The sequence below is a fragment of the Oreochromis aureus genome, linkage group 7 (genome assembly GCF_013358895.1).
Source record: "Oreochromis aureus strain Israel breed Guangdong linkage group 7, ZZ_aureus, whole genome shotgun sequence".
Lineage (NCBI taxonomy): Eukaryota > Metazoa > Chordata > Actinopteri > Cichliformes > Cichlidae > Oreochromis > Oreochromis aureus.
Genome location: NC_052948.1, coordinates 49,024,826 through 49,093,679, shown reverse-complemented (window position 1 = coordinate 49,093,679; position 68,854 = coordinate 49,024,826). Strand labels below are relative to the sequence as shown.

General features: G+C 41.6%; 4 protein-coding genes across 8 annotated transcripts; 2 read left to right on the top strand and 2 right to left on the bottom strand.

The window, feature by feature from the left end:
* Nucleotides 1–18,919: 18,919 nt before the first annotated feature.
* sec16a (SEC16 homolog A, endoplasmic reticulum export factor) lies at nucleotides 18,920–37,203 on the top strand. 5 transcript variants are annotated; one of them, XM_039614888.1, is made up of 31 exons: nucleotides 18,920–19,010; nucleotides 20,653–24,078; nucleotides 24,171–24,322; nucleotides 24,544–24,626; nucleotides 24,726–24,840; nucleotides 24,997–25,195; nucleotides 25,415–25,595; nucleotides 25,710–25,852; nucleotides 26,574–26,635; nucleotides 27,860–27,998; nucleotides 28,109–28,351; nucleotides 28,428–28,525; nucleotides 28,614–28,695; nucleotides 29,045–29,162; nucleotides 29,254–29,365; nucleotides 29,468–29,573; nucleotides 29,745–29,885; nucleotides 30,002–30,115; nucleotides 30,306–30,495; nucleotides 30,610–31,070; nucleotides 31,264–31,308; nucleotides 32,194–32,358; nucleotides 32,447–32,524; nucleotides 32,647–32,703; nucleotides 32,811–32,931; nucleotides 33,066–33,203; nucleotides 33,326–33,408; nucleotides 33,625–33,696; nucleotides 34,031–34,069; nucleotides 35,536–35,604; nucleotides 35,724–37,203. In XM_039614888.1, the coding sequence occupies exons 2-31, from the start codon at nucleotides 20,725–20,727 to the stop codon at nucleotides 35,790–35,792; spliced, it is 7,029 nt and encodes a 2,342-aa protein (XP_039470822.1). In that variant the 5' UTR covers nucleotides 18,920–19,010; nucleotides 20,653–20,724; the 3' UTR covers nucleotides 35,793–37,203. The 5 variants fall into 5 exon arrangements, 4 of the variants coding, with proteins under 4 accessions (XP_039470822.1, XP_031610286.1, XP_039470821.1 ...); XM_031754426.2 differs by having other exon boundaries at nucleotides 34,031–34,090; XM_039614887.1 differs by having other exon boundaries at nucleotides 18,920–19,050; nucleotides 34,031–34,090.
* Nucleotides 37,204–39,609: 2,406 nt separating this feature from the next.
* On the bottom strand, nucleotides 39,610–44,065 carry LOC116331770. The gene is made up of 6 exons (XM_031754557.2): nucleotides 43,652–44,065; nucleotides 43,410–43,524; nucleotides 42,333–42,442; nucleotides 41,023–41,122; nucleotides 40,724–40,845; nucleotides 39,610–40,611 (listed from the first exon to the last, which is right to left on the bottom strand). Exons 1-6 carry the CDS (start codon nucleotides 43,740–43,742, stop codon nucleotides 40,502–40,504), a joined length of 648 nt encoding a protein of 215 aa, XP_031610417.1. The 5' UTR covers nucleotides 43,743–44,065; the 3' UTR covers nucleotides 39,610–40,501.
* A 261-nt stretch (nucleotides 44,066–44,326) lies between these two features.
* rpl28 (ribosomal protein L28) lies at nucleotides 44,327–46,260 on the top strand. The gene is made up of 5 exons (XM_031754518.2): nucleotides 44,327–44,386; nucleotides 44,820–44,907; nucleotides 45,428–45,551; nucleotides 45,903–46,021; nucleotides 46,122–46,260. The coding sequence occupies exons 2-5, from the start codon at nucleotides 44,827–44,829 to the stop codon at nucleotides 46,209–46,211; spliced, it is 414 nt and encodes a 137-aa protein (XP_031610378.1). The 5' UTR covers nucleotides 44,327–44,386; nucleotides 44,820–44,826; the 3' UTR covers nucleotides 46,212–46,260.
* Nucleotides 46,261–49,687: 3,427 nt separating this feature from the next.
* On the bottom strand, nucleotides 49,688–65,683 carry LOC116331813 (prostaglandin G/H synthase 1-like). The gene is given in 13 exon segments (XM_031754620.2): nucleotides 49,688–50,829; nucleotides 51,282–51,381; nucleotides 54,640–55,020; nucleotides 55,672–55,819; nucleotides 56,197–56,483; nucleotides 57,143–57,389; nucleotides 58,334–58,417; nucleotides 58,668–58,849; nucleotides 59,335–59,478; nucleotides 59,577–59,717; nucleotides 61,298–61,414; nucleotides 65,276–65,359; nucleotides 65,464–65,683. Coding segments are annotated over 13 exon segments (2,556 nt in total). The 5' UTR covers nucleotides 65,471–65,683; the 3' UTR covers nucleotides 49,688–50,195.
* Nucleotides 65,684–68,854: the final 3,171 nt, after the last annotated feature.

The window sequence follows — 68,854 nt, the reverse complement described above, 5'->3', positions numbered from 1 at the left end:
TCATTAAAGCTTGCATCTACTTCTCAGCCCGCCAAAGAAACATACTTTAATTTTCACTCATAATAAATTGAGACAATTAAAATCAAGATACAGGATATCCATTTACTTACTAACATTAACCTTTAAATACAGCCAAAATGGCATTCAACCACAACAGTAACAGAAATCAAATTACAAATTATTACAAATTATAATGTAATACCATTATAGCATAGTATAACATACCATATACTATATACTTGGTAACAACACAAAATTAATTCAAATGTACATAAGAGTGTACTGAGCTTGTAATGGCATATTTTTACAGTGTGGTGCTATTGCTTTTACTAATATATCAAGAAAAAAGATCTGTCTCCCCCATCAATTAAGCAAACAAAGAACACTCATTACCTAAAAAAGTCCTTACACTTATGGCTTTCTATATCCACAACCTTTATTTGACAGCTTAAGTCGCCAGAAATATACAAAAAATTGATTTAAAAAAAGGTAAATGTTTACAGCCTAATCTTATAAGCAATTTTTAAAAAGTGATATGTTTGCTTTATAGGGGGTGTTACACACAGAGCACCGTGCAAAAGTCTCAAGCCACTCCAAATTTCTTTGCCAGGTAAAGGGGACATTGTTTGTTTGTTTGGAGTTTGTGTGCAATACTGCAAAGATTGGTATCGATCCAATACCAAGTAACTACAGCACCAGTATTGCATCTGATACTTAACCTATAAACGCATTTTATGTAGGAGAGAGCTGTGTGTCATGATTTACGAGCTGAATCATCATCAAGTTGATTTTTACTTTCCACAATAATTAGCTAACACAATAAAACACACCTTTCAGCTTTTCATGTTTTTTGAAACTGGGTGTTTTGGAGACCTGGGATGCAAATGTGCCTGTCTTTAAAGTGCTTTGGGTCAGTTTCGGTTTTAAATGTGTTCAAATAAATAAAATAGACGTGACAGTCAACAAAAAAATGTTCAGACATCTTTCAAATTGCATGTTTGAAGCATGTTTTTTACAATAATATCGATATTTGATTGGCTCCACTCATCTCTAACTTGTGCAGTCCTAATGAACTTTAAATTCAACACTTGGTATGACTGCCTTCATTCTTCAACACAGCCTGAACTCTCTTATGAAAGCTTTCTGGCAACCTTGTATAAGAGTCCCCACAAAGTGTTAAAAGTCACGTCTTTGTCACTTCTTTTCAGTTTGTAAATCATTCCATTCCATTTATCAGGAAAGAAATGATAAAAAATGCTTGATTGCAGGGCTAAAAAGTCAAAAGCCCATGTCACAAATGTTAGTGTCATGTTGACTGAGATCTGCGTTTTTAAGGCTATGACTAAATGAGCAATTTATCACCTTAAATAAATATTGATGTACCCATAAGTCTTGTGTTCAAACATGATTCAGAGCTTCAGCAGGAGGGTGGAATCGCGTCAAACAGACACTTTTTGTCTTCCTAAAGACACAGTCAGATGACTTCAGCTCATTCAGATTACTGCTGCCAGAGATTAAATGAGAACCAGGAGAAAAGAATGCTTTAGTTGTTTACACTGGAACCCTTATACACGCAAGATTTATAGAACAGGCTTCTTAATCACTCTGTAATAACAGGGCCATTAGATCCTGCACGAAGGAGTCAAGTAGCAGAAGTTTGGACGCAAACAGGATGAACCTGCTTTTTCATATTGTAAACCACAGATGAAACCAACTGTGGCACTGATAATCTCAAATGCATCCCATCTTTAAACACCTTTGGGGCATTTTAAAACTTAGTGCTGCACTGAAAGTGGATGACAACTCAATTTCTGTTTGTGTGTTTATTCTGTGTGTATGTGTGTATTTCTTTTTCAATGCACGTGTTTCTTTTAATTACTTTAATCCCAGTTATTTCTCTTAAGATGGATCAAAAGCTAATAATTCAAATGGTTTTCGTTTTCTAAATAAGTATGCTGTATAAAGAAACCTAAATAAAACCATCTCATGTCATGATTACCTACTAATAGAATACAGAGACCATTTTTATGCATGAAACCTTTATGCAATTTAAAATAGTAAGAATAAAGGAAGTAAAACTGCCCTGCATATAGTCCCAGGATGTGGCTTTTACTTCATGTAAAGTCAAGTGCTAAAGCAACAACTCAAGCTTGACATGTCCATATGAATTTTGATATTCTGGAGCCAAAACTACAAAAACATCATAAAATATGGATACATTTCACTTTTTACTGCAGCACCTAGATTCCAGTTTCGCATGCTCTTCAACGCACGTCTACGTCTTTCTTGTGTAAAAGTATGCTGCATATACCGTTGCTCTGTATTTCACCTCGAACGTACAGCATTGCACGACAAGCGAGAGTGCGTGTCTCTACGAGATTTCAGCGATTCCTTTTTTCTCTCTCTCAGGGCAAGTGAAACTGTCTGGGAGTAGCTGCAGAGTTTCAGCACCCCAGGGCAAAGATTATTTTATTATGAAGCCTACGCACATGTTGGTCCTTCTGTTGTTATGACAGCCAAATGGATGAGCGCCAAAGGGCGCTAGATCTCTTGAGGTGTGCGAAGTGTGGGAAAGACTGGGAGAAATGAGGAAAAAAAGAGGGAGTGCGTGCAGTCACCTTTAAATGTGTTGCACAAGAGAAAAGCAAATTTGGAGTGTTGAGGGAAACTGCTGGAAATAAAAGGGAGATATGCATGGGCATGCAGCGTTGTAGTAAGAAAGCACCTGACCCACCGTGAGAAACGTCAAAACTATCAGGCACACGCTCAGCTCAAGTCATAGTATACTGTTAATACTTGCCCTTCTGCATCCTTACTACATGTGGTGAGGTGTGGTTTGGTCAGAGCATGCCGCTTTTTCAAAAACATTGGCAAAGCATGTTTGTCTGTCATGATACTGGGGCGTTTTTTCTTTCTGAGCTCTCTCTCACTCTCTCTGATTTGAAATGCTTGTTTGTTTCAGGGTATATAAGAGGCCATGAGAACATACTCCACAACAGATTCACAAGGTTGGAGTAGGGGAAGACCCAATGCTAGAAAAACAAGCTCTATCAAAGCTTAATATAGAAACAAAACCTAGAGAGGTTGGTGCAAAGTTCAAGAAAACACAGTGATTTCTTTTAGATTATATAAATGTGGCTGCCATTTGTAGTATGAACTCTGGCTGCTCAGAGTCTGACCTAGAGCACATTGCATTTTCCTTCAATCAGACTCCCTTCCTTCCTTCTGTGCTAGTAGGAATGGAGCGAGGACTGAGGTCCTGATAAAAACTAGCTCTCTACATGATGTCATCCTACTATCAGACCTTAAAGACTGAGCAGAGCTGGAGATATTACTTGTGGTTCACACCAAAAAGCAGAAGTCAGGAAGTCTCAAGAAAGCACTAAAGACACAAGCCCAGCAAAATCGTACTATTTCCTTCCTTCAAATTCAACCTGGTTATTTTTGCTGTGGATTAATTGACCAAAAAAGTACAGTAAGCAGCTTACCAGGTACCATTTTCACTACTTTAGCAGCAAGGTAGTGATTTTTTTAAAGATTTTAATTGGGAGTGAACAGGATAGACAAGATTAGAAATTAGGGCTATTTGGTGACATAATCTGAGAGGCAAGGCTGAAATGTTTTGGTCAGGTGCAGAGGAGGGATAGTGGGTATACTGGGCAAAGAGTGTTGTCGATTAAGCTGCCAGGCAGGATGAAAAGAGGAAGACCACAGAGAAGATTCATGGATGTAGTGAAGGAGGACATGCAGAGAGTTGGTGTAAGAGCCAAAAGAAGAATGGTAAATGGTAAACAAACTGGCATTTATGTAACACTTTTCTACTCACTTTGAACTCTCAGAGAGCGATCTTACTACAAGCCTTTCACACACATCCTTTTTTGTCAAACCTAAGCATGTTTAACCTAAAGTTCACACACTCACACTCTGATGGATGCACTGGCTCAGTATCTTGCCCAAATATTCTTCAACATGCAGGTTGGAGGAGCCAGGGAGCCAACCACCAAATTTCTGATTAGTAGATAAAGCACCCTATCTCCTAATCCTTTCATATGATCTGATCAAACCAGTGATAAAGCTCTGAGAAAACAGATGATTTTTGGCCAAATCGACCCAAGCTGAAAGTAGTTCACACCTATGTGTCTGCGAATCTGATGAAGTATTGACTAAAGGGTTTGGACTGCATTGGCTGCTGTTTGTAGGAAAACAGTCCTTTTTGTTGGCTACATGGAGATAAAGGGTTGAAAAAGCAAAGCACTTCATTGAGAAGAACACCTCCCCCGACCCCCGACACCTCTGGGGTGTTAGCAAACAACAGAGGTCCTCAGATGTCCCAATTATCACCTCCCTTTGATGGCCCTCACCTTTGGTTTTTAGACATGTATGTAAGTCATGCTAATTTCAAACATGCCCAGGCACTTAGCCATGAGAAGACTTAAGTTAGACAAATTTAGTATGATATTTTGGTGAAAAACTTCACACCACAACCGGATGAGCTCACAATAGTAATGTGAAAATTCAACTATTTTTATTTAGAAAAAATAAACACAGCTGAATGGGGGAACCTTGCATATAGCTGGCAACTTATGTGTGTGTGCATGTTGATATGTTCAAAAGACAGTAAAGTTCTATCTAATCTAATCTAAAAGACAGTGGAAGGCAGGAAAGTGTGCAGCTCAAAGTGAAAACAGCACAGGAAATGGGCTCTGATTCACAACCTTGTGACAAAAAACAGTACCTCACTGCCATTAGGTATTGCCTAGCTCACCCTAAATGGTGTGCCACAACCCGCACCACCCTAAAAGTAAAGCGTAACTTTGTATGAGTTAAACAAGATAAATGCATAAATAATCTACAATAGCAACCCCCCTCCAACCACCACCACCACCAAAAAACCCAAAGAAAAAACTCCAAGATCTGACAAATTAGATTTGCTGCTCCACTAAGCAGACATTTGAAGCCTGTAAAAAAAATGGCCTTGGCTAAAGACTGTAGTAGTGCAGCAGGCCAGGCGGTTGGTCTTTACAGACCCACTGATCCAAACCTTAATAGTTGCATGAAGTAGTTGGGATTGCACAGCTGGAAGTCTATGCTCTGCTCTGTGTCTCCAAAGGAAGGCACAGTAGTCCCTGTATATATACCCTTTCATATCCACCTCCTCACCATGCCCTGAGGTCTCTCTCTCTGTGACCACTATGTCAGTGAGACTTTCCTGCCAGCCAAATGCTGGAGCGCTGAATAAAGACACTCGTTATCCCTGCTGAACAGCCACAGCTGTTTTTGAGTTAAAAGAATTTCGGAGAAAGAGCTAATGATTGTCAAACAGCTGAAACAAAAGAAAAAAACAATGATAGAAGTGAGGATGTGATCTCTGCATGCACTTCCTGTGGACGTGCTCCAAGTCCACACCAGAAATAACAAGTTGACAAAAGTCTCCTGTTCTAATATGGAGCTACCGGGCAGGAGGACAAGAGGAAGGTCTTTGACTCTCTTGCTAGAGAGAGTCAAAGACAAGACACAGCCAGGGAACCAAACTGGAACTGTGTGTCTTGAAGTTATGTGTTTGTGCATAAATGTGTGAACACGAAGACTGATTATGTGAGGGAGATATTTAGATATTTGTTCAAGTGGGAAATTTACTGATGAGATTAGGTGCTGGTGCTGTGGTTAGGCTCTTTGGGGGTGTGGAATGTAAACAAGAGATGAAGATTCAACCACCACATTTCCACCACCACCACCACCCATTGTTCTTGCTCCTTCTATGGTCTCCCAAAAATTACACACACACACACACACACACTTTAACTTTAACTTTATATAGTTTATATATATATAGTTTCAACTTTACTAAGCAACCTTCTGTTCTGCTGTGTGTGCATTCAAGAATTCATGTTTGGCAAAATGTGCACAATGAAGCAAGAGAGGAAAAAGTCAGCAGTAATAGTTTGCAAAGGATAGATGATTAAATGAACGCACACCTGGTTTGTGTGTTACTTTCTGAAGAGTTAGCTGCATTCTAGTTTTTCTTCTCTGTCATAAGTAATCAAATGCTGTTTTTTGTCCTACACCTCAGAGACCAAGGACAAAAAAAAAATGTGTGTTTTTGTGGGTGTGTACACAGGCGTGCTTGTTTGTGAATTTACGCAACTTTAGATATTAAAGGTTGGAACGCTGATAAAGGACAAGTAAAGACTTTACCGCACTTCCTTGTGGTTTTTTTCTTATCTGAAGCACAGTGTGGCAAACATGGGAGTTTACTTTGTTGATATACTGTATGACTGCAAAATGTTTCTCGTAACACCTGACCGGTTGCTACTAACTTGACTTGTTCTGTGATGAGTACTGTTGTACCATACAGATAGGAAGTTGGCAAAAGGTAGATTAAAGCTAAGGCTGGGATTATTCTTTCCATGTGAATATGAACACAGACAGCTGCCGACACTGCAGATGAATAGTTGTTTTTATTATACTTTTGTTCAAGTTCACTTGATGTTTGCCGCACACGGTTGGTGCATTCTTGTGCAGTGTCTTGTGGACAAATGTACACAGTCACAAAACATTGGCAGGCACTCTGACTAAGTCATTAAGACTAGGGTTCATCCTCTGATGACAATATCAATCAGTAAAATCTTCCATAAGAGTGTATTGAGGTTTTGCAGACATGTAACCAGTAACCATGTGATGTTAACTTGTCTGCAGTTTTGCACGTGTGACAACTATTATGACAAGGCAGGGTCAAGTGAATAAGGCCCCGTTGACACAAGCCTGGAGACTTGTCTGCAGCTGGCTGTGAGGGAAAAATGAGTAGTCCCTGACCAATTGCTGGAGGTTGATTGCTAAAGCCACAGCTACATAGGCCTAAAGAGCAATTAGTGGTAACCTGGTAAAAATATGTATTCCTCAACCAGTTGGCAGAAATACCGTTGTAATTTTTTTGGTTACTATCAGATTTCTGTCAGTTTTCTGTCACCTGTAGCCGACATCAAACACGCCAGCTTGTCTACAAACACTCTTGCTTTTCTCTGTGAAACTGAAAAGTGTGGCACAAACCAGAAACAGGTACCATTTCCCTTAAAAGTAAAAACCTTTTGAAACCTGCAGCACTGAGGGACAAGTTTAACTTCAAAGGTGAATGTCTGTTTTCACACAAACTACAGGTGAACACAAGGAAATTTTTTGGTTCAGCGCTCTCTTTGCCACCAATTTCCCTTAGAGACAGCCAGCAACCTCCAGGAACAACTTCCAGTCAGGAAATACAGATTTTTTTCCTTTGCAGAGGATAGTTCCATCATATTCAACAAGGTGGACAACTCTCAAGCAATGTGGGCATAGAGACAGAAAGATAGATACAGAAACTCTGTTTGCCAACATGATTAAAAATGCAAGGCAGGTATCATGCTACTGTTTGCTAATTAGCATTAAACATAAACTATAGCTGATGTTGGAGAGAACATCATTAGTTTTGTAAATAAACATGATTGACACCTGTGATGGCGACAGGTCACTGGTGTCCTTTGTGACAGAAGAATGCCAGATCGACTCAAGGGAAAAATCTACAAAACGGTGGTCCGCCCAGTAGCTCCGTATGGCTCCGCATGTTGGCCCGCATTGACCACACATGAGCAGGCCCTAAACACCATGGAGATGTGTATGCTCCGATGGAGTCTGGGAATTACGAGATGGGACCGTGTTACAAACAAGGACATACAGAAGCGACTAGGTGTAGCCCCAATTAAGGAAAAGATGCGTGATTTGAAGCGATGAGAACTCCGTAGCAAAAACGGCTACGAGGATCGACCCAGAAGGACGCCGGCCTCGAGGCAGACCGAAGAAACGGTGGATGGACAAAATCAAAAAATACATTAAGACTGTCAACGCATCACCTGAGGACGCCTTGGACAGAACCAAATGGAGAAACCTCCCGAAGAGCAGACCCTGCACCAGCGGGAACAACGCCAGGATGAAGATAGAAGTGAAAACTGTGACCACATAGTATTACTTCAAGAAAGCATAGCCTGTAAAATATGACCAATGAGCAATGAGAAGTTATTAAAGTACAAACTGTCATCTTTAGAGACAGCGGGTTAGCATTGTTAAAGTTGTATTAAGCTTGAATATTCTTTACACCACTATTTATTTAGTCTGTCAAAATGTCTAAAATTAGGCACATATCCTCACTAATCACCAAGAGAATATCATCTATAAGAAAACTGTCGATTTTCTGTGTACCACATTTTATCTTTGTCACTAATTAGCAAACTGCTGATCATTTCCTCCCATTTATACCTTTTGTATCCACATGGTGGTGTTGAAAGTGAGTGTGGAACCATTTGAAGATAACTTGGGACCAGAGAACCTCATTCCAGCTCCCCTCTTTTTATTTTGGGGCCAACCTGATATGCAGCTAGATTGTGTTGAAGGAGGAAAACATCCACCAGGCATTCTACGCATAATCCAAGCTACCGGAGTTGGATTTTGATGCATGCAGGAGAGTGACAGGCAATACCCCAGTGATTATGACTGAAAGAGTTATGACCGCATGACTCTGTGGTTACAAGACAACCTCAGGAATTTGTTCTGTGGCCTTGAGAGGGTGACTGTAGCCTAATTCATAGTGCATCTGTGTGCGTGTGTGAGGGAAAGAGAAGGGAGAGTTAAGAGGACACGGATGCTGAGATTTCCATTTACCCCACAGTTCCACGTTCATTACAAATGCACCCGAAGTAAAGTGAATGTTAAGACGCTTCAAATTAACCCTGAGAGTGACCGAAGTAGTCTCAGCTGTCTCTGGTATCACTTTCCATCCAAATGGTATGGATGAGGGTCTGACAACTGTCACCCTGACCTTCCTTCTCTAAACCACTCTCCCAAGACTCACTCAAGATTGCAGACATTCACAATCTCCCTAAAAGAAACACAGACATCTAGTAACCACATAGATATGGTAGCAGAAATCAAGATGTCACTAACATGTTAGGATCTCCAACTGTAGAATTATATTTAATATATTTGGTTATGTAAATATGTTCATGTATGTCTTTGCCTCTCTTGCACATCACCTTGAAGGTGACAACTAATCACCCAGAAATTGCTGACTGGTTTATTGCCTGATTAGGGAGCAACATGTGATTGGCAGTACTAAATGTCACAGAGATAAGTCACATACTTTTCTTTTTCCACTCTACCGCAGTGTGAAAAACTGTTTGCCCCCTTCCTGATTTCCTATTTTTAGTATGTTTGTCACACTTAAATGTTTCAGATCATCAAACATTTTAAATATTAGACAAAGATAACACAAGTAAACACAAAAAACAGTTTCTAAACCTAATAACGGGCTGGCCTAACCTTTGCAGCAACAACTGCATTCAAGCATTTGCGATAACTTCAATGAGTCTTTTAGAGCACCGTGGAGGAGTTATGGCCCACTCATCTTTGCAGAATTGTTGTAATTCAGTCACATTGGAGGGTTTTCGGGCACGAACTGGCTTTTTAAGGTCGTGCCACAGCATCTCAGTCGGATTCAGGTCAGGACTTTGACTAAGCTAATCCAATGTCTTCATTTTGTTTTTCTTAAGCCATTCAGAGGTGGACTTCTTGGTGTGCTTCGGATCATTGTCCTGCTGCAGAAAACTTCAGCTTGAGGTCACAAACAGACATTCTCCTTTTGGTAGGTCTCACTGTTGTTCACTAGAATCCCAAAGCCGTAGAAATGGCTTTGCAACCCTTTTGCAGACTGATAGATGGCAGTGACTTTGTTTTCTCAGGGTGTTCTTTAGATTGTGGCATGATTTGTTGCGATTTTAGATCTTTTAAGCTGCTTCACTTTGTCAGAAAGGTTCAATTTAAGTGATTTCTCGATTCAACAGGTCTGCCAGTCATCAGGTCTGAGTGTGTTTAGTGAAACAAAACTCAGCTTTTCAAAAATGTGGTTAATCACAGCTAATTCATGATTCAATAAGAGGGGCAATTGCTTTTTCACTCAGGACCAGGTAGGTTTGGATAACTTTTCTCCCTTAATCAATGAAATCATTATTTTAATACAGTCTTAAAGTTTTAATTTCAGTCTACTTTTGCACAGATAATACTTTCACACATCCAAATTCCTAATTTAATTTTTCAGACTACCAGTATTTATTGATCTGCAGCAGGGATTTGATAGATTACCAGACATGCCCCCAACTGGTATGGTTCAGCTTGGATACAATAGCATAAAAACATACGCATGCACACAAAAAGAATGAAAATTAGATGACAAAAACATGGAAACCAAACTCCTTTAGCTTGGAAGCAGCAATAAAAAACAGCCAATAAAAAGCACACTTCCCCATGGATTTATATCAGTGCTCAGGGCATGTGTAGTGTGAACACTGCCAAAAAGTAATTGTTTACATTTTGCAACTTTTCTCTCGTTTTAATAAAAGTTATTTTCCACTCCTCTGAAGCAGAGAGAAATTCCAGTCAGACTAGGCTTGTTTAGCTATTAAACCAAATTTATTCAGAATACTAAGCTCCATGTAAATGTAGTCAATGCAGGGGAAGAGGGAGTTGCCTAAATATAAGGCAGATAAGAGTTTCTTGTGTTCCTTGATCAGTTCCAGCTCTAACTAACCAGCAAACCTGCAAACTTCACACCCATCAAAGTCAACTGCATTTAAGAGCTACAGCAGACACTGAGATCATCACACATGCACTACAGGGGTTTTGATTTTTCTACTAATACTTCCGTGTGAAACAGTAACTGGACAGGTACTGCACGTTAATCTGATAATGGGTCGAGACGAAACCTTACAGGATACCAAAGTTATTATAGTTTATCATTACAGAGACATGAATGCCTGCTAATTTGGTTGAATTTAGTTTAATTAAAAGTCAGTGGCAATCCAACAAATAGCTGCCAGGTCATCTCACAAAAAGACATGAATGTCAACTGAGGCATATCAGTCCAATAAATACTTGGACTGACATCACTCACAATATTCGCATAAAGTCTAGAAGTGCTAACCAACCCAATATCTGTGGCTCCCATGCAAGCACAGGGAGAGCATGCAAACGAAAGGCTCGAAGACAGACTGCTATGAGGCAATAGCGATAACCACTGTAAACCACCATCCCTTAAAGTTTTACTACTCTTAGTGCCAGTTCTAAGCCCAGATAAATAAGGAGGGTTGTGTCAGGAAGGGCGTCCTGCACATCTTTGCCAAATCAAACATCCAAATCATGAAGAAGAGATTACGTTGCCTTTTCTAAAGCCTGGAGGGAAAAATAACTAGAGGCTTCCATTTACGGTCTCACGGTGAAGCTATTTAAAGGATTTTTCCTTGAGTCCCTACTATTACTTACAGTTGTCAAGCAAATCAGTGGGAGAGGTGACATGGAAAATGTAGTAACAGGAGCCCTTAATCCTACCAATGACAGACATGGCAATAGTTGTTGCACTGAAATAAATAAAGTCTAGTCATGTCTGATACTGTATGTGGATCCTGTGTGCGGTCGCTGAATTTACTTTTCTGCACTGTGGACAGACTGTGAGCACCAATTGGAAGCCATCAATTAAAGCCAGAACTTTGTCTTCACATTAAACTGGTATCTGATACCCGATCAAGGCTACTGGTTTCAACCAAGGCCAAACGAAGGGCTGAGTGGAGGGAGTGAGGGTCCTCAGGGGGATGCTGAAGGGTGTGTGAAGCAGTGGCCTGCGTGCCGTCAGCCAGCCGCCTGAAGGGGAGGCACATGGTGCCAACAGCTGCCATGGTGAAACGCTAACCCCTCTAAATGCTCAGTCCAGTAAACAACATTGGGCCGCACACATGCCAATGGGGGAGCGTGGGTGAGGAAGGGGTGAAGAGGGTGAATGGGGCAACCCAGCTGACGCCGTGAAGAAAAGAAAATTGACCCCTGTGAAATGGCTTATTAAAGTGTGGTGGTCACCATTCTGGGGGGCCAAACCAAGACATGACAGTAAGGGTAACTCAAAACCCGTCGCAGTACATTGAACATGATGCAGGCCACAAGCCGCAGACAGGAAGCCCAAGATTCTGGAGATACTTTTATTAGATGTATTTACATTGACAGAGCACACCACGAGCTTGAGATACTGATGACAGATGCCTTTATTTATACTAGCGTACCCAAAGACTGAGGATGAAAAATTTATTGTATTGTATGCAACTTGAGTGGATGCTCTGTAAAACTAGACTTCTAGTGTTTTTAGTGTGGACTTTTCCTCCCACTGCTCAATGCAGTCGAGCAGTCCTTTTGCTTCTTTAAACTTTTAAATTGATAAATGCACTTTGCAAAGCTTGTTGCAACTATTGGAGCTGGTGAAGGTTCCCATGCTCCCAGAGCCCCCAAGGGAGTGGCAGGAACAGATGTGACGTCTACACTCCCCCTCTCTGTCTGTCCCTCCCACACTTAGTTTCTCCCTCTGCCTCTTGTAAAACAATCCATCTTCCACTTGTAAAAACATTACTTTCCACCTCTGTGGTATCTTCCCACAACTCTCACTTTAATCAACACCAAAACAAAATTAGCCCTAATTTTATCATGCACTCATTTTCCTAAATAATGGTAAATGTGATACAGGACCGTTAGAGTATAATCAAATAAGTGCACTTCAAGCTGTCATTTTATTTCACTCAACACACATACTCAGCAATGTACCCTACTGCACACACACACACACACACACACACACACACACACACACACACACACACACACACACACACACACACACACACACACTGGAAATGAAGTTTAAATCGAAAATAAATCTAATTCAGCAACATCAACATGTGGCTTTTTGTTGAGGAAATATTCTTTACTTGTTCTCGTTATCGTGGTCATGTGCCCTTTATTTTCAACCACAGTTCTCACCATTGCTTGTGTGTTAGGTTTCTTTTTTGTCTGGGTGAATGTATGTATCATATATTGGGATGCGTACAACTAGAAGCACTTTGTGCATTTAAAAAAATGCTTTACCAGAAAAAACTATTTTTTTTCAGTGCATCTCTTGGAAAGTCAGGCAAAAGTCAGCCTTGTGTTCAATCACCGGAGCAACAATGTCCCCATCTGGTGGTGTTTTCAAGAGCCAGAAGGTGGTTAGCCTGTCATTTTTTATGCTGTCTATGTAGTTGTTAGCATGTTTAAGTGATTCCTGCTTTTACAAGTGAAATATGTAACGATAAAAAGGCCAGAATCATTATTTTTAATCCAATCTTGGATTGTAAGCAGTGAATTTCAGAGGTTACTAGTTCTGGTTTTATTAGTTCTGTGACAGGAGAATAACACAAACGCTATCTCACGTTTGCTTCTGGGGCAGGATGCCATTTTGAAAACACCACCAAACTAAATTGAAGGTCAAAGGACCACAGACAAATGTTTGAGCACATATTTCAGGGTTTCTACCAGGTCACATCCAAATTTACTCCAAAGCATTTCAGAGGTCATACAGTGAGCATTTACCGTGGCATATTTAAGCCTGAACTGTGCAGCTAAAGTGCATTTACTTTTCACACCTATAATGCTTTCAGTATGTAAATGGGATTGTGAAACAATTAATTCTACTTGCAGTGGAGTATTTTTCAGATTTCTGTGTTCCTTCAAGAAATTGAGTAAACTGCTGAGACTTCCTTAACCAACAAATTATACTTGTAAGATATTGTAGACTAACTGTGACTTTCTTTTCTATTTTATTTGCTTCTAAATGACAGCATCTCTACAATTGGTAAGAGCTGTAAGGCACTATGATGGGTTTTTATGCTGGGAAAGACAAAGGGATGTGAGAGATTCTCTGATAGAAGATGGTCTAACACCCTGATCTTTGTCAAACCAGGCCCACACCTGCCTATACAATCTTTTCTATCACTCCATTAACAGCAAGTGTCCGCGTGTGTATGTGTGTGTGTACATGTGTGTGTTTGTGCTTTTATTGCTAGCATGGTGATGAACAATTTGAGTTTTAGGGCGGTTCACACCTTCTGACACCAACTGAAGCTAAATTTTAGCACAAGCGTTAAGATAGCAGTTGCGGTTAAAACTATGCGTATGCATGTGTGTGTGTGTGTGTGTGTGTGTGTGTGTGTGTGTGTGTGTGTGTGTGTGTGAGAGAGAGAGAGAGAGAGAGAGATTACCAAAAACAATGAAAAAAAGATGTTTTTATTTGTTATTCCCTGCTCCTATCTCAGTCATCACACACCTGCCACAGATGAGAGATGAACACAAACATACGTGCCTCAGCAAGGTTAAACTCATTCCTTCGCTATTATCTGGAGACCCTGTGCCATTAACAAACCGCGGGGTCTCAGGATGATATTGAGGGGCTTATCTGGAGTTGAGACAGTGGTTAACCAAACATTATCCGCTCTCCCAGCTTTACTGCAAACATGACCTTAATGACAGGGTAGGCAGGGTCTCTGAGGACAAACGCTGCCAGTGTCACAACTGGTGTGTACCCACAGGAAGCGAGCCCGGCAGATAGTGCTGATTAGCTGAGTACAATGAAGTGTTGAGATTTGCAGAGTGAGTAATGGACTTCAGGTGCAGCCACCGCTTGTCATTTAAATGTCAAACTCTCAACTTCAATATCAAGCTCTCAGATAATTTAAGTTTGGGCCATGTTTACAAGATAGGTTCTATAAATATGTAAATTTTAAGATTTCGTTTTATTGAACAATTTCCACAATGCTTAGAGTACTTCATTCTTTGAGGTGGAGTGTTGCAAACGAAGTCTAGAGAAGATGAACCATAAAATGGGAAGTGATGTGTTTGTGGTTTCATGTGTGGAGGGGGTGCAGATATAATTTACTGTGTGTGTGTGTGTGTGTGTGTGTGTGTGTGTGTGTGTGTGTGTGTGTGTGTGTGTGTGTGTGTGTGTGTGTGTGTGTGTGTGTGTGTGTGTGCGTGTGCGCGCACGCGCGTGTGTGGGAAGATACTGTATTGTCAAACCTAAAAGGTTAAAAGACAATGCATAAGGGAAGTTATAAAGACAGTTTTGGTTGTTGATAAATACATTCATAAAATTGTTAAATTGTGAATTTTAAACTATGTTATTATGCCTAATAAAATATTTACTAAACACACATACTGGTCAATTTATTAGATACACCTTGTTATACACAGTTTGGGCCTCCTTTTGCCTTCAGAACTGCTTTAATACTTCATGGTTCTCTAACCCATTTTCATAGATTTTGTTCTGTATTAACACGATAGCATAGCACAGATTTGGTGGCTGCACATCCATGATGCAAATATTTCGTTACACCACATCCCAAAGGTGCTTTATTGGTTTGAGATCAAGTTACAGTGAGTACAGTGAGCTCACTGTCATGTTAGAGGAACTATTTTAAGATGGTTTGAGCTTTTCATAAAGGTGAGACCATGCAAATAGTAGCTTGCATGGTCCAGTTTGCTGCTGTTAGCTGACAGGAGTGTCACCTGGAGTGGTTTTCTGCTTCAAGGTTCAACATGTTGCATATTCAGAGATGGTATTCTGCTTACTTCGATTTTAACAAGTGGTTATTTAAGTTATTTTTGTCTTCAGATCAGATTTCAAAGCAGTCTGGCCATTCTCCTTTGACCTCTGGCATCAACAAGATATCTTTGCCCATAGAACTGCTGCTCATTTAATTTTTTTTCTTTTTTAGTCCTTTCTCTGTAAACCTAAAAATAGCTGTGCAGGAAAATCCCGGAACATCAGGCATCTTCTAAAATGCTCAAACCAGCCATCTGGCATCAACAACCATGTCATGTTTGGAGTCACGTAATGCTCATGCTTAATGCTCAGAATGAACTACAGCACTTTTGCACTTAAATACATGCTTACATAAATGCACTGAGTTTCTTTAGTGTAAATGGCTCATTAAATATTTGCATTAATGAGCAGTTCCACAGGTGTACCCAAGAAAGTGGGTTGTGAGCTTATTTCTGTACTGAATATTTTTAGTGAAATTTCTCACATATATATATGGAGTCAGTCTTTAAAATTGTTATAAAAGAACATAAATAAAGATACTTCTGGCGTCTTAATTACAAAGGGGTCACCAGTGCTGGTAGCTTCATATGTTTGATTTTGTAGGTTTGGTAAGGGGGGGGTTGACCTAGGATGGAATATAAATAAATATTAAATTTGCTTAATGCTGGCTCTAATCTGAACATTCCACTGGAGATATAACATGATAACGCTGTGTTAAAATATAAAAAAGCATTAGAAACAAATTTCCCACGTGTGGGACTAATAAAGGTTATCTTATCTTATCTTAGAAAAAGCTTGAAACTGGCTTCAGCTTCTAATTTGCAGGCAGCAGTTGCTTGGAAATGTAATCATGAGAAATACTCCTTTAGATTTCATTACAATATTTACTATAATAATAATAATAATAAATGTAAAAAAAATTTTGTTTTTAAAATTACTTTCTTTCACATGTCAAGTAGTTGTTACATTATTAGAAGCCAGGGCTTAAGAGGAGCTCCACATTACTCAAGACACTTTTCCTGCATGGAAAGGACAAGCCAGGGGGATTTTAGGTGTAAAGGAGAGGGTCTGTTCAAACCTGCCCCATGGCCTCGAAGTCTCCTGACACAGTCTAGTGGGAGGGCAGGTTTCGGTTGACAAGTCTGAGCGAAAGTTGAGGAAAAGGGGGTGTGTGAACAAGACACAGACGTATACTCACATGCTGGGTGTTTAAACTCTGCCAAGGAGAGTGTTTGGTTTCTGTTGTTTGTCTTTTCCAACCACAATTTTACAAGGTGGACTCCATTTGCTTTAAAAAAAAAGGGAGGGGGCGGGGGGGGGGGGGGGGGTTATGACATAAAGCTTGCTGGTGAAGGAGTAATTGTACTGTCATGGAAGGTTATAATGCATTCCTATTACAGCGACAGGACTCTATCCATCCACCCACCATTTCATTTTCTTAACAGCGTATCCAGTTTAGGTCATATGAGGCCTCAAGCCTAATCCTTGTCATAAGGTCAGAGGTGAGTTACACCCCGGACAGGTCGCCACTTTATCACAAGACTGTTTTTCTTCTGTCGTATTTTATTATTTTCTTTCTGTTCTGTGCTTTCAGATTATCTTCAGAAACGCAACAACAGTGTGCCTAAATCTGGAAAAATAAGATATTTTTTTTTCATCATTTTGCTTTTAACTTTTTTTCAGATCCTCTCGTCTTCGGTGGCCTCTTGTTTTTACCTATTTATTAAACGCACAATACAGACAAAAGTATCTGGGCCATCTGCACATTTTAACAGCAGGACCTTTTTTATGGCATCAGGCCCCACTTTGCAGCTATAGCAACTTCTGTTTCTCTGGAAAGAGTTTCTATATGTTCTGCACTTTCGAATTGTCTGTGGAAAGTTTTGGTCTTTCATCAAGACAAGCGCTTGTGAAATCAGACACTAATGTTGCACGCTTGCAGTCTCTGCTCTAGTTCATCCCAAAGGTGTTCAGTAGGGTTGAGGTCGGGGCTCTTTTGAGAGCCAATCAAGTTCTTCCACACCAAACTCACCCAACCATGTATTTTTGGACTTTGCTTTGTGCACCAGTTAACAACCATGCTGGAACAGGAAACAGCCTTATTCAAACTGTTTCCAAAAAGTTAGAAGCACAGAATTGTCCAAAATGTTGTGGTAAGCTGAAGCATTAATAAGATTTCCCCTTCACTGGAACTAAGAGGCTCAAGACAAAGCCCAGAAAAAACAACGATCAAGAGGTGTGGCCAATTATTTTTATCTGTATAGTGTGTGCAGTGGCAAGAGATGTTTTTTTTTCTTGCAATCCCCTGCATTTGCTTCTGATGTGGAAACTGAACTTTACATACTATGTCTGTGGAAGTTCACATTCAAGATCAACAACATTCCCAATAAGACAACAGTAAGACAGCACACAAGTGTCTTGAATCCAGTCTTTATATTTACTACTGCTGTTGGTTGCAGAAGAGAATATTGCTGCTATCTAAACATTCAGTCCCATACTGATGTTGTCTCAACTGCAATAATCTACACAGACTTTTTAGTAATTCAATTATACTTCATATTTTCATACAAAAATCTGCAATAATCTATATAACTTTAAGAATGCTTGTACAATTCATATACTTTAAGACATATATGGCACTACTTGTATATATCTCATGCAATTCAGAGCTGTAGTTTGATACAATATGTATGTATATTTATACCTGTACGTCATATTCTTATATTACGCTATTTTCTCTTATTTTTGATTCACTATAGTTTCGCACTGTGGCTGGGGGACTTTTTTTTAATTCTTCTATGTTCTGTATATGTTGCAGAACTGACAATAAGGTTGACTTTGACTTGCTCTGACTTGCTTGACTTGATTTAACGAGACCAAATCCCACTATACTTCAGCTTTAGTTAACGTCTGTAAAAAGTGGAACCAGGTATTTAAACAAACTGTCACTCTATGCCACAATATTCAAGAACAAGTGAAGATCATTTTATTTTGGTGGCTCATTCCTACCTACTTTGCCAATAAGGAGCAAGTGGATTTCAGGTTGATGATACGATAGTGCTCCCCAGTGGACAAATACCCGTTTTGCATGCTTTAATTGCACACTGAGTGGTACAAATAGTCTATTATGATAGTCTATTATAATGCCTCACGCAACACGAGCAGCCTGTTATACTCTTTTATTGCACACATAGCTTAGCATGAACTTGATATATCATAGGATATGTCATTATTAGAATCTGGAGTCCCTATTTATTCCCCTTTAAACACATTAAACACATTAAAATTGTGTTGCAGTTTCCATGTTCAAGTCAAACACGACTGTGTGGTGTTTTCAGTATGGCATTGTCGTCAAAATACCATATTTCAATTAATTTTGCACTTAAATAGAATCGGATGATACGGAAAGGGTATTTAATAAACCCCGCCCTCTTGCGACGCAGTGGTTGTTTGGCCCGTGACGCTGCTTGTACACGTAGCCTAGTAGGATGTGTTCATTGAAGATGGTGGCGGTGTGTCACACTCACTGTCCAGCATACTTGTAAGAATTTATTCATTTCTGTACACATTTCCGACAGCGGGTAAGAGTGTATCTGCAACACAACTAACAATGTTTTACTCTAGGTGTTTTAATCGGGTATATGTGGCAGGCACGGAACTGTTACCTTGTGATTAGCGCAGGCTAGTTAGCCAGGAATGCTAAGTAAGCAGCAGTGCTAATGCTAGCTGACCAGGCTGTGAACCTGTTAAATTATGCTCGACGAGTGGCCAGTGACCTGTAACTTATCGCTGTGTAACCATGTCAATGTTGAGTTTGTGCCGAAATTTTACGCCTTTCGTGACTCACAGAACTGCTGGTGTAAGGACAAATTCGGGCAGACTTTAGGTGTTAGTGATTTGCTGGCTCCGGCGTTTGGGACATACGGAGCACCGAACGGTTCCCGTTAGCTGTTGTACCAATCACCGGACCTTTTCCCGACTGTCGCTTAATGTGTAACACTATCTTAATGTCGTGCCAGACCAAAGAGATTTAGCAGCCATCTATATTGGAACAACTGGCAAATAGTGATAAGAAGTAGGGAGCGTGTGTCTAACAACGCTAACTTTGTGACTTTTCTAAGTTGGCAGATCTGCGGTGCTAACGATACGAAGCTTAAGAGGGTGCAACGGCTCTTGGTTAAATTTATATCCCAGAGCGCCGGGAAGATCCGGGATCTCCCCGGTAGTGCCCGTCTGGCCAAATGTACTTCCCTACGTTACATTAGTTCCGTGTCTTCTTTCTCTCCAAATCTAGCATTTGAAATACTTATTGACAGGCCGTGTTAGCCTGACTCAACTTCCTACTGAGACACGCTCAGTATCTCTGTTTGACAAATAATATACATGGCCTTGATCTTAATGCTACGTATTACATTTGTAGTGACGTGATTTAAATGACTGTCGACTATTAACTTTTGCATTTCAACTGAGAAAGCTGTACACATGTTGTACAAGGGTAGTGGCACGACTCATGTGACCAGTTAATGCTAAGTGTAAATAATTTTAATCATAGCTTCCACCCCTGTTTGGCTGATTTCATCCTTACCTGAACTCAAGAAACAACTGTAGATGAAATGGCACTGTGGTCTCTTGTCAGTAGAGCAGTTCAGTTTGACTTTCTGCTAAAAGCTGCATTTGACGCAAAAGCAGGTGCTTTTTTTTTTTTTTTTTTAAAGAAACAATTTAGCTACTCAACTTTGCAGCATCCATGAGATCTGTGATGTTAACTTAAGTTTCCTGTTTTTGTTTATTTTTTTTAAGGAAATTTTCATAAATTTCATATATTATATTTTCCTCACCTGGGTGATATACACTATACAAGTGTATAGACTTACATCAGTGCTTTGGTTCATAATATATTACCAGTAAGATGACTATCAAATGCTCTACAGACCATTTAATTAACAGTAGATAATATACTAGTATACCAAGTATGCATTACAGTAAATCAGGTGTGTTGTATTGAATTGAGCACTGTATGTATTTACCCACCACAGCATCTTGAGGGCTGATGTAGAACTTGCCACGTTGTACGTTTGGTTTGAATAGGACCACAGGCTAAAACGCAAACAAAGGTGTGGTAAAGTATCCCAAAGAGGCAGGGTTTTTTTGTTAATCACTTCCTCTTTCTTGTCTCTATTCAGCTACGCCTGACTTCAGTCTTCAGTGAGATCTCTTAGAGTGACCTGGTCCTCGGACCTGTTAACTCCGCGGACATGCAGCCCCCTCCCCGGACTGGACCACCAGGAGCATCTGGCCCTCCTCCTTCTGGGCCCAATATGTTCCGCAGGACCAGGCCTTACAAGCATGCTGCTGCAGCTCCTGCCACAATGCCTCCTGTTGCTCAACCCATGACAGACCCTTTTGCTTTTAGTAGAGCTCCTCCCCCTATGGCTGCAGGTGGCCTCCCAACAGTATCTAACAGCAACCCTGCACCAGTGCAAACACCGTCTAATGCCATGTACCATCAACCTGGCTCAGGGCTGCCTCCGCAACCACAGACACTGGAGGGTGTGGAGGGTGCCACAGCTGCTGCTTCTGGAGTGACCCTGTTTAACCCTCACAGTACCCCACCCCTCGGTCCAACTGGATACATATCCTCACATAATGAACAGGGATATTTTAATTCAAGAGAACAGATACCATCCGCATCCACAGAGTCAGCACCTATGGCTACAGCCTCAGAACCTAGTCAGACACCTTTGAACCCTGAATTTCAAGGACAGTCTGGTCCTCTGCCAGTGCCCTTCCAGCCACTGCCACCGGTCACCACCTCCTCTTCCCAGTGGGCCCCTGATCACGGAAGTCGCCCCCCATCAGTTCAGAACTATTTCCAGCCTACTAGTGACCCTGTACCACAGCCATTTAATATGCCTCTACAAACCCAGATGTACCCCTCCCACAGCCCATCACCCCTTCACAACACCCCTACCCCTCCGACCCAACCTGCACATCTTCAGAATCAGGCTTCACTTCCTTCTCAAAATCCATTAAAACCTCCTACTTCTCAGTGGCCAGACCCAAATGGTCCCCAACAGCATAATTCCCATTTCCAAACACAGAGTTACTTCAGTCAGAGCTCTGCTGCACCAGATCCGTGGTTTAACCAGCCCCCACAGGACTCGGGCTACCATCAAATGGGTACTGGTATGGGTCATCCTCAGCCCCTTCTTGACGCCGCTGGATCTCAGCCTGCAACCAGTACTGGGCCTGGGCCTGGGGCTGGGCTTAGTTCTAGTTCTAGTACTGTCCCAGCCCCACTTCCACATTCCCAGGAATCTGGTACACTTTCAATGTTCTTCAAAGACAATGATGTGGAAAATGAGGAAATGTTGTCTGGAGAGAGAAGTAAGGCAGTAAATGGTATTGCTGGAACTTTTCAACTTCACAGCAACCAGCAGTCACACAGTAGTCATGCAGATGTTTCTTCGGATTACCAAGGAGCTTTTCTTCAAGATCACTCACAAGTACCTTACATGATCGATGGCAATCAACCATCACAGGGAAATGCTCAGAAGCCATCTGATTCACAGTTTGACCATGTAGAGAATTTGGAGTGTGTTCCAAACCAAGAAGTATTACCCAGTGAAATCCATAGTAGTCCTGCTTCTACTGCACCCCACAGTGCTGAGCAGTTTGAAACTGGACCCAACCTGGAGACTCCAGATTCAATTCCCAGACCAATGAGATCTGCCAGTGTGTCGTCCAACTACAGCAACATGAGCCATGGGAGTGGAACAGGTACTCGTCGACACCAGGGAGTGGTGGGCACCTTTATTCAACAGGAAAGCTCACGACTCTCTGATGATCCTAATCAGCCTGTTGCTGCTGCTGCTGCTGCAGCTGGAGGCTACTTTGAACAGATTGACACTTCTCCAGCTGGAGATGTGGGTGTACAGCAGAGTTCCCTGGAGCAAATGTGGCCCCCCACGCCTAGCCCTCCCAAACCAACCGGTATTTTTCAGGCCAGTGCTAACAGCTCTTTCGAACCTGTGCGCTCACATGGGGTCGGGGTGCGTCCCGCTGAGATTGACAGGGCTAAAATGGTAGCAGAAGGGGGTGCAGATTGTGCACCAGGTAATATGGAGCAGCCACCAGACAATATGGAAAATGTTTATGGCTCAGGGCACCCTCTGCCTGCAGGTGCTGGAGGTGGCGTACCTCCTTTGACACACCCAGTGGTCTATTCTCACTCTCGACCTTCATCCCGTGCTCATGGAGTTAATCAGCCCTGTGAGAGTCCTGCCACTACTCTGTGGGCTCAGAATGATCCTACGACCTTGGGCGCAAACATCCTCCTCGCCCCTGCTGCCCCAATAGTTCTTGCCCCATTACGAGAGCCAAGTGCTGATGTTATCCAACCTCCAGAGGATGGTCCACTGGACCTGCAGCCCTCCCAAAGAACCCAGCCACCTTCGCATCAGCACTCAGAGAATCTAGAGAACCCGCCAAAGGTGAGTGAGGCAGAGCCAAGTGACTCTCAAGGCAACCTGGGCTATGCATCTCTCCTTGTGTCTGGCTCGCTTCACCAACCTGTTTTCATTGCCCCGCCAGTGTCCAATTACAGTGTGATTCCCCCTAGTACCGTTCCTCAAGCAGCCACTCAAAGTAGCCTTAGGGAAACTACCCCACCTGTGAGATTGATTGCACAGGGGCAGGGTCCCACTACCTCCCAACCAGCTTCATTAACATGTAATCAAAATCCACTTTTTTCTCCTGGAATCCTGAGTTTCAATGTTTCGGCTTCTAATCAGAGTCCGCTCAATCTGACTCGAGACAACACAGCAGCTACGACATCAGAAATCACAGCGTCGCCGCATCCCCAGCCTGTCCGCCCTCCTCTTTCAAGGGGCCAATCAGTGGCTGGAGAGAGAAACTCTGCTCTCCAAGTTAATCTGCAAGCTTCTCTTGTGAATGATCCTTCCTCTAATCATAATCAGCCATCAAATTATGAACTGCTTGATTTTTCTATGCACCAATCACAAGCCCAGAGCCAGGCTTCTGGGCACCCTTCCTCTCTTCACGAGTCTCCACAATCTAGTAATGGATTTTACCTACAGGTCACCAAAGATGCTCTAAAAGTGGAAGGGAATGCCTCTGTCCAGACTCCAACTTCTTCATCTACCACACAGGTACCACCAGCACCCTCTCAAACAGCTCCAAACACCCAGCAGCCTGCAGCAGAACCTCCTAAGGCATTAGATTCTCAGGCTGCACAGCACGGACAAAAAGATGCTCCTCCTGTTACAGCGAGTGGAGCACAACCCCCCAGTTCCCAGTATCCTGCTCCAATACAGGGGCCATCTGCAGGAAATGCTCCTCCTCCTGCTAGTACATACCCTCCCGGGCCCCAAGGTCCTCCAGGGGCTCCACAGACGACTCCTGCGGAGCCACCTCGCCCACCGTCCTCTGCAGGAAGCCATCAAGGCTATGGGCCTCCACCAGCACCGGGTCAGATGTATAGTGGCTATTATAATAATTATGGAGACTACCCAGATAGCAGAGCACCATATCCTTCTGGCCAGTACCCACCTCCATCTGGGGATCCTAGAGCACAGCCATATTATCAAGTAAGTATAAGGTGTCCTTTTATTTAACCTAGCATGTGAATACTTATTTCCCAATTTCTATAAAGTCTTATATTGGTGCTCTTATCTCTTAGGCTGGGCCATACAGGAACAGAGTAGATCCTTGGTATGGCAGATATGAGGGGCAGACCCAAAGTTATCGTGATCCAAACTACCAGTACAGAGAGCCTCAACCAGAGCGTCCTAACTCTAGAGCCAGCCAGTACTCTGACAGGCCATCATCCAGGTTAGTGAAACTCACAAGATGACTTGCATGGTGTGTACTGTCTTTTCATGTGTTTCTGATTTATAAATTGAGTTTTTAAGTATCTTAAGAGGGTTTTGCAAGTTAAAGAATCGCCTGCCGTGATGTTGGTTTTGTTGGATGTAAAAAATCTGTGTTAATACATTGTACTACTTCATTCACCATTACCTTATCTTTGATTTTTTTTTTTCTCTCCCCTTAAGGCAAGGCTATCACGAGGATTACCACAGAGCAAACCAAAGTGCCTATAGTGATTATTATGCAAATTATGCCAAGTACTTTGGAGGTATGGCTCATAGTGTTGAAAGTTTTGAATATTTATTTGTTTTGTTTTTTTCTTAATTCATATCTCTCCCTGTCTCCGTTTCATATTTTCTGTGTAAAGGATACTATGGACACTATGACCCCAGATATAGAGGATACTATGACCAGTCCTACTGGGGTTACGATGACAGCAGAAGGGGAGACAGCTACAGCAATCAATCTATGTATCCTACCAGGTATGCAGAGAATACTGTTTGCACATCATGGAGTTGTTATAATATTAATGTACATTTACAGTGAGTAATAAAAGGCACTGTAAGAAGTGTTATTGTTCATGCGTGTCTCATGGGAAAAAGAAAATCTAAATTCAGTTTACAACATTTCACTCACAGGAAAACTGGCTATGAGGACCAGTGGCAGTACTATCCTGGTTACGATGCCAGCTTTGATGAGGACTACCGTCGTCAGGGAGATGCTTATGGTGATGACTTTGACCGGCGCAGTGTCCACAGTGAACAGTCAGTCCACAGCGTACACAGCTCCCACAGTCACCACAGCAGACGGAGTAGCTTCAGCTCACGATCGCAACAGGCAATTTTTTTTTTTTCCTCATATGCCTCACAAGTATTCTGTGTATGCAGTTATCTGGCTGAACCACAAATGGAGACCTGGCCAAAATTTCTGAGTATTCACTGTAGAAATATTGTTAAAGCAAAACTTAATTTACAAATTCTTTTTCCATGTATTTTTTTTTTTTTTTTTAATAATGTTTCGTTTGCATTATAAATAATAATTCTCTCTCTGTTGCAGAGTCAAGTGTACAGGAGCCAGCCTGACTTGGTGTCAGCAGCATATGACAACACATCATCCACTCTGGCTGTGGATTACTCCTATGGGCAGTACCCAGATCAGACTGATGCATCTCACAACTATAGCCAGTACTATCCCTCTGGATATACCACCGAAAGCACCTGGATCGCCCCTGAGCAGCGTAAGTGCTGCATCACTCTTTGAAGCAGTTTTCATTTATAAGCCAATCCCAAATTGCCAGCTGGGTCCTTAGCTGAGTTGAGTGGTCTGATTCTCTTTGTTTTTTCCCCTCTAGCTCCTCCTCGTCCTGCAACCCCAGAAAAGTTCACCATACCACACCGCTGTGCTCGTTTTGGACCTGGTGGACATCTTGTTCAGGTTCTGCCAAATCTGCCCTCAGCAGGACAGCCTGCTCTAGTTGATATCCACAACCTGGAGGTATGGCTTTAACAGACCATATTTCATTGATATATTGTTTTGTTTTTTGGTTGGCTTTTTTTGTTTGTTTATTTTGGGTCTTTTGGAAGATGTTCCTGAGACTGTATTACTCCGGTTTCAATAAACCTAGCAAAATAAGCAGCACTAAAACTAATGAGCTGTTTGTCTTTTAAGGAAAAAATTCTTCCTTTTTTTCTATTTTCCATTATTTATCTCATTAAGATTATGGCGGATTTACTTTAGCAGACACAAAATGTTAAATGTACAACACTAAATGATCTGAAATCACTGACACTTAAAGACCACTAGATTGTATGGGTTGATTCACACAGCTTTTCCCATAAAGTAGGAAAGAGACGAGATGTCTGCTCATAATCCCAGTAATACTGACCAATAACCTTTGAGCAGTATGCAGGCAAACATCCTGTGCGAAGAGCAAAAGAGAGATTGCATTAGCTAAAATGCAGTCTCAAAACCATCAGCTGTTGTCTAACAGTGATTTAACTTCTTGTTAATTTGAATTTATCTTCATTCATAAACAATGACTAGCAGATGGAACAGTATTGATGATATCCATTATCTTCTGATAGAAGCCCTGAAGTAACTGTTAGCATTTGCCCGTAAACTTACACTGAATGCTTCTGTGGATTTTTGGGAATATATATGACCATAATCTGAAGGACATTTGAAGAATTATTATATCCTGTGCCTGTATTTTTAGACCATGCTGCAGGATACCACTGATCAGGCAGAACTGCGAGCTTTCCCTGGACCTCTTGTCAAGTAAGGGAATTCTACCTTCTTTGTGTTAAGATGTATGTAACCTACTGCACAAGTGTCGGGGGGGGGGGGCTACACGCAGGTGGAAAAGAGGGGAGTAGAAGTTTGGAGGGTTGGCTTTTCGGTGGTTGTACAAAGGAAGGCGACCGTTAAAGTTGGAGTTCTAATGTCAATTGTCTGATTATTGGACTAACATTGAAAGCTGAATGCTCTGAGAGATACGAAGAGCCCTTCGCAAACAGCTGCAAACCATTGATTACAAATATGAAATGAGGGACGAAGTCTATTATAAAAGGACAGACTGTCATGAGTGGAAAGGTCCAGATGTGGTCATTGGCCAAGATGGTGTAGTAATATTTGTCAGGCATGGAGGAATCTATGTCAGAGTACACCAGTCTAGGCTCAGAAAAGTGGATGAACCACAAGTGAAAATGGAAGAAACTGAGAAGGAAAATCAGATTAAAACAGATGAAAATCTTTTGAAGACCCCAGCAGTGGTAATTGGTGAGGGACACGATTTTTGAAAGCAAAAGTGAGGAGATGGCATCAACAAAAAATGAACCGCTTGGTACTACAGAAAACAGTCCTTCTGTGATCCAGCACATGCTAGTGAAAGAGGTCCTACACTGTCCCACTCAGCCACAGATATAGAAGGACCAAAACTTAAAGTTTTGAAAGGTCGTTTTATTGTCTAAACTGAAAGCTTAACTCTGGGGTGAACAAACGGCAAAATAGCAAACATTCAAAAAGGGAGGTGCTGCCTAAAACCTAGGTGAAACAAAAACCAAACAAATGAGAGGTGCTACCCCTAACTGAATAAACGGGAGAAAACGGTGCACCTATTTACATGTGATCCATAATCTATTTACAAAGCTCAATAATCAGGAAAGCACAAAAATCACAGAGGGTTTTGGAGGCCAAGGTCGGGTCTGCTGCTGGTGTCAGTTGCTGCCCCGGGAGAACTGCTGGTGAGGGATTTTCAAAGCAGCCACATGATCAGGAAGCCAATCAGCAGCAGCCAGCTTTCCAATTAGGAAGAACCTGGAGAGCCTCTTAAAGACACAGACAGGAAAAAAAAAAAAAAACAGCCACCAGGATTCAACTTATGGCCAGGGCCGTAACAGCATTTAAATATATCTAATTCCTAGCCAGAGCCTAAAACTCCCTATTTATATTGAATGCATCATTGACTGCTTTTCTGTTTTAATATTCCATCTTGTCCATCAGGGAAGAGACTCACAAGGTGGACGTGATTAAATTCTCCCAGAACAAAGCATTGGAGTGTTCCCGTGATAACAACCTCTTAGACAGAGACTCTGCCCGCCTTCTCTGGGACTTCATCATGCTGCTATGTAGACAGAATGGGGTAAGACTGTGCAGGCACCACTAAACTTACCATACATTGAAATGAAGGCAAGACTGTGGCTTTTCACATTTGCTTGAGACAACGTTTTAATTTGTACTCGGTTTCCTCAGACTGTTGTGGGCACAGATATTGCTGACCTCTTGCTGAAGGAGCATCGCTCTGTCTGGCTTCCCGGCAAGAGTCCTAATGAAGCCAACTTGATTGATTTTAATAACGAGCCACTGGCGAGAGCTGAGGAAGAGCCTGGAGCCGGACCGCTGTCTCTACTGTCAGACACTTTCATGACTGTCCCAGAAAATTTCGGCAAAGAAACAGAACGCTTCAGGGAGCTGCTGCTGTTTGGCCGAAAGAAGGTAAAATTGTACATAAGAAATGCAGTATGAGGTATTAACTTGCAAGATTTTAAATACCTGAACTTTGTTGAATTAGGATGCACTAGAAGCAGCCATGAAGGGAGGTCTCTGGGGCCATGCCCTGCTATTGGCCAGTAAGATGGACAACAGGACTCATGCCCGAGTCATGACGAGGTAAAGAATCAGATGTGGGAATAATTAACTTTGGTCCTATTTGTTCTATGATTGTTATTATATTATTTTGTGTGTCTTTGTTGTGTAGGTTTGCTAACAGTTTGCCCATAAACGACCCTCTTCAGACAGTATACCAGCTGATGTCGGGGAGGATGCCTGCGTCAGCCACCGTAAGTGTTGTTTACCCTCCTTAAGCCAAACACACTGGAAGTGTTTCACAGTCATTTGTGAACCAGCTCTGGTTGCCTAGATGACCCTCTAATGTATTTACTAGCAGGCCATATATCAATCAATGGTATTCTTCACTCTCATTGGTAGTCTCTTCAGTCACTTGCCTGAAAGCTTATTGCAGGTCCTACCCACTTCACCTGTAGTCACTCGAAGGTGCCAAATATCATTCACTTTCTCTGGTTGCAATAAATCGCTTCCAGTATGTACTGTAGCTTTAGACACTTGTTTTTAAAAAAAAAAAGGCGTGTTTATTTTGCCCTGGCTAACATATGTCTTGTTCCCACACAGTGCTGTGGGGAGGAGAAGTGGGGAGACTGGCGTCCTCATTTGGCCATGGTGCTGTCAAACCTCACACACACCCTGGATTTGGATACTCGCACAATTACCACCATGGGTGACACACTTGGTAGGGTTTTGTCAAGAATTCAGTAATCAAGAGCGCTGGCAACAAACATGCACCCTTAAACTCTGTCTGCACTCATATTGTCTCATGCCAGCTTCGAAGGGCCTGGTTGATGCAGCACACTTCTGCTATTTGATGGCTCAAGTTGGTCTTGGCGTTTTCACAAAGAAGAGCACCAAGATGGTCCTGATTGGCTCCAACCACAGGTTAATGCAATAACCACACCCACATAGCTCCAAGATGTTATATTTAAAAGTCCTCACATTTTATAGAAAACATCATGTGTAACCTCATCTTTGTTTTTTCAGTTTGCCCTTTTCTCAATTTGCGACTAATGAAGCAATCCAAAGGACTGAAGCCTATGAGTATGCTCAGTCTCTAGGCTCCCAACCTTGTTCACTGCCCAATTTTCAAGTGAGTTTTTTTTTTTTTTTTTTTTTTTTTTTTTTTAAACCAGTTGACAAACCAATAAATAATATGTATAAACCAAGAACTTTATACATGACTGCAATATTTACAGTGAAGTTTATCATGTTATATTACTAAGAAGTATAACTCTCTTCTGTTCTTCTTGTCTCTCATTAGGTGTTTAAATTGATCTATGCATGCCGCTTGGCTGAGGCAGGCTTGAGCGCTCAGGCCTTCCATTACTGTGAAGTTATCTCGAAGACCGTCCTCATGCAGCCTTCTTACTACTCCCCTGTTTTCATCAGTCAGATCATACAGGTATCCACTCATTCTCCTCCTCCTCTTTAGCTGTGTTTTTTGCCTAAATACAGTCACTTAAATACTTTGCAGCATTGCATTCAGACAAAGGTTACTGTAACACTGTTTGCCAACAGATGTCTGAAAAGCTGCGGTTCTTCGATCCACAACTGAAAGAGAAGCCAGAGCAGGAGTTGTTCATTGAGCCGGAATGGCTGATTCGCCTGAGACAGCTGGATGGACAGATCAAAGTGAGGAGAAGGAAAAACATTGTACTTTAGTTCTGTTGAGACATAAGCAGTTGTCATATAGGGAGGTTGTGTAAACTTTACTTCTGAATAAAAAAATAAATAAATAAATTAGGCTGTGTATAATGATTATGTGAACAATTTTAACAGTTTGTATCAATAAAACAAATGATTGATGCTTTGTGTTTCTTAGACGGGTCTGATTACGTACAATGCAGATAGAACAACTCCGACACAGTTTGAGTGCAGCAGCCCCAGCTCTGACTTGGACCATCTGAGCCCACCAAACGGCATGTCGCTAGATAACCCAGCCCCTGATAACCCACTCATGAGCTCATTACTGCCTGGGTCTCCACCACAGGGAGTCCAATTGATGCCTCCAGGTTTGTTTGGGTTTTTTTTTTTTTTTTAGGGGGCCTTTGGAGCATTTTTTATTTATCTGAAATCTCAGGCACATTTAAAACATGTCAAATCTCATCTGTTGTATTCTCTTTTAGCTCCCACTTCCATTCTCCAAGATGGAATGGCTCCTCCTCAGTTCTCACCTTCCAGTGATGTGCCCCAGTACTATCCAGTCCCCCCTAGCGGACCACAAGCCCAGATTGCCTTCCCAAACTATCCCCCACAGGATCCTGGCTTTGCCCCTCCCACTTTCCAACCTCAACCTGAGCAGTCAGATATGTATCCAGGAGCCCATCAGCAGCAATGTCCCCCTCATCAAGTGACCCAAATGTCACCACACATGCACCCTCAGATGCCCCATTCACCTATACATCCACCAGCCCAGATGGCTCAGCACATGCCTCCGCACATGCCCCCTTCTCCTGGGCACATGCCACCTGTAGAACAGCCACCGCGGTCACCAGTAGAGATGCCGAACATCCAATCAATGCCATCCTCACCACGTAGGACCTCACTGACTCCTCAGAAGGACTTCTATGATCAGATGGCTAAGATGGTCAGTATCTGCTAATGTGAATATCTTTTCTTTCTTTTTTTTTCTTTTTTTGTAAAGAGCCTTATACATTGTTTTTGGTAAAGTTATAATTGTTTTATATGCATTTTGTTTAAAAAAAAAAAAAAAAAAAAAAAAAAAAAAAAGTCAAAAACATTCTATAAAGTCTTAGTGTGTTATCTTTATGGTTCTGCAGGGTCACGGGAGACCTCGGACTACTTCACAATCGTCATTGCATTTGGTATGTTTGTATTTTAACTGCTATCATATGTAATTCTATTTAATTTGTCCAGTTCTAGTGTATATTAGTCATTATCAGAACTGAAAATGAGCAATAAAAGACTGGCTGTCTTTGCATATCCGCTCAGAAACAAGGCAACGCTGCTAATTGTATACAAGACATTATTTTTAGGTTGGCTTTAGATTTTTTTAAATGTCCCTAAATCACTACAGTTTGCTTGAAAAGTAGGCCTGATGACAGTTTTTAAAAACTAAGATGAAGATCAAGTGATTATACCAAAGTTAAAACCTGCTGTCTGGATTTCCCAGAATGCGGCTTTTGCTGCTAGGTTTGCTTTGTTACTTCTAATATTCTCATTTAACAAAAAAAAAAATCTGATTTGGCTCATTATCTGCAGTGGAGTAAATGTTTTCGCCAAGACATCCTGGACAAACTTAAATCTAAGCCTACAAGTAGTTTTATTCTGACATACCCCATCTATTTAACAATAGATTTTTAGAATGGTGTAGAATAGCCCTTTATTGTCATTGTACAGGTATAACTAAATTGTGGGTGCTTCACACCAACTGTGCAGGAATACAATAGAAATATTAAGACAGAACAAATAAATAGCAAACAGGAGGAAAGTATACGACATAAGAGAGAGGCACACATTAAAAACACATTTAGATTTTCTTGTTGGGAAATTAGAAATTAATCAATGTTTTGATGTTTTACTTGTATGTGTTTGCATAAAACAGATAAAAAGATATCAGGAATCAAGTCAGTATTTATAAAACACAATCTCTGTGTAATAACTTAAAAAAAAAAATTATATGATGATTAAAAGAGGCAGTATCTGGAGGTCTATGCATTTCATTTATATCTGTATTTTCTGTCATCCAGTCATCAGGACGCCGCTCCCGTACCACCTCGGAGTCTTCTACTCACTCTGGTGGAAGAGAGCGGAGCAACTCAACTGTGGTGCAAGCCTCTCCACCTCCACCCTCAATCCCCGAGCAGCCCATTAAAGAAGAGGCCAAGAAAGTCAAGAAGGACTCTCCAAAAAAGGTTCAGTTTCACATACTGGCTCTCACATTTTCAGTATGCATTGTGGTCACTGTGCTAAGTAGAATGCTTATTATCTTTTCACACACAGAAAGGGGTTGGCTGGCTGGGTTGGATCATTGGGAAAGGAAAGAATGAAGCTCACTTGCCGGATGATAAAAATAAGTCTGTAAGTTATAGCTGTTACACTTTCACCTTTTTTTTTTTTTCTTGTTTACGTTACCTGTTCTACAAATTTCATACACTTGTTTGTACATGCGGCCAATATGAGAGTACTGTGATCTTTGTCAGATTGTGTGGGATGAAAAGAAGCAGAGATGGATCGACTTGAACGAGCCTGAGGAGGAGGTCTGTAAAAATGAAAATGTGTTCTCCAGGCTGGACCTGTAGTGTGCAGAAAGCCTGAAAGTCTTACAAATCGAACACTTCTAATAGTTTTTCTTCTAAACTCTTAGAGCAAGCCACCTCCGCCACCACCCTCTGTCTTCCCCAAGATGCCTCAAGTTCCTGGTCCTGGGGGGCCTGCTGCACCGCCGAGTAGTGGTCCTCCTGTCAACATGTTTTCCAGGAAGGCAGGTGAGATGAGGATTACTCAGAGTGGCTTTTGACTACACAAACCTAATGCTTCACCTTGCATAATGCATCTAAAAGTAGAAGCATGTCTTCTCTTATACGGCGCTTCTAACTCAGATGTGTTTGTTCCCTCTCAGGCACGAAGAGTAGATACGTGGACGTTTTGAACCCCAGCAGAGCTGCTAAACCTGGCGGTCCAGCTCCTGCTCCAGCGGACATCTTTGCTCCTTTGGCACCAATGCCTATTCCTACAAACCTGTTTGTGCCTAGCTCAGGTGTGTGTCATGTGCGAGATGGCATAATAACTTGTCTTCACCAGCAGCATTTGGTGGCTGTAGAGGATTTTCTGCCTTTAAAGATTGAAGTAATTCCATGTTTATTTGTATCCCTGGATTAGCTCCCGATGATCAACAACCTCTGGAAGGCAGTGAAGGAGGCAATCAGGAGCAGAACTCACCAAACACCAGTGCTGGTCCACAGGTATCTCTACTCTTTACTAGTAATCCTCAATATTCTTTATAATCATGAACTTTACTCCTGTTGTTCATTTTTTAAAAGATAAGTGAAAAAATGCATTAAAAAGACAAAACATATGCGGCATACTGAGAAAGAATATAAGGCAGTCATCATTAAGTACAAAACAACAGCTCTACTCATCCAGACTTCTTCTGTTGCACTTTTTAAAAATCTGTCTAGATGTTCACCCCAATGTTGTTACCACCTGCTCCAGAAGGTCCTCCAGTGCCTGATGGCTCCCATTCTGGAGAGGTAAGCCTAAGCCTCCTGTCATAATGCAACTGAAACATGATGCTCGACTGCCAGTGGCCAATGTGTGCACTTTGCTCTTTGTAATGTAGGAGCGAAAGAACATGATATTATATGCATGTAGAATTAAAATCTTTCCTCATATTCATGCTAAATGCCTTGATAAATAATACTTTGTTCCATGTGCTGGTCTAATATAATTCTTTCCATGTCTGTTTTTCTATGAACCATGGTTTTATGCTGATTTATTCATTTTCATTCTGAAAACTAATCCAGTGCATGCCAGGTTATTAAAATGGGTTTGTTTGTTTTTTAATTTTCCTCCTGCTGTCTGTAGCTGTCACGTTCTAGTTCAATGAGTTCTTTATCACGCGAAGTGAGTCAGCATTTAAACCAGGTACCTCTAGCTGGGCTTTAAGTTATCCAGTCTCACCCCTGCCTGCCACCCTTCTAGCTCACTCCACATCACTAGCAGCACGCTTCACTGCACCCACCCAAAGCTTCTTTGCCCATTAAAACCTGCCTGTTGTCTTCACCATTACTAACTCAACATATCACAAATGGACAATATAATCGAGTATAGTTGTATAGTTGTCGCCAAAAAAAGTGTTCACACTTCTGTGAAGTAGAAAAGATGAGAATTCTATTAACTTTGGTTATATATTGTTTTTATTGAATGGATTGACTGCAGCAGTCCCAGTCCCATACCTCTAGTTCTCAAAAGATTGTCCTCTCTGTCTAACCTAGTGCTGTTAGCAAGTTAAAAGTATTGAGATTTGGAATGAATTGCCTTGACATCAATTGGAGTGCCATATAATTACACATAAATACAGATTCATGTTATAATGTTGTCTGATGTCTTCAGGCATCATTTAATTTGTTCAGTTATTTGGTTTAAGATTTAGTGCGTGCAAAATTACGTCATCTGATCTAAAAAGGGAAGTCTATATGAAAGTGTCCTAAATCTGCATTCTTTCCAGTGGCCAGCAGGGGGTTAGTCTCTGGTTGCAAGAAAAAAATCTGATTATAAAGAAGTCGATGAGGGGAAAAAAAAATCCTACTTCCCATGTGATTTATGAGCACAGAGTTTTTCATATTGACTTTACAGTTTTACGCAATAGTTTCAATTCTTCTTCAAAACAGCATGATGTATATTTTGGAAAATATGGTCACATATAACAAAATAAAATAAAGTAGCTTGTTTTAGTTTGAAAAAAGAAACAAAAACAAACCTTAAGCTTCCCTTAGTGCTTGGCTTCAATTATCAAGCTAACCTAAGATGATGAACTTGGTAAACAGGTATTCAGGTCAGTTAAGTTGTATTTGTATAGCACTGAATCCCAACAGTTGCCTTAAAGCCCTACAATAATGGAGAGAAAATTCCAAAAATCAGATGCCCCCCTATGAGCAAGCATTTGGCGAGTGTGGGAAGGAAAAACTACCTTTTAACAGCAAGAAACCTCCAGTAGAACCAGGCTCAGGACTGGGCAGCATCTGCTGAACTTCATCACTGTTAGCAGTAACATCGCTATCTCATTGACTTAAAGATCAAAAGTGAAGTATGCAAGAGACTGTTGCAGGACAGATCCTTTCCTTTTTTGTCATGGGTGCCCACAGCTTCATTAACCCACCCTAAAGCTTGCATGGCTGTGTAACAGTGGTCTGTAATGCTGCCTCGCTGTGTCCTCGTGTCCTTACTGCTTTCTCTCATTTCCTTGGCTTCTATTTAATACTTTGATCAAATCTATTTGTGAGGTGTGTCTTGCTTTCCATCTCTGCTCTAAAGTGATGTTAGTGTGACACTGCACACACACTTAAGTAACTGAACTTGTCTTTGGACAGAGCGATCGAGCCCAGGGGACTGCACCCGCTGGGGGCGTCACGTTTTATAACCCCTCACAGTTTGCACAGGTATGAACTCCAAAGTTTCAAAAGTTTTGTAGTTGTGAGAAACCTTTACAGTTTTTTGGGGGGGAGGGTTGCTACTTTTCACCCTACAATCACCTTTCCTTGCTGCTGTTTTTCCTCAGACAAGTGCACCATCAGGAGTACGCTCAGGTCGTTTGGGCGGTCCGCGTCAGTACCCAGTGATGAAGTAAAGAACATCCCACTGAAAGATGCCGACTTGTTGGAAAGCAGAGGATTCTAGCTGAAAGTAAAAGAAGCACATGGACAAACTGCTTTATGTCTTAAGGACCCTTCTTTCTGCCTGTACCTAAGAAGAGCATAATCACAGTATCTGTCATGTCAGAACTCAACCCCTTTTTTTTTTTTCTTCTTCCCCCCCCCCCCCCCTCCCCAGTTCAGTAACTATTACTGACTTAAATGTGTTTCTGACACAGGCGTGTTTCCATGAAGGGCTTTTTCTCGCATCCAAATAGAAAACTGACAGTTGAATAATGGAGGCTGATCTGTGGATGCATTCATACAGAAATTGTACATTCATGTAGGTTTGATTTAATGTACAGTAAATGCGTCGATCCTCTAAAGCTACCCGGCTACCGCACAAACGTAACACTGTTAACAGAATGATCATCCCTTGTCTCGATTCTGTCTCAAGTCCAGATGCCTGTGATTGCTTGTATGTGTGACAGGTAGAAGAGCGGCACTTTTTCTTTCTGTTTTTAATTCAGATTTTGGACTTTTATGTGCAGCTCTTTGGTGTTCTGTCAACTGGAGACAACGTTTTATGTGAGAATGAATTGTGTCAGTACTGCTTCGTCTGCTATGCCCTTTGCTTTTCCTCAGTCGCCCTTCAGTAATGGAAGCATGATGGATGATGTAGAGAAGAATGAAAGTCTGCAGTGTTAGGATGCTGCGCGTTTCAAATACCTTTTTCAATGTCCTCCTGCCCATCAGTTCTTCAATTTTAACGAAGTGTCCGCAGGGTCTTTTCGTCCAAGCGAGCTCGAGTTTCTCTTGCGAGAAACTGAATTATGATCTAATCGAGAGGTGGTCTACAGAACAGCAAGAACCGGGATTCAAACTGCATTTTAAATGTCGCTAAAAATGAATCTATCCAAATATTTGTATATCAGATTGATTGTATTTATGAGATGTAGAAATAAAAGTGTGAGTGTGCGTTTGTGTGTGTGTAGAGCAACTAATTTTTCTGATACGCTTTGACAAAATGCATTTATGATTGATTGAGATGACAGATTCATATTCTGATCACCTGTATTGGCCGCTTCTGCAAATAAATCTTTATCTACATTGTAAAATGAAAGATAATTGTACTCCAAGTACTTCTTGTCATTTAATTGCTGTGTTTTTTTTTTTGTTTTTTTTTTAAATTCAATCATTTGTCATCCCAATTTTTTTTTTTTTTTTTTTAGACAGTTTGATTTTTAACCCCTTTCTCACTTTTGTTTCAGAGAAGCAGTTGTGGTCTCCAGTGTTTTAGACTCCCTCATGTAAAGTTCTCGACAGAAAACTATAAATACAAAAGGTAGAAATGAAAAAAAAAAAATCATAATAAAGGTATTTTTGGCCCTCTGTAGCACTTTGAAAGAGATGTCCTCTGGTTTCATTCATTACATAAAAGTTTAGAGTCTCAGGAAAGTATAACTGTCAGCTGGGAATGAAAGCAAAAATACTACCACATTTTGAGGCATATAACTAGCAATGCACTTGCGAACAAAGAGAAGAATATGGTACTCTAAGCAGCAGTAAATGTGTTTTGTTTTTTTTAACTGGTACACACTGATTCTGCAGTATTGTTTGTGCTGTTGGAAAACACTTATGGAAGCCCGTTTCAATGGCGTTACAATCAGCAAACGTACTCTCGAAAGCGCCAATTTGTTGCGATCCGGTTTTGAGTGCGCATTCCTCTGCGCCATATCCTTCAGGGTAACAAGAAAATGACATCATTCACGTAGATTACTGATTGGCAGAGCTAACTCAAAATTTCAAATTACTTTTAATAAGTTGAAATTTCAAGAAAGATGACGCGAAATTTCGAGTTATGGATACTTTTTTTTGTGGCGGAAACGGGCTTCTGTAGGATAGATTTAATCACACTAAGAAAGTGAAAAAAATGGGGTGATAGATGTAGTGTGTGTATATATATATATATGTGTGTGTGTGTGTGTGTGTTTGTGTATGTATGAGAGAGATAGGAGGGAAGATGGCCAACTATCGGAGCTGATGACAAAAAGGGATAGAAGTAGAGCAAACTGTCTATACCTGAGGCCTTGGAAACCTCACAAGCCTCACAGCCTTGGCCAGCTGCTTGAAGAGGTATACCGAAGAGATGGAAGGCAGGAGAATGACGAGCTGTACTCCACTGAACCATTCAAGGTGTACTCTCAGTGGCAGAAGAACAGCCCCACCAAGGCTGGAGACAGACCAATACTAGAAGAGCAAAGGGGAGAACAACAATGCTTAGTGGCTAGGGGATCTAAGAGCAGACCACAGCAACCTCCCTGAACAGGATCCAGTAAGCATTACAGTGGCAGACATTCAAAAAAGGGTCTCCAATATGAAGAGTTGGACAGCACCAGCCCCTGACATGATTCGTGCCTACTGGCTAAAGAAGCTGACTGCACTCCATGAACATCTGGCAGCACAAATGAACCAGCTGCTAGTGGATGAGACACACCCAGAATGGCTAACCGAAGGCAGGACAGTTCTGATCTCCAAGGATCCCCGGAAGGGACCGGTCCCATCCAACTACCAGCCAATTAACTTGCCTAAGCACAACATGGAAGCTCGTGTCAGGCATCATAGCGGCAAAGATGAACAGGCACATGGCTAAATACCTGAGTGGGACACAGACAGGAAAAGGCAGAAACACCAGAGGGATGAAACATCAACTACTTGTAGATAGAGCAGTCGCCCAAGACTGCAAGACCAGGCTCACCAGCCTGTGCGCCATATGGATTGACTACAAGAAAACCTGTGACGCAATGCCTCACACATGGATCCTGGAATGTGTAGAACTGTACAAGATCGACAGGACCCTAAAAGCCTTCGTCAGGAATTTGATGGGGATGTGGCGAACAACACTACAGGCCAACTTGCACAACAAGCCAACTGCACAAGTCACCATCAAGTGTGGGGATCTACCAAGAGGATGCCCTGTCCTCACTGTTGTTCTGTATAGGCTTGAACTCAGTGAGATCATTAACAAGACTGGCTACAGATACCGACTGTGGAATGGAGCAGTTCTCAAGCAACCTCCTCTACATGGATGACATCAAGCTGTGTGCCAGGAGCGAACGAGACATGGATTCACTGACCCACAACACTAGGATCTACAGTAATGACATCTGAATGTCATTCAGACTGGAGAAGTGTATTCGGACGTTAACAAAGACAGGGAAAGTAGTTAGAACTGTACTACCAGAAGGGAACATTGCTGACATCAAGGACAGCTACAAGTACCTTGGAATCCCACAGACAAATGGGAATCATGTACAGGTCGCTAGGAAAGCTGAAACCACCAAGTACCTGCAGAGAGTAAGACAAGTCCTGAGGTGTGGCTGACATCCAGATATCCTAACAGTGGCTGGAAAAAGCTGGAGTGAAAGACAACACAGAGGCACTAATTGTGGCAGCACAGGTACAAACTCTAAGCACAAGATCCATAGAGAATGGGGTCTACCACACCAGGTGCAGGCTGTACAAAGATGCCCCTGAGACAATCCAGCACAAAACAGCAGAGTACAAGATACTGGCAGGCAGAGCATACATAGAAGACATAACCAAGTGGCTGGCATAGTATACAGGAACATCTGTGCAGAGTATAGCCTGGAATTCCTGGGGTTCAAATGGGACACACCCCCTAGCGTAGTTCCGAATGACCAAAATAAGATCCTGTGCAATTTCCAGATACAGACAGGCTAACTGGTGATGGCTGGTGAACTGTGCAGTTTTTCACAAGCGAACTGAACAAACAACAAGAACAACAACAAAAGCCTTGATCAAGTTTTATTGTTATAAGCAGTGTACATGCAGTGGGTAAATAAAGAGAGCATGAGCGCAGTTGTATATTACATGTACACATTAGAGCTTTCTATAGTGTGAGGTATGAAGAGGAGGTGAGGTCTGCAAACATACAGAGTGAGGTGAAATTTAGACGTGTTCTTAAAGCAAAATCGAGCTAGTTATTGCACTTTGGCCCACAAATCAACATGAACAAGAGATGCAACAGGGGCAGTGATGCACAACTGAAGAAGGCATGTAATAACATTAATCCTCTGAGAAATATGAACGTCAAAACTTCATGGCAAATCAATAATTAGTCTGAGATAGTTCCGTTTATAAAAGGAGGTAACCAACCAACACCACCATCCATGAAGTCATTCCTCTAAAACAGGTAAAAACAGGAAGTGAAAATCACCGAGTTACACAACTGAGACCTAGACTGAGGTTAGAAAAAAACATAAATAGCAACATTTAGATTAGCATTTATGCTTAGAGACTTACAAATAAATACTATCATCATATTCTAAACCTTATCATCAAGCACAACAGCTTTGATAGATTATTATTTGTCACACTGGAACATGTTCAGTCCATTTATCTGAGAACGACAATCACAGCATCCATGTCAGAAATGGCTAACAATAAGTTGGTTCTGTGCTGAGTGGAAATGCTTTGTAGGTTCTTTGTGTATTTTCGGTTGGTCCACTAAAACTTTGTCATTGGTCCTCAGAAAAGTCCAAGTAAAATAATAAAGGCGTACTGTAAAATAGGCAACTTGTATACCCTCCAGATCTCCTGGAATGACGTATTACTTCAAAGATATTGATTTATTTCTTTGCTTTTGCTGGAGCAAAAAAGAAAAAAAAAGAAAGAAAAAAGCTCAGTTTAAGGTATCCAGTGCTGCTTGTGCTTTCTGAACAGCAATCTGGAGCATTGTGTGGTCACTGAGCAGCTGCTGGAGTGTAGCTGGGTCCATTTCCAGCAGCATACCTACAAGGATGTATGAGCGTTATGAGTATTTCAACATCATCAACAAGAACTCTCCAGAGAGAAAAAACAAAATACTGGTAAATCACAAAATGTATTTACAGCTTAACGTCACCTGTAATATCATTTGCATGGAGTGGATCCATCTCCACCACCAGCGAGAAGAGCTTCTCTCCTAAACTCTCGGTGTCATCCAGCTCTGAGGTGTCGCTCATATCAGTCTCCTCCATATTCTGCCTGAAGTGAAGCGATTATTACAATTTTTCATTGACAATTGATTATATTTACACTCCTATCTTATTAAAGCTGCCCTGCTACTGGTCTGCAAGGCAGGCTACAATTTAAAAAATTCACATTTCTGAACAAGCCCATATGTAAAGCTAATGTAAAAATATTCTACAAAAAACAACATACTCTTTCAGCGTCTTCATGGCAAGGTGCACTTGTTCCTCTAGCAGACTGGGATCTGAAAGAAGCTTTAAGATGGCATCTTTGTGCTGCTCGAGAAGCATTCCTGTGGAGGAAAAGTGCATTAAATATCCATTTATCCATGCATTTTCTACCCCTTATCTGGGGCCGTATCCTGCGTGCAGCAGCCCAAGCAGAGAAGCCTAGACCTTTGTCTCCCCCAGCCACCTCCTTTAGCTCCTCCTGGGGGACAGTGAGGCCTTCCCCAAGGCCAGCCAAGAGACATCTTCTCTGCTGTATGTCCTGAGTTGACTCCCGAGGCCTCCTCCTGGTAGGAAATAGCTGGAACACCTCACCCAGGAGGCACCCAGGGGGACTGCCACCTTAATGTAGTGGAGTTGCTTGCATGTCCCAGGGATCCCAGGGGCTTTTGCCCCCGGTAGGACCACCCAAAGCACACTGATCTTGGGTGAGGGGCCAGACATAAAGAGATTCACATGACCCCTAAACAACATTAAGGAATCAAGGGACCAGTTTTTCCTGCCCAGGATGGGGTTGCTGCTTCTGGCCCTGCAGCCAGGACTGTGGACATATCTTGAGAGTGACTGCGTGGTCACCAGGCCTCACCGCATGGGGCACGGCCGGGCACTGAAGAGGTGACACAGGCCCACCCTCCTATAGGGTCACCATCCCACTGGAGGCGTCGTATGACATTGGGTGCAATGCGTGTCAGGCAGCAACCAAAGACAGAGCCCCTGCCGGTCTGATCCCCAGCTGCTGAGGCTGACTATCAGAATTAAATGTTGATGCAGTAAATGTAAATATCCATGAAATATCCATCCACTAAAATAGAGCAAGACTATGTTGAAATACCAGCTCTTTCAGATTAACATGGGTTTATTTATTGGCACAAAAATATACAGCTGAGAATGTTTTTCAGGAATTGACAACATAATTTGATCATATGTTTAAAATGAGAGGAAAAAATGAATTACTATCTTCTTATGAAGATTAGCATGAATAAAAGTGTACACTCATTCCCTTCTTTAGTAAAACAGTCATTTTAAATTTATTTAAAAATATAAAATATGAAACAGAGTGTGTGAGACAGAAAGCAGAACTAAAGAGGCAACGATTTTAAAGGGTTTATTTGAAATGAGCTGAACATGTGGTTTAATTTATATTAGAAGTCAACAAAAAGCTTAGCAAACAACTGTTTGACCAAGCCTGCATTAAAATTCACTCATTTGTAGCTTTGTTTCAAGGTGAAATCTCACACACATATTATGGGTTGTTTATTGAGACATTTTACTTGCCTGTGATTTTCTGTGAGTGGCCTGTGTTGTAAACATCCACCAGCTCAAATAGCTGCTCCCCCAGAGAGTCAGATGACACTGACACATCATCCTCATCCTTACATACCTGACTGTAAAGAAAGACATGAGAATACACTCGCTGAAATGTTTTGACATTCAGATAAATCCTATGTGTGTTGCTGTTATTTATTCCAAAGGTAAAGCTCTCCTGTGGCCTATATGAAAAAAGAAAGGCCACAATGCCTCTTAGGAGTGCCGGCACATCTTGTTTTGAAACTGTCTTTGTCAGGTCTTATGATGCAGATTTAATTCACTATGTGTTTAGAGTTTACCATTAACCTAAGCCAAGGCCTGTAGAGGTGAACTGCCATTTTTGCTTGTGGCATCTCTTTTCTCTGAATGCTGGTAATTTTCTATTTAGGTTTTTTTGTGTTATTTTGGCCTTTGTCCCCCTTGAAAAGTCCAGCCTTGCAGTCTCCTCTTATTCGTCACCTGGGATCATTTTACTCCCATTTGGACCTTTGACACATAACAGTGTCATGTTTAAAAATCTGACACATACACAAAATGGACAAAAGAACTGGGCTGACCAGAAGCCACATTACACCTACAGGAGCAGCTCAGTCATGGAAACTCATACTATGAAGCTCCCGTTGCTCAAGTTTTATGCTGATGTTAATCCGAAAGGAGGTTTGGGGTTCTGCAGAGCATTGGCACTTTTGTGCCCTGTTTGCATTACCGCTCAATGTTATGGCTTGTAAATGCTTCCGCTTTGCAATAACACTATTTACAGTCGATACAGAGAGGAAAAAAACTGTTACAAACTGACCTTTTGCAATAGCGACATACTATTACAGCACCACAATCAACTTCAGTGATCTCTTTAGAACGACCCATTCTTTCACAAAAGTTTCTAAAGGTGACTGAATGGCTAAGGGCCTGGCTTTCTACAACTGGATATAATAATCTAAAATACCCTGGCTCAGTACTTTTGTCCATATAGTGTAACTTACAAATTACTTAATTTGCTTTGTCTTTTTAAAAATAACACTCCAAAACTACTGGCCATTTCTGTACCTGGGTTCCTGTGCCACCTGCAGGGCTCTCAGGGCTTTCTCCACAGCTGCGGTCAGCATGGCATCATCCTGCAACATCTGAGTCAACACAGGACCTGGCAGCTCCAGTAACATGCCTGTAACACAGAGCAAGCTAGACTTCAGGGCCAAGTTAGAGCTTTACTTGCAAATATTAAAACAAAACGACAAAGACATATATATAATGTCACAAAACAAAAACTGAGGTACGCATGTCCCCCTAACCTGTGAGTTTTCCAGCATCTTCTTTGTGTTTGGAGGAAATCAGAGAGTACAGCTGCTCCCCAAGTGTCTCCAGATCTTCTTCTTCTTCCATGTTTGACTCTTCATCACAAGATCCTGACTTTCCCTGCCATGCTAGAGCAGGCGGTGATTTTTAACTTATCAGTTTTGACTTCAGATACATTTCTTGTTCACATCTTTCAATCACAGCAGCATAACGAAAACATCCACGAAATAAATCAAAATCGGCGTCCAGAAGTTGCGATTTTGTCTACAATCACTCTCTTATTCGCCCTGCCTTTGCTCCTCGTTTGCTCGAGTTTGGAGCTAACATAACACTCATAGGTTTGGCGTTAAAACAGCTGATTATTATGTGTAAAATTTCTGACGGCTGCCTGTAAACACCAGGCGCACATTAATGACGTGGACAGACTTACTACGCTGACCGTATTCCTCCGCTCTTTCTATAAATAACTAGTACTAAATAAAATTACATTCAGTATTCAATACAGCATCAAAGGCGTTAATAAAATGTACATATCTATATTATATATTAGATATATGTGATTTAATTCAGTAAAAATATGCCTTTTGTCCCAAATTGCTTTTTAAAAAGGTAGATGGGTGTGCGTAAGAATCTCAGCGAGAGGTTCCGTAAAGCGGTTTCCGCTCTCTCCGGTCCTTTCCTCCGCTAAAAGGTAACGTGGTCGCTTCGGTGGCTAAAAGCTGGTCATTAAAGTGCGTTTGTTTTCTTTCCCTAGTTGTTTTTGTGTTAATAAATATAGCTATTATTCTTCTGTTTGTTGTTATACACCTTGTGCGACAATAAATGTCCCTGTTGTATGTAGAAATGGAAAGATTAATCTTGTAAGCACCTCGCTCTGGTTAGGCCTCATCGTGCTCCTTCGGTTCCCCGGCCTGAACAGCGGCGCTAATGCTAGCAACCGCAGCTCTCTGTGTTTTCTGTACAGTCCTAACAGATTAGTAAAGTCTACGGTTCGCTATAGTAGATATTTGCCGTCTCACCGTTTCCCATGTTAGCCCGTTCAAGTTATAGCGCTAAGCTAACACGTTTAGCTAATCTCAGAAAATGCAGGTAAACATGTTAGACGCCTGTCAGGGTTCTTCGTCTTCCAGATTTTCAAGAAATATTTTTCCCTCCTTTACACAGGTTCACCATGTCGTCCCATTTGCAGTGGATGGTCATCAGGAACTGCTCCAGCTTCCTCATCAAGAGGAACGGACAGACCTACAGCACTGTGAGTACAAAACCTGCTCTGAAGAACCTGACCAAACGTGCGATTACGCCTAAAAAGTGACCCAGAAAGTTTGCTTTAGTACTGAAACTGGGTTTGAGTAGTGATGTACAGTGTGGTATGGTAGGGACACAAATAGCCTAGACTTGAAACACGGATCCCAGGCTTTGTACATTCACCTTTACGTACTAACAAAACATTGCAAGACAGTCTGCTGTTAGTGTTTGAGAATTGCATATTAGCTGAGCTGACAGCATATGCCACATAGGCTTGGACTGTATCTGTGTTTGTGACATAATTTTGGCTAAAGATGTGAGATTAGTTGAAGGTGGCACTGGAAATGCTAGTTGGCTATCATCTGTAATTTTTTTTATATTGCTGAAGATCAAGTTGTTGAGCTTTTTAAATGTCCTGGTAATGTTTATTAATAATACTGCATTACCTCCCTAGCCTAACAGCAGGATCAGGCAAGATAATTAAATAAATGCATGCCAGTGATCTGAATGTCTTTGTTTTGTGACAGGAGCCCAACAACCTGAAGGCCAGGAACTCTTTCCGCTTCAATGGGTTGGTGCACAAGAAGACTGTAGGTGTGCAGCCTGCAGCCGACGGCAAGGGTGTCGTCGTAGTGCTGAAGAAGCGTGCAGGTAAATGAGTAATGCTGGTTCATTAACGTTTGAGTAATAGCATTGTCCAGACTCAGACTGGACAGACGATCCTCTCCTTAGTAACTTTAAGGAATATTTATGTCATCTATGGATGCCTAATGAATTTTCATTAATGGGAGGGGGGGGGGAGGAAGTTGTTAAAATGTATAACTAGATACACTATTTTGTGTTGTACAGTGAGATATGACAAGGATGACAACTGCAGAAGTATTAGATTCTGTATATTGCATATATCACAGTATACAGAATTATGTAGTTTTCTTCTTGGAAAATCCATATTTTTGGATCATTTGATACATTTGATGCTCATTTTGTTCTCTTGATGCACAGGCCAGAACAAACCTGCCAACTCCTACGTCAAGGTCACCATCAACAAGAATTCCCGTGCCACCCTCAACAGCTTGAGGCACATCATTCGCAAGAACAAATACAGGAAGGACCTGCGTATGGTGAGCTTAATCTGTAGTTTCTGGGAGGCTGAAACATAGCTGGCATTTTTGTTTGTGTCAAAGTTTAAGAACAACATTTAAGTCTCATTTGTTTCCCCAGGCTGCCCTGCGTCGTGCCAGCGCTATCCTGAAGAGCCAGAAGCCTGTTGTGGTCAAAAAGAAGCGCACCAGGGCTGCCAAGACCGCATAAACTCATACACATGATAAATCAATAAAATGGTTTTTGTTTGGAAAAAACACTACAGTGTCCTGAGTCTTCAATTTTGAGCATGAGCTTCTTTAGATCAGTGATCTACGCAGGTATCTGATGTGGTTACATTTTTAAAGCACTGTTTGTGTCTGAGGAATTGATGCATATAAATGGATGTTTTTTTCCACAATAATTTGTTTTTTCTCAAGTGATAATTCACTTCCACGAGTCTGAAAACAGTCCTGATGAGCAGTGTAGATGCATGGAAGCAGAAAAAAAGTTACATGTTACTATTTTGACAGGTGTGCAGTTTCCTTGTGACAGCCATTAGTTTTGTCACAACTACAAATGTGGCAGTAAGTGGAAAATGTAAGACTAATTATCCAAATTTCTGCCCATACATGACAGGCTTGAGCTTTAGATGCTGCTGCTACTGAGAGTTTACTTAAAAGCTACAATTGTGATTTTTAGATTGAAATTTGTTTCCAGTATATTGTATGTTAATGAATAGGGAGTACCTCCTCCTGAACTCCCTGCCCTGATGATCCGTTGTTATCATAGATCGTATTTGTATTTGAGGACGATCACACTGAAGCAAACTGCTTCTGCTACTGCACTTAGTGATACGGAAACATTGGATTGATTTAAAAGCAGCCCACTGGCAGCTTTCCACCCATGGCTTTGGAAAGAAAGAACCATTGTCACCCCCACCCCTGCTGGGTTTAAGCTGATAACATCTGCACCAACCATTTATTCCTGTCTTCACCTGTGACAAGGATCGCTGGGTTACTGTGAAGATGTGACAGAAGCTTTGTGCTGCAGTCGCTATGAGGACACTAAGACTTTTTTTGACACTGCTGGTGCTGGAAAGTCAGGGTTTTGAACTGCAGGATACGATCCATGCGCTGATAGAGGAGAACATTCACCTCCATGACCAGCTGGAGAACCTCACCAAGGCCCTCAGAGAGCTCAAACGGATGCTGTGGCTTCACTCAAATGGTACAGAGTCCTCTTTATGTTATCTGTAAATATAGGTGGGGGGGTGGGCAGGCTGAGCTTGGTTTTGGTTTTTAATATAAAGAACTCAAAACGCTGATGGTTAAGATGAAATAATAAAACGTTCCTTTGAGGGATTTATAATGTTCTTTAAATTAAAAATCCACAGTGCAAGAAAATAATTCAAATGGGAAATAAAATCTTCACGTTTGTGTGTTTAATTCTGATCCTTTTCTTTGTTACTAAAGTCTTTTTTATATCTTTAGTGTCTCCTGCTCCATATTTCACTGCACATATTCTTGTCTGGCACAGAAAAACAACAACTTTGAGCTGAAATGAGAAACAATCGCACAGAAGCTGATTTTGAGACAGTGTATGGGGATGGGGATGAAATGTTGGCCTCCAAGGTCAAAACGGCTTTTCCCCTTTCATTTACTCTTCGTGTTCTGTATGTTTTAATCCTCATGCACTCTCTGCATACACGTTAGCACTTCAGGGCTCGATTAGGATGCAGGATGTTTTGCATTTTTTTCATATAGTCTGTGCTGTTCGCAGAATAAAAGATATTAACAGAGCAGTTCTGTGTTTTTGATACAGACCCAGATCATCACCATGAACATCATGATGAGGATGTCCAGCATCTGTGGGACGAATTGTCAGAACATGGTGTGTATGTCTGCAGCTGGCTGAAACTACCCCCGTGACTTCACAGAGCTGCGCTCACTGCATTAGTTGGCATTGATTTCATGGCTGTGTGGACAGCAGAGGGTTAATGAGTTGCACTTTGGGATAAACCAGCTGCTTAATGCACAACCCAGCTGACAAAGTGTGACAGAATTTCTCCTTTCCTGGCAGGTATCAGTGCAGAAACTCACCTCCTGCTGGAAAACACCTTTTGTGGGCATGACCTGCATGGCTCAGCAGCTCCTCTCCACAGACACGGAGCTCACCTCCTCCCCTTCCTGCTGATGCTGCTGCAGCTGCTGATGATAATGATGAGATGCTTGTAGGCTGCAGCAGTCTGATGTCAGATCTGTAGCTGCTGTCCATGTCAGAAAAGTTGAGTCAGCGCCTCATGGCCGCTGCAGGCTGTATTGTGCAATTTAATATGGTTGAACAGCGAGTGTCGATGCCACCGCTCTTCCTGTTCAGAGGAATTATTGAGCCGACAAGATTTGAAGAGTTGACCCGTCAATCCTGTGTACAAATCACCTCTGGGGAGGATTCACTGGAGCGAAAAGTTAATTTGGGTGTGGAGAAAGCAGACTGAGCAGGTTAAGCCCAGGGAGTTGCCTTACTTTTTACCCATTTATTGTATTATGAAATACAATAAATGTTTATAACTAAGATGAACTCAGAAAGCTGGTTTTTGTAACACTAAATGGAAAAGCTGTCAACTTTACTGAATAATAAAGCTACCTGTGCTAATTTTTGTGTTTGCCTGAGTACAGCTGAAGCCACTTTACCTGCAATAAAATGAAACAGTTTTTTTTTTAAATTGGAAAGAATTAAGGAATGAAATAAAAATAATTATTGAAATATCAATGAATTTATTTGAAAAGATGTAAGATTATTTTCAATTTGAAATAGTTAATTACTGAAATGTGTAATTTATTATTTAATTACTTATTTAATTCATTTTGGCACTCGTGGCCCTCCAGTTTCAACAATACTAGTTATCATTCAGGTGTTTTCACCTTAAACACTTCTACCCCAACGCTTTACGTTGTTCACCAGTTCCTGATCTTTTGCAAAATGTTAATGCAGCCAAACTCATTCCCGAAGCCAGTTTAACCACTCGGCAGTCATCTTGAAACGCCTCCTGGCACTTTTCTTTTAAGCAATATGTAAATATCTTTAATTTTAGTGCTCACCAGCATATTGGAATGATAATTACCAATCACCTGATTACCTGTTTTAAAAAAAGAAAATAGTTTGTTTACCTCTTTGCAAGTTAAGCGCCATCACAAGCTTGATAGAGGACTTTTAGAATTAATTTAATTCAGGACACTTTTAGCACCACTCCTTCTTTTTATGTAAGAAAGAAGGGGTGGCACATCGAATTTAAACTCCTCACATAAAACGTCCTGAATAATCAGGCCCCATCTTATCTTAAAGACCTCCCATGATGCAATGAGTGTTTCTTCTTTACTCACCTCATTTTACTCTGTGTTTATACGCCGCTGTGCATTTAATCCTTAGTTTTTACTAACCTCTGGCCCTCTTCCAGTGTTTCTTTCATCCCATCTTCCTCCCCTCACCCCCACCCACTTGCAGCAGATGGCTGCCCCTTCCTGAGCCTGATTCAACCTGAGCCTGCAGGTTTCTTACTGTTGAAAGGGAGTTTTTCCTTCCCACTGTCACCAAGTGTTCGCTCATAACTGCTTGTTGGGGCTTCTCTTTCTAACATTGCAGGGTCTTTAACTTACAATATAAAGGCAGATTTTGGCATGACAAAAATACACCTGAATCAAACTGAATAATGTTGATGATGCAGTTTAAACTTTACACAGATTCCAGCAAATAAAAAGACAACAAAATACCAAGTCCAAACACTTTACACTTTACTGTCCTGACTATTTGATATGGTGGAGCACATATAAAAGTTAGAAAATTAACTAATAGTTAGTTTGGCCCAAAGGTTTTCTATTCTACACAGTGAAGCACATGAATACACGGCAATGTGGTTTAACACAATAAATAGGTAAAGTTGTCAGCTCAAACAAAACATAAAACATCTACAGTATTATGACAGCCTCTGATAATGATATTTACACTCATCAAATAACTCATATTTACTATGGAATGATAGGATGAAATGCACTATGTTGTGGTGTCTGCACTCACTTTTGGTTCTGCTTTAATGCTGGTTGTGTGTAGCTGCGTGAGTGGTGAGGTGTCAGTCAAGGCTCGCTCTGTTGCTACAGAGGGGCTACATATGTGTACACAGTTTCCCCAAGCATATTATACATGTTAGAAGCTATGGCTCTAGTCTATATCAAGGTCAGAGTCCTCATCGCTCACAGTGCTCTGTATGATGGCTCCGTTGCGAACCGTCTTTGGGACGACAGGAGGCTTTTCGGGCAGCAAGCCGTACTCCTGCAGCAGCGCCTCCAGGTCTACGGCAAAGAAGTCTTCCCCGAGCTGATCTGTGAGCCGCACAAAGTTGCCGATCAGGTCACCGGCTTTGTAAACGAGCAGAGCAGGCAGAGCGCTGTCTCTGAACAGTGCGCTGGTGCTGATGGCTGAGCTGCGCACGCTGCAGAACTTGACCAGCGGGTATTCCTGAGCTAGACACATCAGGCTGCCGCTCATGGCCTCGCAGCCCGGGACGTCCGGCTCATAGATGTGGATCATGACCAGGGTGCTTTTGTCCTCTTTGTCTAAAGCCTCCAAGAACTCCTCCCCACTGTTTAGCTCGTAGACCTGCTCAAAACGCTTGCCGCGGCACAGCTGGCGCCGCATCTCTTCGATGCGCTGCATGCGGTAATGCTGGAGGAATTCTTCATCATCCTCTTCTTCCTGAAGCATGTTGTACTCCTGCATGGTCATCTGCGAAGTGGACAGGAATGAACACACAAAATCAGAGAAGTGTGTGCAACACAATTCACACTTCTTTCTACTCTTTGAATACGAATCTACAGCCTGGAGAAAGTGGACTTGGGACAAAAACTGGAAACTGGAATAAACTAGACTGAGTTTTATTCATTAAAGAAAAAAAAGCAAAAGCATCTTGAGCCTATCGAGTATATACTGTACATTGTTTGTTCCATCCACAAATACAATCACTGGTGCAGATCCTAGAAAATATAGGTCGTAAACAAGTTTGTTTTTTTTTCTTTTTTTTAATCATGTTCATGCTGTCCTTGATAATCAGCTCTTTGCCTACATTTACCCCAGGAGGGATGCCACTGATCAGCAACAATAAGTCTGAGCTAAACGAGGGTTTTCAGAGGTCTTTCGTGTGTCTTCTGTTAGTTCGATTTACTTACTTTGCCTTGGATTTTTTCCTGAAGTGCCTTCTGTTTCTCTTGGTCTTTTTCCTGGTCGAGGTTAGAGCGGCATGTCATCGACAGCTTCTTGATCAGTCTTTCCATCTCCTTCTTCTGCTCTTGTTTCTGCTCCACCTCAAGCTGCTTGTACTTCCTCCAGTCATTGATCACACCCTTGGGCCCTGACACAGAACAGCCACTGTTACCATAACACACTCTCTATTCTTATGACACAGCTGAAAGATCGATTAAAGTCAAACACAAGGATGGCTTAAAATGAGGGACGCTCCAAGGATTTTTTTAAAAAGTTTCTGACATTTTTATTTGTCAAAAATAACCATATAATTTATTTAGATGTCATTTTGAGCTGCTGCCTTGTGACAAGGGAGCAATGTTTTCTTTGTTTTTCTGTGAATGCACTATATCTGTTTGTACAACCTGTGTTCACAGCACTTCCATCTGTGCTGTAGTCTATCTCGGGCTCGGTGACTTCAGCATCCCTGATGGTCTTGTTTTCCCCATCCTCATCATCATTGTCGCTGCCTTCATCCTCACTGCTGCTGTAGTAATACTGCAGCTTCTCTCCCAGGATCTTGTCATCCAGAGTAGTCATGATGACGGCTCACCTGTGGGAAGCAGTATGAACTAGTTTAATAATGAATAATAAACACACAGTAAAACGACTCCGAGACATTAAAGACTTCTAACCTCACTGATAGAAATCTGGATAAATCGGATAAAAAACGCGTTCATTGCTTAATAGTCCAGTATAGTGCAGTATAATCCAGACAGATAAACACAGCTAGGAAAGGCATATGTACATAAAATAGGCCACACACTGTACATAGCTTAGAGTAAGTGTGCCAGTTTATTAAACTTAAGCTAAGAGGCCTTTTGTGATGCACCGATCCGTATGTAAGAGAGCTGGTGTGTACAGATGGACAGACGGGGAGAGAGACACTCCTCACACTGCCCTCTTACTTATGACAGCATACATAATATGAGGCATTAATCGGTACTGTGCTGCTCTTTTGTTTGCGTCGGGCGCTTTATTATTGTCCCAGCACAGCAGCTGAAAGCGAAGACAACACCTAACGAGGGCTGATCTGAGAGCCTCTGCCGATGTTAAGACAGATAGCTCAACCATTTACATTCACTATTGCTGTTATTTCCTCAAGTACATGTGCCGTACTGAAAAGAAAATGGCGACAATCCAATTAGCTTGTTTATGTAAGAAGGACGCGGGCCGAACAGCTGGTGGTTCGGGTGTTTGTAGAAAGTAAGGTGGTTAGCATTAGCTACGTGGGTTAGCTACTTCTCCTATGCTGACTTCCTGGGACTTCGCGGCAGCCATTACCCGAGACTGCGTTAAAATGAAGCCGACTCCTACAAAATATATTGCATTAAAACGACACAATCCATCCGTTGCTTATAACCACCCGGCTTCTTACCTCAATTTAATAACCGGCTCGTTGTCTGCCCGAGCTTAATCCACTAGTTCAACCGCCTCAAGCCGCTCTTCCAAACAATCGCGATGCCTTCACGGTTCTCTGACGTGTCGTAATAATGAAATGAGGGTAAAGAGAATCGGAATGAAGTCGAAGCTGCAGCCAGTTTAAACTGCATCTTGTCTGTTATGTGGACACGCTGAAACTCTCCTCTCCAATAACTGTAACGAAACAATTTTATTTTCTATAGCTTTGCAAACAATTGCAGCACGTGAGTATTTAATTTACTTATAAGGTTAAAAAATAACGTAATCAAGCAGTAGAAGATCCGAACTGCTTTCTAAATTGTTAATTATGATACTGTTTCCATCCAAACTAATATGTTAACCCATTGTGGTGACATTGTAATATTTAGTTTGGAATTTATTGTGAGTTGGGACTTTACCGAGGGCGCCTAAAGACAACACATGAGGTGCGGGAATATGGGAAGTTGCTGGAAGATAAACTATGCAACTCCCTATTTCACCACTAGAGGGCAATATGAGTACGAAAAAGAGTGCTGCTATAGATTCATTCTACAGTCAGTGCCATACGGAAGCGTAGTACGGAAGCGTAGAGCTGCCACCCAGGCAAAAGAAAAATAGAAGTATATCACGTTATAACGTGAAAAGTTTATTGTTCTAACAAGATACTTTTCATGTTTGTACAAAATACTTTTCACGTTTGAACAACATAATATCACGTTATTACAATATACATAATTATCACGTTCGTACAATATTGTACGAACGTGATAATTAGTGTGAATGCTTGTAAAAGCATTCACAGTATTGTTGTTGTAATCTTTATTATTATTTTTATGCATATTGTAATAACGTGATATTATATTGTTCAAACGTCAAAAGTATATTGTACAAACATGATAGTATATTGTACAAACATGAAAAGTATCTTGTTAGAACAATAAACTTTTCACGTTATAACGTGATACACTTCTATTTTTCTTTTGCCTGGGTGGCAGCTCTACGCTTCCGTAGTACGTAGTGCCAAGCTAAGCATTATGACTTTATCATTCTTTCTTCCTTTTAAACATTTTTCGCAAAAGCTGTCTGAAATCAGTGAAAGGATACAGGTTTGCATTCCCATGTTTATACAAACGATTACACAATGCAAATCATCTGAAAAGACTAATAGCAGGTACATACAGACTGTATCTGTGTTTTATACGGATACAGTCTGACATATATAATCCCATATGTATGTATGCAGAAGTGCATATAGCAAGAACACGTTTTAAACTATGAAGCAAGGGCAATTTAATTATATGTGTATTTTAAACCACACTGTGCACCCTGGTTATTAAAAAAAAAGAAAAGAAAGAAAGACTTGAAAGAAAGAAAAAAAGAAAGAAAACTTGCACAGTTACATAGCACTGGGCAGGTCTCTCTCATCTGCCATCATCAGTGTTCAACTTTAAGCCAAAGAATACACTGGTTTTATGAGATGCAATGGGTGAGTAATGTGGGTGGGCGACAAACAGTCATGAGAGACAATGATCATTGGGTCGTAAATAATGTTGAAGCCTGAGTCAGTTTGAATGAATGGGCAGTTTTATTTCAGTCTTTATGCTGAGCTGCAATGAGATCTTTCAAAATAATTCTGCAGACAGTTCAAACGTTTACTGATGGACAGTGCGAACAGGTATTGTGATCATTTCAATCTTCTGACACAAGTTTTATTTACAAAAAAACATGTTTATTCCTCATGTATTTGTGTTCAAGTGTATGACACAGTGAGCAAAATAAAGGAAAAGGCATATTTGATTTCATTCTGAGCTCTTGATTCCTGTGTGACTCTCCAGTGCTGTTCAAGCAAGCATTACTGATGTTTTCCAAGCAAACATCTGTAACACTAATTTGCTTTTTTAAAACTGTTTTATTTAGCAGCCGCCTCTTTTACCTTCATATAATGATCTTACAAAAACAAAATAACCCTCTGATGTCTGCAAAGGTTATAGCTCATCAGTCTGCGCTCTGTCACCTTCCTGCCCGTGTTCTTGCTTCTCTTCTGCTGGTACTCTAAATGACACGTAAGGACACGTCCTGGTGTTCTGACACACCAGCTTCTTGAGTGTGGCAGAGTTTACTATTTCAAAGCCCACCTTTCCTCCAAAGGTGCTGGGCTTCCAGTATTCCGGAGAGCATATAGGGTTTCCCAGGAGGCCTTTAAGGGAGAAGGGGGCACCCATCTCCACCATGCTTTCTCCAAATATGGCCCCCGCTCGTGTTTTCTCCAACAACAAGCCGGGGTAAAATTCCAGAGCATCAATGTCACCGTAGAGCTCTTCGAGGTCTCGCGCTATCTCCTCATTATCTGCAAAAAGTGACCAAATATGTCAAATAGGAAGTTTATAAAGCAGGTCATCAACATTATTACAGTACAGATTTTTACAGATAGTATTTGCAGGTTTTAAACCATACTGCTGTAAGGCTGGCAGATCAGTTCAGCACATTAGTTTTGACAGGGAGGTTTTCTACAGAGCTACTCCAATAGAGTGAGACACACTGCTGTGAAATTTCATGACCAGGTGATGAAGCCCTCCCCTGGCTTTGATTTTATTTTGTAGACCTACTGCTGCTGTTTCAAGGGGTCCAATCAGCAGCTACTGAATTCACTGACTATGGGTTAAAACACCTCTTTCGTGCATTTTCAGGCTGTGTGAACTAGCGCAGTCTTTCTCCATCTTCATCACAGAGTCACTGGTGGAGTTGAAAGCTTTTTGAAAATTTCACTTTGTCAGGGAGCTGCATGATGTAAATCGGCACATGACTGCTTAAGATGGACACTCAGTGGAGTTTGTCACATGTAACTAGAGATTCTGATGCAAATGCATTCCCTCAATACCCTTCAGAGGACAGCAGAGGGAAGAAAATAACGTTGGCAAAACCAGTGCTTCAAAAATATGTTTGCATAGAGTTGTACAATTTGTACCATGTGAGCTAGACACAGAATCATTTGCCTTACCGGTGAATTCCCTGAATGACGTGTACGGCTTGAGGTTAAAGCGCTTCCTGTACTGGTTGAAAGACTGGAGGCGGAGTTCACGGGACTCCTTGATGGTCCCAACGGCTACTTTGGTGACCATCGCATTGATGTTGTGCCCACCACCAATCTGTGGGTCAACGGTGGGAGAAGTAAGTAACCAATATGGAGTGACCTCAGTCAAAAGACATTCTGTGAGAAGTTAGGTACAAAGTGACTGAAACACATGGCTTACTGCAGAAGTCTGCACAAGTCTCAGCTTATCAGTACAAAAACAAGCTGTCAGCATGCAATCACATTACATCACTCACAGGGTATGATAAAGCAAAACAGAAAAACTTTGTTTGACTGCCAGAAATCCCTAAACATGGATAACTGAATCTGGCAACACTTCAGTTGCTGATGGTTGCAAAGCGAGTTAAAAAAATCAGACGTCCAAACGACTCTACCTTGTAAAAATGCACCATAACTGTGTGTTACAAGTACACAACATGTGCCGTTTGCTACCTGCCCAGCAATTTGCCTGGAGAAGGAATCCACGAGGGCCTCCACGCCGTAGTGCGTCAGAACAGACGTGTTGAAGAGAAACTGTTTGTATGACAGCTCGTCCCCGTTTATTAAGAAGCTGTCGGGCATCAAAGGGTGCCAGTGGTAGAGCTGGCTGAACTCCAGAGCGATACGGTTGCCGTACTGGAAGTGAGAGCCGAACAGCAGGGTGGGATCGAACTTGAGTTGAAGCAGGTATCCGCTGAGGTGCTGCACGTAGTCTTCTATCACGATTCGTATGGTCTCGCCTTTGAGATGCAAAGGGATTAAAGCAAAATGCACCAAGCAGACAGTGGCTCAAGTTAAACAAAAAAGTTTAGCAATAGGTGGACAAAAAAACAATACATAATTAAATGCAATAGTTTAGTGTAAAGAACAGGCTCTGGCTACACCTGTGCGGAATTCAGTGGTTGCTTAAGGCAAAAGACTTCTTGTTATTTCCCAAATGATCACCACAGCACATGTTTTTTCATTAGGCACAGATTTTACGCCAGATGTTTTTCCTGATGCAACCTTCATATTTATCTTGACTTGAGACCAGTACTAGGAGTACACCATCTTATGACCCCCTTGAGGCTGGGTTTGAGTCTGTTCCCGACATCAAACCGAGGCTCTTTCCTGTGTAAGGCAAACATATTAACCACTACACCACAGAGATGCTGGTAAGGAACAAAAGTCTGGCTCAATCTTTCAAAAAAGAAAAAAAAAGTCATTTTTAAACCAAATTTAGTATAAAATCCAACATGTTTTGCTAAATTTTATTTAAAATAGTTAACTTGTTATTAGAAAAAGCAGTGAACTGTCACATGTCCTAGCCACTTGCACTAAACACTTTGTCTTTGGTTGCTGCTCAGAACAAAGGAGCAATGCCAGGCTCACTGTTCCTTTTGAGCTGTGTCTAACTCACCAATAATAATGAGCCGTGTGGTCTGGAAAAGCTGCTCATCGTCCCAGGTGGGATGCTCCGCTTTCAATATATCACAGACTCGGTTGTGCTCCCTCAGCCACAGCGTGGCGTACATTCCCAAACCCGGGAGAAGTCCATAGACTTCCTGACCGATAGCCATCTGAGCCTCAGCGGGGACTCCAGGAGGGTAGCTCATTCTAACAGATGCATCAGCGACACTGGGAGGGTACATCTCTCCATTAATTAACTGACCGGACAGAAAAAGAAAGAATAATTATACACGTCATTGTCATCTGTAATTCACAATGTTAATACAGATTAAGTATTTCATTTTAAAAAGAACTGCAGAACTGACAGTTGCGCTTCTAAATTGACGTGTACACTCGCTGGCTGCTTCATTAGCTACACCTTGCTAGTACCAGACTGGACCAATAAAACCAACAGAAGATGGGTACACTGTGGTGATAAAGGGATGAACATACACAGTAACAATACTCTGAAATGATGCTCAGTTGGTTCTAAGTGGCCCAAAGTTTGCCAAGAAAAATATCCCTCACACCAGCAGCAGCAGTCGATACAAGCCAGGATCTGTCCATGTTTTCACAAAGTCTTTGTGTTAGACAACATCTGCATACTGCAGGTGAAATTGAGCACTCTTCTATTACTCACTGTTGGTGAGCCCACATGAACTGCAGGCATCTGAAACAAACAACCACAGGCACGTTTAAAATGACTTGCACCACCTTTTGCTCCCACTCTGATGCTCTCTTTGAACTTCACCAGTTAAACATGCTGTTACAAACCGGGTTGAACAGCCGTGACAAAAAAAGGAGATGCACACAAATTCCACTTAAAAACATATTTATCTTAAATGAGGGGAACAAGGAGAGAGCTTCAGCTAACCGTGGTGTGTGTAATCAGTACAATCAGTACAGTGCAATTGAGCTCTGAGGGGTTTTATCGAGCAGCACCACTGATTGGATGCAAGCTACACCACTTCTCTGATATCTGCAGATGAGCCCTGCCACACAACGGGCCGAAATGAAAGCAGGTTGAAGTGGATTATCACGATGTTGGATGTCTGCAAGCAGTGAATTGCAGCTATGTGATTGGCTGATTAGATGACTCAAGGGGCAGTTGAACAGGCGTCCCTAATAAAGCAGTCAGATATAAGTCTGCATATGACTTTACCTGATATTTCAGCTTTCCATCTTTGAGAAGCCTGAGGTTTAGCTGACGATCCAGGCTGTCTCCATAAATGTGTCCTGCGTCCACCTGTTTGAGTCGCAGGAGAGAACAAAAAAAAGCATCAGAGGTGTAATTGTAAAAAGCCGCTGCTACTTCATCTGGAGTTACCCTCCAACTTCCACCAACCGCCAGCTTCATAATGTAAATTATACTGCTGAAATTTAACAAAAAGACAGAATAAAGATTAGAAGTTTCCCTCTGCTCTTATGCTATGTATAAAACACTAATTATTTAATAAAGCTAATGTGCTGCACACCAAAGCTCAAGATGGACTCACCCCGTGGCCGAGAGCCTTAGTGAAGCCGAGGCCCATGCGATTGAAGGTCTTAAAGAACTGGTGGGTGAAGTGCTGCGCGAAGAAGGCGAACATGAGGCTGGTGCGCTGGGGATCGGGTCGGAACGTCCTTCTCTTCAGAAGCCTCTCAACCAACACCTCAGGGTCAGGTAGCCCAGCCTTGCCTGAAGAGAAACACCACAGCATCACGCACCATACCGGGGGGGGAAAACACAGATACACCCGACCTCAAGCCATACTACTGACGCTCTGACACAGCTGACATGTTACACTGCACTTCTGCGCAGTCCAAGGTCAAGATATGGATAAAAGCAATCCTTAAACTACACTCTTTGCATAAAAATGTGGATTTAAATTTGGAACTATGTGAGCTTACATTTGAGCCCAGTGTTTGTTGTCAGCTGTTTAAATTTATACTGTTAATCAACAGAATCATCAACCATCGTTTGACAAAACACATTTAAATGAGCAATAGCAGACACTGGCCTCTTGGGGGCAGTATAACAAAAATACCAAGGGATTCTAAACCATGACTAGCAAAATTTGATTCATGTTGAGTCATGTTTCAGTCCGCTTGCTGGGTGTCAGTTTGGTATTCACTTTCTATCACACTTCCCTAATTACAAAATGTGGCTCCTTGGAAGCTAACCTTTCACCCCCAAAGGTGCGGGGCAGTCCTTGGGCACCGGGGGCAGAAGTCGAGTGTAGTAGCTCAGATTATAGTAGGATTCCCAGCTGAGGTAGTCATACTTGGAGTTGAAGGTTGGAGGGCTGGGAATTAAGCTTGACCTCACTGTTGGTACAAAAAAAACAACAACTTATCAGATACACAGAACGTGTAAAAAAACATCCAGAATGAATTTCTCTACAATGAGTTTGCTGACTCTGGACCTGTTAACACCAGCCGCATGAGGACGTCCCGCAGGAAAGTGTGGTTGATGATGTCCCAGAGCCAGTGGAAGTGGGTGAGAATGTAGTGCACCACATCTGGGTTGGGCCTGAAAAACTGACGCACTCGGGTCCAAAACTCGGCTGGAATGGCAGAACATCACGAGACACGGTCTTGTTATTACTGGAAGTCACGGCAACTGGGGATTTGGAAATCTACTCTAAATAACAAAGTCGTTATGTCATTATGGAGCAGAACACTTGGCAGGCATGGTCTTGCTTTTAAAACCAGGATCAAGACTTCTGAGTTGCCACCCACACCTCTGGAGTCGGTGGATTACTGAATGAAGTGAAATATAATGGCAGTTCTGTCCGATTATCGGCCTCCCTCGGGGCCCCAAAAACTCCAAGTTTACTGCGTCAGCTGGTTTTGCTGTAACACCTTAAAAATGTGCTTATGTTTAAACCAAAACATCAACATAAGGCTCTTATTATGTGGTTTTAGGGCCCCTCCACCAAAATCTGGGGTTAATGACTTTGGATTTTGATTACATCCACTACGGATTTGTAGATGTAATCAAATCCGTATCATACACCAAAGTAGGGTTGAGGTAGCATTACAGTACAGAAGCAGCACAAATTACTGGGGTTTGGCTCATTTTTGCTACTCTATCAGGTTAAACCACGTCTAAGAAGAATTATATGACATATGATGAGTAAAAACGCTCATCTCAAGGCTTCAGAATGGGACTTCACATACAAATGGCTAATCTGAAGGTTGAAGGTTCAATCTCTGGCTGCTTCAGTCTGCATGCCAAATGTTGTTGGGAAGAGATACTAACCCCGAGTTGTCTTCCGATGCATCCATCGGAGTGTAAATGTGTGGTATAGTACAGTTCATTTACCTTTAAATGATAACAAACTGAACACATTGTGAAAAAGGTTTAACACGAGCTGGAGAAAGCAGGACAATACAAGTTTTTGTGTCATACCACAGGCTTCTGATTTTATCAAAAGTGTGTTATTAACAGGACAAATAAGTATTGGTGTATCATATTCCTATATATTCCTACTTGTTACAAAAAACCCTGAAAAAAGAAAGAGTGTAATTCCCCCAAAATGTGAAACTGTTCCTTTCACTTGGCTGGTAGCTCCATAAAGGTGTCATAATATTTTCTTTGGAGCTACTTGAACAACATGTGTGTCTATTCTGCGTTACACAACAAGTGAAAACATTAGTCTACATCTAACTCCTTTTCCTGTCCAATACTCTTTTCCTTCCTTTTCTTTCCTAATCCTGCTCCTATTGTCTTTTTCTTTCCGTGTACAATCAAAGCAGTAATTAATTGTTATTACGCTCAGTGCGCAAATGTCTGCCAAATACATCGCAAATGATTGGGAACTACAGCGTGTGAGGGTTCTTTGTTAATGAGAAACAGACCAGCAAAGGTAGGCGTAGCGTCAGATGAGACAAGCCAAAACAGCTCTGATCCAGCTGCTCTCTTCTTGGCACTTCCCCACGTTCCTTCAATTTTCCCAAATAGTTGTCTAGACAGACGTTTTAACGCTGACAGCCTGGGGCTATGAAATGGTCTTTTTTTTGTTTAAACAATTTGGTTTCCAAACCCTTTGGTTTTATGTTAAGTTAAATAGTTGAAATTCATAAAAGGTACAGCAATAAAAGAGGATATGAGCACCACTCTCATAGAGGAAAACGGACTCACGGACTGTGCAGTTTTCTCCGTAGTAGCCGGTACGAGTGCAGTCACACTCATACTTGTCCTGACTGTACCGCACGCACACACCCCAGTGCTGACAGGGGAAGGAACAGCATGGATTGACTGTGGAAAACAAAGAGAAGAGAAAACTCATGTGAAGATCATTTGGAAATACTTGAACATCAGGTAGGCAGATTATATATGAAGCGGTGGCATGGAAATAAACTGAAAGAGAGATCAAATATTGAATCGGCACCGGCACTTCCTGCACTTCCTGCACACTAAGTGGCATTCCATACAAAACCATCTGCCTTCGAGCAAGTTCAGACCTCTATTTGAAAATGCCCATGCAAAAAAAAGAAAAGAAAGCCTTTGAGCCAGACATGAAATCAGAGACAGATGAAATCTCAGACTGGACTACTGGAAACATGCTTTTATTAAAAAATACCTCTGCGGATTAGGCAAGGTGAACATGTTTAAGTTCTTGTTCCCAGCACAACTTTTGTTCTTTACAGGAATTTTGTATGAATCACTGACGCAATGTGAGAAAAAAGGCACCAGGTGTCACATCAACATAAATGTGACAGTCTTGGAAATTTGCTCTATACAGCACTAATCGTTGCACAGGAAAGCATTCTGGAGAAGACCCACATAATTGGGTACCAAGTTTATTGTTGGAGTACTATTGCACATTTTACTCGACAACGTAAAGCGTTACATGTGTTACCTCCACTGAGAGGTTATGCTTTTGGTAGCGTTTTGAGTTTTGGATAAAAGAAGTCTTAAATGAGTTCTGATAAAACTTTGTAGAGGTGTAGAGCGTGCTCATGTTAACAATTTCTTACTGCCATTGCTTATATTGACAACATATAGGCAACACGTTGGGAATGATGTATATGAGGATTATTACCATTTGTATCCAAATATTTTGTCACATTTGACTTCAGATCTCACTTTTACATTTAGATATTTAAAGAAAGTTCAAGAGAAAGAGAATGAGCTGTCTTTTTACTCAGATATATACAAGTTTCTCATGTCCAGTTATTTACAAATCAGTACCTATTATCCATTACCTACTCCGACATAAAGAAAGTGAACATCTGTCATGGTACACTTATCTGATTTTTACTCCACCACAAACATATGTTAAAAAAGAACAAAGAAATCAGAATGAATGAAATTAAAAGTAAATAGAGAGTCAGCTGCCCTGGTGGAGGTTTGTGCTCTCAAAGTGATTCTTGTACTTCTTTAACATGCATGTTTGACCTTTGGGAAATATGCTCATTCCTACTCTGGTTAATAGACAGCTGAGTTGTTATTGTTCTGTTCTTCTCTGGCAGATGTGTACATGGACAGTTGGTTATACCATGGATGCTTAGCTGTTCTTATTAAACTCCTTTGTAGTAAAAATGGAGCTGGCACGTGCAATTTGATGGTAAACTATTTTCTACACATAGTCTGGATTACAGCCTCTAGTGACCCCTTGTGTGAATTTCCTGGGAAGAACTCAGTTTCAGAGCTTTCTGTTTCACGGCTGACACTCAGTTTGGCCAGAGCCACCACAACCAGCTGCTTTTTATACACTCATACACTGATTTAACATTACTTTTAACATTTAAAGTACTTATTGTTTGTCCTCTTGCAATCAGAAATCAATTCTTAATCAACCAATCATACAGCTCATAGACTGTATATATGAGATGGATGGAGGGTGTTAAATGTGAAGCCCGCGTACAAGTTTGTTAAACCTGCATCGTTTTTAACAGCCAGCAGCGGCTTTTCCTTTGGTTTCAAAAAGAAGTCCAACTGTACAGATGTCTGTGGGCAGGATGGCCAATTTTATATTTGCTGATTCAAAAATCAGATATTAGTATGTCTGGTGTTTATTTACACATTTTTTCTACGTCTAAGTCTGCTTGGCTCAGTGGATTGTCGCATTTCAAACTTATGTGATACAAAATGCCCTCTGGTGGAAACTCTGAACACTCATAGCATGGCCAAACTGCATTTCTTCCATCTCTTCTTTTTTTCTAACTTTCTAACTTTTGCAGGTCATTTTCATTATTTTTTGTTAGGGCAGTGAAGGGTTTTCAGACAGGACAGTGAGGGTAGAGAGCAGGGACCCTTAGCAAAAGACCCTAGATTGGAATTGAACCAGGTTCGGCTTTGGCTCAACCAGGTGAGCCAAACCGGCACCATACAGTTTAATCTTTCATTTATCAGCTGTTATAAATGCAGATACCAGCAGATTGGAAAATGGCTGGTAGCTGGTAATTAGGCAAACATACTGAAAACAAGTTGTCCAAAAAAAAAGATAACAAAATCTGCCCTACAAGCATCTCTAATGCAAATAATTAAAACTTTATATTTTGCTAGTTTAAATTACCATCAGCTGTTTTAATGGAGTTTATGCAAAGGCCACAGTGACAGTCGCCTCTGACTGCCCAGAAGCTGATTACTGCAGTTACACATTTTCACGTGAATTCAACAACTGGGCCACTGTGTGTTGATATTGAACTTCAGATAAGCGAGGACACAACCTCTCATATTGGACACAGCTGGGCGAGTGGTTATCTCCTGTTTCCAGCGTTTATGTTATAAATTAACTCAATTAGCTGCTTTCCTGCAGTGTTACGAGCTTCCCACCTACCCAAACAGTGCATAATGTGCTCCATTAGAAAGGATTCCTATGATAACAGATAATAAAAGATAATCTTACACTTCTTTACAAGTTTTATAAACCAGTGTGGGAAAAACTATCTGCATGAAAAGACCTTTGTTCTCAGACACACACAGAGAAGCAGAGTGAGGAGGAGGTGGGTGGTGCTGGTGGGGGAGGTGGGTGTTGGTGGGGGATGGCATCTAAACTACTGACGCACAAGTTTCTGCATGCAAGTTCTGGGTGAGAGTAAATCCTGTTAATTTACATTATGATGACAGATAAGGCCGGCCAGGCATTCTTTCACTCCAAGATCCATACACTGATAACCACAATTACCTGACTCTTTAGATCAGTTCTTGGTACACGGTTTCAAATATGCATGTTATTGGAACTGCAAGATAAACTACACATCCAAGCTCTTCTGAGTAAAAACAGTGCGGCATGGAACACTTCCCCGCGCACATGCTGATTCATGTCTCTCCAAGCCACCTCCTGGCCTCGATCCTCCACACTTAACAGATGTGTAACTACGTCTGACAGTTGTGTAAACTGTGTACTCACTGCCTGACAGGTCAAAAGTTCAAATCTCTCTCTCTCTCAAATCTCTCACACACATCTTTCATCTTGCATAGACCTTCCACAAAGCACTATTAAATTCAATGTAGACATAAATCTCTGGGGAGTCTTCTGTTGGAGACAATGAGCGTAAATATGTCATCCTGAAAAAATGTCATTCTGAAAAGGGCGGTGCTCAAAAGGTGGAGTCGGCATGAGAAATGAGTTAGAGCTGATCATGCTGCTCTGAGGACAGGATGGAAAAGAGCATGCATTACGTGTGTAAGACATGAGAGATGGAAAAAGTGCCCACATGGGCCAGGCAGGAAATGCCTGGTCTCCTCAGGGGTCTTCAAAACGTATAGCCAAGCACTTTTACAGATAATCCCGTGCTCAGTGTTGAAATCCTACCTTATGTAGAAATACATTAAGAAATACTCAGACTGCACTTGAATTTAAATTAAAGGGAGTTCCAACATCAGGCCTCCTTACTCGTGAAAAATCTTTTCCTTAGTCTTCCAGCTGATGATGTCATGTTACTGTACCAGTGCCTGTCTTTATTATCGGGGTTAAACGAATGTGTAGCTGCTGGCAGCTTCACTCACATCACTCAGAAAAAAGCCCTGATAACGACCAGTGTTAGTCAAAACACACACTGCGTGTGTTTCTTGCTGCAGACTTTGCAGTTACTAAAGCAGCAAATGTTCCAAATAACAGGTAATGCTATAAGTCTCTGGCATCAAACCCCACCAGTCCTCTTCACCTACCTGTGCTCGAGGTAACTTCATCACCCCGACACGCAGGTTCCCGCAGCAGCAACAAAAGCGCACAGGCTGATCCTAGGACAGAGGCTTCACCACATGGTTAAAAGTCAGTCAGTTTCGTGTCCAGCAGCTGAAATGTACGTCAAATCAACGAGCAGCACCTCTACGTGAAGGGCTCGATCTCTACTTACCTCTCATTCCAGCAGGAGTTTTTCATACCAACTCATACAACTGGTGGGAAAGTGCAGGAGATCCAGATTTTGCAGGTAAACACAGGATCAGGAGTATGGAAAAGATCCAGGTGTTGGGTCAGCGTGAAAGAGAAGCAAAACCAGCTATCCTGTGTGTGAGCACAGCCAAGCTGCACTGCGCCTGTATCGCCCCCGGAGAGAGGAGAGAAAGCGATGACTTGGATCCAAGTGCGGATTTCCGAGCCGGGGTTTCCTCGCTCTTTACCGCCTACTGCTGGTGATCAGTGGCCCTACTTCCTAAATACTTCCTAACTTTCTATTGACACGCTCACTGTTTTAAGGTCTTCTAAGATTTTAAAGCCTTGTAAATCATGGAGCTAAATAGTTTTAGACGCTGTAATCATTTCCATTTAATGTCTTTAATGTTGGTTCATTTTTTCTGGGTATAACGTAATAAAACATCACCCATTGCATTTCCATAAAAAAGACACAAAACATTGTGGAGATATTTCAGTCTGGACTAACATGGCACACTAATAAGGACACTTCCCCTGCACTGAGAAGAACAATAAACTCTTCCAACTAAGTGGTTTCTTGGCAGGTGCTTTTTACATCCTGCCTCGGATGTTTGCTTGACATGAGGGAAAAGCAGCCGTGGATAAACTCTCAGGGAGATAAGGTGAGGTTTTAATGTCATGTCTGGCCCTGGAGTTTATGAAAGTTCAGAGGAAGTCATGATGGTTCCATAAGAAGTCAGGAAGTCAGATTAAGACAGACTCTCAGCCAAAAATCCAGAAAACAACACATTACATAAAAGACCTACCTATCAGCTCATTGTATTAAAAGCTCACCTTTCCACACAATCAGTTTCTTCTATTCCCACAACCATGGGTCAGACCAAAGATTGTACATCTGCACAAGACTGGAATGGGCTGTAAGACCATCAACAACAACAAGCTTGGGAAAAAGTGCTGCGGTCAGATGAAACCAAAATCAAACTCAACTCGAGCGAGTCAAGCACAGAGGTGAAAACGTTGGGCGTGTTCTGCTAAGGTCGACTTCATCACACTGAAGAGCCAATGGACTGAGCCATGAGGGAGTTGCCAAGTGGCAAGAAAGAAACCTAAACCATTTATAAAGTTTCTCAAGGGTTCCTCCACCAAATACTAAGTCATGTTTTGCTTGGGGATCAGATACATATGCCACTCAATGTGACATATCAATCAATTTATAACTTTTATGTATTGTGTTTTTTATTTCTGGATTCTGGTTGATATTCTGTCTCTCTCCATCAGAAATGAAACTACCACAAAATTAGAGACTTACAAATTCTGCTCAAATAATTATTTTCTCCACTGTTGCATTTCAGCTGTACACTATTATAATACTGTCAGCTGTTTGGTTGTCCTTATACGATTATTCAAGGTTTCCTAAAGCTATTTATTATGGCAAAACATAACCAGACGTCCTCACACATCTACCCTGAATTCAGTTGTTTGTCTGTGTCGAAATATGACAGAAATAAGAATCGCCTCAGTTCCCTGACTCAACATTTGTCTGCTCTAAAACAACTCGCTGGAGAACATTAATAACTAGAAACATGGAGGTCCATTGTTTATTAAACCTTAACTCTTCTCTTGTCCACACAAGCACTTTAAACCACTTCACACATGCCCTGCAAAATCTTAATGATAACACTGTAAGCAAATCATTTTTAGACATTTACATTCCCATGAGTCTTTGCAGTGCTGCAGCATTCACAGCATTTGACTGTATTTAAAAAGAAATAACAGCATTTTACTGTCAGTTTAAAGTGACTCATTCATGCATCATTTTTGAATTAGGTTGTCCGATGTATGCTAAGTCACTGAGTGATTGTGCATTGGCCATGCGGTAGATTTACAAGTTTAAAATGTGAAAGGACAACACAGTTTTCACAGAGGTGGAGGATTATTGTGCCAGTGCAAAGGAGAAACTCTGCCACAGCATCAGGAATAATGTTGGGAATTACTGCTGCTGCAAAAGCTTCGAGGCTTATCTGTGATTGAAGCCATCCTACCCCTACACACAAAGAGGCTGTAAATCAACTTGACAGACTGTCCGGTAGATTACATTTGTCAGCTGCGCATACATAAGCACAGGCAAGAGGGAACAGTGCTGAAAAAGCAGCTCCCGAGGTTCTGGTGTTGTATATGCAAAGTTTTTCCAAGAAGCTCTCCCACTTCTTAGAAAATGTTTGGATTTACTGGTAACAGGAATACTTTGAACTTCCGTTATCCATACCTGGTAATCACCACATTCAGACTGTTGGTAATTTCATGTTGGATCTTGAGGAAACCTCTGTTGAGAAATCACCACATACTTCCTACCGCTTGTTTTCTCCACTGCGATACCTCTTGGGGAATTTCCAAACTGCAGCCATAAAAATTCTGTATTTTGACTCATTTGTAAACAGACTTTCCTCTGGGAAATTTCCGCATTATTTATATTACTTAAATATTTGGACTTGTTTTGTCATTGAGGATGTTACACAGCAACTAATTGCTATTTGCCTTCCAGCTGCACTTATACTATGCAGGCATGGGTGCTGTTAGAAACTTTGGGTAGCTTGAAAACAGGCCAGCTCTGGGCCCACTGAATGTAACTCTATTATCTAGATCGGTTCTGTCCAAAAGCAATCAGTGGGGAGACTAATTTGTATTTAAGCAATGTTGCATCCAACAAACAACTTCGCCTCACTGACTCTCCTGTGTACAGATGTTCAGACCAGCTGGTGCGTGGAAACAGTTCAGCCCTCAACTGAATTCATGTCACTGAAAACTCTGCACGCTAGTATTGTTACGCTGAATCATGCTAAGATACTATTAGCTTTAGCTTTTCCACAGGAATTTTGTTTTCTTCTATTAATCTCTGGCGCTCTTCTACAGCATGTCTTTTGTCCCGTCTTCTTCCCCTCACCCCCAACCCGTTGCAGCAAATGGTTGACCTTCCCTGAGCCTGGTTTCTTCCTGTTAAAATGGAGTTTTTCCTTCCTACTGGGGCTAAGTACTTGTTAAAATAATAATAATAATAATGGATTGCATTTATATAGCACTTTTCGAGACCCTCAAAGCGCTTTTACAATTCCACTATTCATTCACTCTCACATTCACACACTGGTGGAGGCAAGCTAGAGTTGTAGCCACAGCTGCCCTGGGGCAGACTGACAGAAGCGAGGCTGCCATATCGCGCCATCGGCCCCTCTGGCCAACACCAGTAGGTGGTAGGTGAAGTGTCTTGCCCAAGGACACAACTACCAAGACAGGTAGAGCTGGGGATCGAACTGGCAACCTTCCGGTTACAAGATGAGCTTCCCAACCCTCAGTAGGGGTCATTTGATTGTTGGGTTTTC

Excerpts from the sequence above, each read along its gene's own strand:
- rpl28 (XM_031754518.2), top strand. The coding sequence starts at position 44,827 with ATGTCGTCCCATTTGCAGTGGATGGTCATCAGGAACTGCTCCAGCTTC. Across the intron at positions 44,908-45,427 it reads ACGGACAGACCTACAGCACT|GAGCCCAACAACCTGAAGGC; the intron begins GTGAGTACAAAA and ends GTTTTGTGACAG. Across the intron at positions 45,552-45,902 it reads AGTGCTGAAGAAGCGTGCAG|GCCAGAACAAACCTGCCAAC; the intron begins GTAAATGAGTAA and ends CTTGATGCACAG.
- LOC116331770 (XM_031754557.2), bottom strand. The coding sequence starts at position 43,742 with ATGGAAGAAGAAGAAGATCTGGAGACACTTGGGGAGCAGCTGTACTCT. Across the intron at positions 43,525-43,651 it reads AGATGCTGGAAAACTCACAG|GCATGTTACTGGAGCTGCCA; the intron begins GTTAGGGGGACA and ends TCTGTGTTACAG. Across the intron at positions 42,443-43,409 it reads CAGGTGGCACAGGAACCCAG|TCAGGTATGTAAGGATGAGG; the intron begins GTACAGAAATGG and ends CTTTCTTTACAG.
- sec16a (XM_031754426.2), top strand. The coding sequence starts at position 20,725 with ATGCAGCCCCCTCCCCGGACTGGACCACCAGGAGCATCTGGCCCTCCT. Across the intron at positions 28,526-28,613 it reads CATGCCCGAGTCATGACGAG|GTTTGCTAACAGTTTGCCCA; the intron begins GTAAAGAATCAG and ends TTTGTTGTGTAG. Across the intron at positions 29,366-29,467 it reads CTGATTGGCTCCAACCACAG|TTTGCCCTTTTCTCAATTTG; the intron begins GTTAATGCAATA and ends TTGTTTTTTCAG.